Source organism: Leuciscus leuciscus (genome assembly GCF_965113295.1).
Source record: "Leuciscus leuciscus genome assembly, chromosome: 16".
Classification (NCBI taxonomy): Eukaryota; Metazoa; Chordata; class Actinopteri; order Cypriniformes; family Leuciscidae; genus Leuciscus; species Leuciscus leuciscus.
Window position 1 is genome coordinate 34,931,485 of NC_138740.1, and position 50,525 is coordinate 34,982,009.

At 36.3% G+C, this 50,525-nt stretch overlaps 4 protein-coding genes and 2 long non-coding RNA genes across 8 annotated transcripts in view; 2 read left to right on the forward strand and 4 right to left on the reverse strand.

Annotated features, from left to right (window-relative positions):
- Window positions 1-7,171, reverse strand: part of LOC309478173 (uncharacterized protein) — a 14,632-nt gene extending 7,461 nt beyond the window's left edge. The window contains exons 1-2 of the mRNA XM_082141772.1: window positions 7,096-7,171; window positions 6,521-6,640 (exon numbers count right to left, since the gene is read on the reverse strand). Of these exons, the coding sequence (XP_081997898.1) occupies window positions 6,521-6,578 (58 nt within the window). The 5' untranslated portion in view covers window positions 6,579-6,640; window positions 7,096-7,171. The remainder of the gene's footprint in view (window positions 1-6,520; window positions 6,641-7,095) is intronic.
- A 794-nt stretch (window positions 7,172-7,965) lies between these two features.
- Window positions 7,966-14,789, reverse strand: LOC309478199 (uncharacterized protein). 3 transcript variants are annotated; one of them, XR_014198851.1, is made up of 5 exons: window positions 12,939-14,779; window positions 12,708-12,843; window positions 11,632-11,706; window positions 11,382-11,531; window positions 7,966-8,468 (listed from the first exon to the last, which is right to left on the reverse strand). XR_014198851.1 is itself a non-coding variant. In XM_082141813.1 (5 exons), exons 1-5 carry the CDS (start codon window positions 13,025-13,027, stop codon window positions 8,350-8,352), a joined length of 564 nt encoding a protein of 187 aa, XP_081997939.1. In that variant the 5' UTR covers window positions 13,028-14,789; the 3' UTR covers window positions 7,966-8,349. The 3 variants fall into 3 exon arrangements, 2 of the variants coding, with proteins under 2 accessions (XP_081997939.1, XP_081997940.1); XM_082141813.1 differs by having other exon boundaries at window positions 11,632-11,701; window positions 12,939-14,789; XM_082141814.1 differs by having other exon boundaries at window positions 7,966-9,861; window positions 11,632-11,701; window positions 12,939-14,787.
- Window positions 14,790-16,053: 1,264 nt separating this feature from the next.
- Window positions 16,054-18,449, forward strand: LOC309478242. Its single transcript, XR_014198898.1, has 2 exons — window positions 16,054-17,361; window positions 17,494-18,449. It is a non-coding gene; the product is annotated as an uncharacterized lncRNA (long non-coding RNA).
- Window positions 18,450-19,801: 1,352 nt separating this feature from the next.
- LOC309478167 (uncharacterized protein) lies at window positions 19,802-42,534 on the reverse strand. The gene is made up of 3 exons (XM_082141761.1): window positions 41,758-42,534; window positions 21,015-21,134; window positions 19,802-20,823 (listed from the first exon to the last, which is right to left on the reverse strand). Exons 2-3 carry the CDS (start codon window positions 21,070-21,072, stop codon window positions 19,922-19,924), a joined length of 960 nt encoding a protein of 319 aa, XP_081997887.1. The 5' UTR covers window positions 21,073-21,134; window positions 41,758-42,534; the 3' UTR covers window positions 19,802-19,921.
- Window positions 25,167-30,303, reverse strand: LOC309478202 (uncharacterized protein). The gene is made up of 4 exons (XM_082141817.1): window positions 30,032-30,303; window positions 28,753-28,911; window positions 26,476-26,565; window positions 25,167-26,360 (listed from the first exon to the last, which is right to left on the reverse strand). The coding sequence occupies exons 2-4, from the start codon at window positions 28,783-28,785 to the stop codon at window positions 26,088-26,090; spliced, it is 396 nt and encodes a 131-aa protein (XP_081997943.1). The 5' UTR covers window positions 28,786-28,911; window positions 30,032-30,303; the 3' UTR covers window positions 25,167-26,087.
- Window positions 35,210-35,768, forward strand: LOC309478243. Its single transcript, XR_014198899.1, has 2 exons — window positions 35,210-35,344; window positions 35,391-35,768. It is a non-coding gene; the product is annotated as an uncharacterized lncRNA (long non-coding RNA).
- Window positions 42,535-50,525: the final 7,991 nt, after the last annotated feature.

Sequence of the window (50,525 nt, forward strand, 5' to 3'; positions counted from 1 at the left end):
GCTAATGCAATTCCACTAATGCCTACATAATTTTCGAGTCTATTTAAAAGAATGTTGTGGTCAATAATATAAAATGCAGCACTAAGATCGAGTAACACTAATAGAGAGATACAACCACGATCGGATGATAAGAGCAAATCATCTGTGACTCTAATGAGAGCTGTCTCAGTGCTATGGTAAGGTCTAAATCCTGACTGAATATTCTCACAGATACCATTTCTTTCTAAAAAGGAACATAGTTGTGAGGATACTGCCTTTTTTGGTATCTTTGACACAAAAGGTAGATTCGAGATCGGCCTGTAATTGACTAATTCTGCGTTTTTTTAACAAGCGGTTTAATCATAGCCAGCTTAAAAGTTATAGTAAGTACAGACCGTTTCCAAAAAATTTGAATATCATGGAAAAGTTTATTTATTTCCATAATTCCATTCAAAACGTTAAACTTCCATAGATTATAGATTCAGGGCCCACAACTTAAATGATTTCAAGTATTTAGTTGTTTATTTGTACATAATTTGGACTTCCAGCTCATAAAACCCACGAAAACAGGATTTAAAAAAATTGGAATATTACATGAAATCACACAGTAATACCATGGTCATTGAACCAGGTTTGGGTTATTTTGGCAGTGTGGGCAGGTGCAAATCCTGCTGGAAAATGAAGTCAGCATCTCCATAAAGCTTGTCTGCTGAAGGAAGCATGAAGTGCTCTGAAAATGTCCTGGTAGAGACGGCTGCGTTGAGTGGACAGCACAGTGGACCAACACCAGCCGATGACATGGCTCCCCAAACCAACACAGACTGTGGAAACTTCACACTGGACTTCAAGCATCTTGGATTGTGTGACTCTCCATTCTTCCTCCAGACTCTGGGACCTTGGTTTTCAAATGAGATGCAAAATTTGCTCTCATCAGAAAAGAGGACTTTGGTCCACTGCACTTTATTAAATCCAGAGTCAACGCAGCCGTCTACCAGGACATTTTCAGAGCACTTCATGCTTCCTTCATTTTCCAGCAGGATTTGCACCTGCCCACACTGCCAAAAGAACCAAAACCTGGTTCAATGACCATGGTATCACTGTGTAATTACTGTGTGATTTCATGTAATATTCAAATTTTTTGAAATCCTGTTTTCGTGGGTTTTATGAGCTGGACGCCCAAATTATGTACAAATAAACAACTAAATACTTGAAATCGTTTAAGTTGTGGGCCCTGAATCTATAATCTATGGAAGTTTAATGTTTTGAATGGAATTATGGAAATAAATAAACTTTTCCATGATATTCACATTTTTTGGAAAGGGTCTGTACCCTAATGAAAAAGATGAATTAATGACATTAAGAAAAGGATCTATGACCTCTGAAAGCATCTCTTTCAATAGCTTAGTCGGTACAGGGTCTAACATACATGTTGTCGATTTAGATGATTTAACTAGTTTAGAAAATTCATCCTCTCCTATAGCAATGAATGAATTGATTAAATATGCACTACATGGTGCTGGTTCATGATTAGAGCAATAGAGGATTAATCGTGCTGCTACACAATATGTGTGTCTCCTTAACAGAAAAGGTCTCTTTTCAGGCAAGACATCATTATTGATGCTGCGTCCCAGTTCACCTTCTTATACTACGCCCTAAAAGTATACACTCTTTTTGTCAAGAAAAGAGTGTGTAGCAGAAGAGTAGACCAGCTTTGGGACAAACTATCACGTCATTCAATAGCGTCTTTAACGGTTGCTCTGTCTCATCCTGTCACAAAAAACTGACCTGTCAATCATGTAGTCACAGTTAAAATCCTCCACATTTCAATTCATTTCCCAAAATTCAATTAAAAAAGGATGAATAAGAAAAAAAAATAAAGTTCATTCTTAATTTAGCACAAATTACTACCGAGTCTACTAGTATCTAGTTTTAGATGTATTGTTATATACTCCTGAGAACCAGAACTTTGTGTGTGAATTTAGTTTGTTTTTTATTTTGTCATTAGATTAATTGGAGCATAAGAAACAAATGGAGATTTTTTCATATTCATGTTTCGTCTGTAGAGGACACCAGGACTCAGTTATTAAGAAAATAAAATGACAGGATAAGACTTATATAGGTGAAGACTAAATATGTACTGTATAATCTTATTTTTTAGTATTGTTTTTCTTTATTCATTTTCATAATAATTTCATCATGTATTTTGTGAAGTCAGAGTTCCACTGATGATGATGATATTTCAGTTGGTATGTTCTTTACAAGGAAAGGAATGTTTCAACTGATGCAAATGTACCACTAATGTATACACAGAGGGATAGTGGATTGTACCATGTGTAAGCATGAGGTATACGTTCCATTTTTAAACATAAGCAACATGTTTTTGTTACCTTACAAGGAAGTTGAAAGTCGCTCATTGTATATAAGCGCAATCCTTACTGTGCCACCTCAGAGAAACATAAAGGCATGAGGGGGTGAGAGGAAGGAGAAACATAGAAGCATGATGGGGTGAGGGAACGGAGAAATGGGGAACATAGAAATCTGGAATGAAGACCACCTCTCATATAGCCTTATTCTGCTATGCCTGTTTCTCTCTGTCTGATACATGTATAAAATAATAAATAGAAATCTTTTGGCAAAAGTAACTGGTGTAGCTTCCGTGAAACAACAATAATGGGGAAAGCATGGTTTTTAATTCTACAATAAGAAACAAATGGATTTTTTTTTTTTAAAGATAGTTTATTAATATTTCGTCTGTAGAGGACACCAGGTTATTAAGAGTCCTGTAGAGGACTCAGTTATTAAGAAAATAAAATGACATGATAAGACACGTATCAGCATTCTTTTTTCATTTACCAATACATTTTTATAACAGAGTATGATTTGATAAACTATTTTACTTTATGCAATATGTGTAAAATCACCATAAACGGGTCATCCCATTCTATACAATTTATTTAATTTGCATATTAATGTGTTCTTGTGGCAACATGTAATGAAAAAAAGAATTGTTATAATGGGAGTAATAACTTGCCAACATTTTCATAAGAATATCTCAAATTTCATAGAAATATTGATATACAATTTCTTTCCCTATTCACTTGGTGTGTCTCGCTAAAATGTCTGATACACATGCTGTAAGTCCTGGGGCCAGATGTTTAAACGCTTCAATTTTCCATGCACATATCGTGATTTATAATCTTAAAAAATAATCTTGCCGTAAATATGTGCACACCATACGGACACACTTTATATTTATAAATATATGAATTAATTATTAAATTAAAAATGTATTAACAGGGTATATGCAGGAATCATAGAGATGAATTTACTACCTTTTACCACCTTTTTACCACCTCCACAATATTTTTTACTACCAACACGACATCAAGCAGCAGCCCTTTTTTTGGGGGTGTGGTGGGGTGGGCGGGGTATGTAAAGCACCACTTACTACTTACTATAAGGTATAAGTGTGACACTGTCACACCCATCATACATATTAGGTACACTAATGTTTAATTGTTATCATTAAGTAGGCCTATTTTCATTGTCAATTATGTTTTTTTTTGTAGTGTCGAGTTGAGTTTCAGTTGTCCTTATCTTAACCCTAGCCCTTGAGTTATCCTAACCATAGCCCTTAGCCCTAATAAGGTGAATAATAACCTTGGCACTTTGTCATTGCTATCAACTCTGACTCACTCAGGGCTCGACATTAAGCCTTTCCATGCGCTTGTCTTTTAAACATGAAATTAACCATGGACTGGAGTTGAAAATTAGCAATAGCTATAAACTCTTTTTGCATAGCATTAGTTACAAACTTGTTTTGTACTATGTTTAATTGCAATGTCCATGTCAACTAAATGAAAAAAAAAACAATGAAAAAAAAAAAAAAACCGCCAGTAGGAGGCGTCAGGCGACCGTCTTAATGAGCGAGTCATTGAGTCATTCATTCAAACGATTCGTTCAAACAACTGATTCATTCAAGAATGAGACATGTTTATGAATGGGACATTGAATCTTTGACTCAGCCAATTCGCTCAAAACGCTGAATCATTCAGTAATGAAACACGGTTAAGTGTTGCTGTGAGATGCGTTACGGTTCTGCTTTGATCTTTGTTTGGAACTATTTTTGCTGCTGAAACAGAACAAAAACAGTCAATATTGTGTCTAAAATGTAAGTAACTTAATTTGAACTGTTTATTGAACTGTTGTATATAAAAGCAATGTCACATTTTCAGTCGTGATGGTAGGGGAGAGCGGGGCACAACCTAACGCTTTTTGACTTTCTCAGTTTGTGTAAATCTACTTATGGTTCAGAGTATTTATTTTTTCCCACATTAATTTCCCACATGTCTAGTACAATTATGTGGTTTTGTTTTATTAATACAGTATATACTTTTTTCTTGACATACCCCGAAAGAATGGAAGTGAAATGTGACAACATGCCCCATAGGTGGGGTACATTGTAACATGTGTGGGGCACATTGTAACATAACATATGACAGCTTAAAATGTTATCTGATCTAATAAAAAATATATACAAAACAAACTAAAATATTTTCTAAATAAAATACAATTAAAAAACTTTTTCATATAAAATAATGGCAATTTTTAATAATTAAATATAAACACATTTTTGAGTTTTGACTACGAACACATGAAAACACAGCTATACAACATAGTTCAAAACAAATAAATAATGAGTCATTTCTGAACATTGACTCTCAGTCTTTATTCACCTTTTTCTCACGTTTTCCCAATAAAATGAATAAAAGTATAGAATATAATAGCATATTTCTAATAGGGGCACATTGTAACGGAGTGTTACAACATGCCCCCGCCTGCACAACTGGGATTTAAACCCTGCTAGTGTCTTCTGCTAGTTAGCGAAGCATTAAAGAACTATCTCAACTGTTAAATAACATCTTGGAGATTAAAATAATATCAGATTTGTCTTATTTTAAATAAACACAAAAAATAGAGATGAAAAATTAACTTAAGTAAGAAATGTACTTTTGCTATGGTTTAATAAATGTCTATGGATATCTTCCAAAAAAAAGAATAATTTTGGCGGAATTTTTTTTTCTATATAGTGCTGATATGGCAACTAGTAAATACACAAAGTTTCGTCATCCATGCATGTGCGGAAGTATTTAAAACAAGCGTGTTACAACTAGCCCCGCGTTAGGTTGTGCCCCGCGCTCCCCTATACTCAAGAAAACAGCACTCGTCGTGTGAGGTTGCTAAACTGTATCATATGTTAAAAATATTAAAACACATTTTGAATTTTGGCACTGGCAGTAACGTTATGTTGTTAACTGAGTTTAAACTGAGTTTACATTTGTTTGGATTTCTCCTCGAGAGGCTGCGCGAGCCTCAACAGCGCAACCTTGTTACCGTCAGTAGCCTAATACATCCACTATCGATCGCAACTTACAATAAATATAAATACAATCAGAATCATTCTCTCATTTTAGTGATTCCCTAGTTATTTATACATTTTTTGTTATTGACGTTTAATCAGGCTACTTGTCCGGTCGGGCAAGTAAAATTCTCTTTTACTTGTCCCTTCAAAAAATCCACTTGTCCCGGACAAGCGTTAATGTCGAGCCCGTCAGGTCCTGTTAGCACCGTATATATATTTTTTAATTATGCTAGATGAAGTTAAAATATGGAGACACAAATATTAAGTAAAAAAATGGAAACTCATATATTGAGGTGGTGATGAAAAATTTACTACCAAGTCAAATTGCGTTTGTTACCTTTTACTACCTTTCAAGGGCCTTAATTTTGGTAGATTATTTTTACTACTTTTACTACCTTTTACTACCGCGCGGACACCCTGATTAATTGTTAATTTAAATAGAAATATTTGTAGTGGATGTGCTGCTTTTGAACACTTTTCCAGTAGTATGCTGTATTAATGTTTTAACCAGCGAGGATTTGCTTGGCGCATGCCAATTCCGCTTTAAATTGTGTTATTAATAGCAGAATTCATGATCTGAGAAAGTATTTTCACACGAATAATGAACGTTGATGATGCGCACCTGACTTCATTTAAGCAAGTTGGTGTCGTGCACAGATAGACAGGAGCCTAATGATAACCATTTGAGTGAAACCAATATTATAAAAAATACCATTGTATTTGAAGGACAGAATTTGAAAAAAAATATGCAAAATCTATTTAAAAAAAATGTTTTGTCAGTGATGCGCTGAGTCTGACAATTATTTACACTGCAAAAAATAAGGCATTTTTGTAACAAACAATTGTGAAAATTACACAGATTTAAATGATAATTACAACATATCACATAAGAGTGCTAAATTTGATCATTCAGTCAAGGTCTGTCGATTTTAAAGCCAAAGAGGAGGAGTTGTAATGGTGAAACCTAAACATTTGGTATCTCTGAAAAGCCTTGAAGTTGAATGTGCTCTTTACAGGAAAACCAGACTTAAAAGTCTCAGCCTGGGTCTCAGGAGGATATTGAGTTTTCATCTTAATGTTCCTCAACAGTCATTAAAGAGAATGAAGGAAAACACCAACCTATTTGTTCCTCTGTATCTTCATCTTTTATTCTGCAGGGTTCATCCTTAATCTCCATCTTTACAATAGTATGTCCGTAGTTTCTCCTGGAGTAATTCCTCTTGCTTGCTTCTTCTTCTCCTGTGGGAAGATGGGAATATTCCCAGCATTTAAACTCTCATGAACGGCTGTGGGAGCTTCACTGACTGAAGGAGTGAATTGTGGTCGTTGTTGCTCATTTAGCAGATGATCATCACACTTACAATCACTCTAGATTATCCAGCTTTAAGTTTTTATCAAACAACCATTTAGAAACAATTCAACTCCTCTAGCTGATATGTTGCTCTTACATTAGATATAATTTACACGCATTAAAAACTCTGTTTACCAGTTTTCATTACATGAAATGAAAACAACTCATAATCTTCACAAATTGTAATGTGAAAAAACAGTCAGTAACGAGTTTAGGTTTCACGAGCGTAATGAACAACATCAGTCGATTCATTTCTGAGTGATTCATTAAATGAACCGACTCGTTTAGTCGTTTGGATTTAGATTTCTCCTAATAAATGATCAAATGTATGTAGGCTACTCACAGTCTGAAACAGCAGATTTAGAGCAGAATGAACGGCTGTGTTCCACTTCTCATGTTTATGTTCCCTTCCCTCGCTCACTTCTCTTCTTCTCCTAGACTCGGATGTGTGTCATTGCTTCGGTTGCTGGAGTTCCGCCTCTACTGGTCATTTAAACTTACAGTCAAGTCGCGGTACAGTGAAAGTTGCTCATTCAAAGAAATTACAAGATATTAGCCGATCTCGAAAATTTAGGAGGAAGCAATAATATTCAAACACCGGAGTGAAATAGAATAGACTTTTATCTGCGTAATTTCTCAAGTGCACACTAATGTTTATGAAACTTACACATTTTTTCATGAAAGTCTTTTGAGTCTGTGAAATTCCTTCTTCAGTTGCAAAAGTATGAGGTTTTTGAAACGGATGCTGCATTGTCTTCATTCGCTTCCATTGGGTCTCAACATGCTATTCCGATAATTCAATAAAAACGGGCAAATTAAAAACAAAACAATAGAGCCGACTGTTATTTAACTATAGCCTATACTGTTACAGGAAGCCTATAGCCTATACAGGAAATTCCTGGCTAATAGTTGCCGTAAATTTACTGTGAACAGTATACAGGACTGTTATTGTAATACTTAATACAACATCCCTACTGTAATTAATTACAATAATCATGTAAATTTACTGGTATTTGCCAGGAATTTCCTGTAATTTCACAGGATAGAATACTGTAAATATTACAGCAAAATTTTATATTTACGGCAACTCAGTAGCCAGGAATTTCCTGTAATTTCACAGGACAAATCAATATACTGTAAAACATTACAAGTATAAATATTACAAGTAAAAAGCTGTCATTTTCCGTATTGGCCTATTAAAAACACAACAATGGTATATTTTCTTTTTTTATTAACAAACTGTGCAAAAATACATATTACAAAAGTATCCACTTTATCACACACAAACAAAATTTTACTTTTAAAGGGATACTCCACTTTTTTTTTGGAAATAGGCTCATTTTACAACTCCACCAGAGTTAAACAGTTGAGTTTTACCATTTTCGAATCCATTCAGCTGATCTCTGGGTCTTTAGAAGAATGTCAGAGTTTTTGGTCCCATTGACTTCCATAGTATATATTTTTTCCTACTATGGAAGTCAATGGGACCAAAAACTGTCTGGTTACTGACATTCTTCTAAAGACCCGGAGATCGGCTGAATGGATTCGAAAATGGTAAAACTCAACTGTTTAACTCTGGGGGAGCTGTAAAATGAGCCTATTTCCCAAAAAAGTGGAGTATCCCTTTAATGAAGAAGCTCACTTCCAGACGTCCAGGCAGCCTATCATCAGGGGGAACACGATGATATGGAACAAAGGTGTCCAGCCAGACTTGAACTGCATAGGGGAAGTTGTTCATGTTACTATCCCATAGAGCTGCACGATTCTGGCTAAAATGAGAATCGCGATTTTTTTGCTTGGAATCAAGATCACGATTCTCTCACGATTCTGAAAAGCTTTATTATTTTAAAGATCTACAAATCCTGAACATTAGGTTACCAAACAAGATAGAAACAAAATAAGACATAAAACGCTTGCTTCAGTCAAATTTAAATAAATGCAGTAAACAAAAAGAATGTAATATTTAAATAGATAAAAAATGACAATTAAACATTGACAACATTCAAAGGCATTACGCCAGGCTAGACCTATTAAAGATTCTTAGCAAGAAACACTATCAACATTTTTGGGTATGGTGTTGCGTTGAATAGCGTTGCTTTTATAGACGTTTGTTTCGACTGGCCGCTGGTACTTTGTGATTGAGCAGTTTTGTTTTTAACCATCTCATACTGTGGTTTAATTGAGATAAGTTTATAATAACTTTGCTTTTCATTTATTACTTAAAGCTCAGTTGAAGTTTTTCGATAGCTACTACATTAAAAACTACTAGCCTGACTGATAAAGTTCACACATTATTTAAAACAAGTGAACAGTCAGTAATAAAATAAGAACAAATACACACATTACATAACATGAATACTAAATAAAGTTTACAAAGTCTAACAGTATATTCAGGTAGGCTACATAAATTAATAATTAAGCCTAAATGTAAAATAACACCATTTGTCACTGTATAAATTGAATATAGTTTAATCTTTGTTAAAGCTGTATTTTATTGTTTTATTTAAATCAATGACACAGAAAACAGTATACATAATATTAAGTGTGTGCTGTCACTTTAAGACCGACTGCACGGACCGAAAAAAACGGACAAATAGCCGTTTCTTTCTCAGCTGTTCACATATGACATAAACGAGAGAATACTTGTCGAGATGGTCATTTAGACCGGTATGTTGACAATTTTGTGTTTATGTGTCCGTTCAAGGGCAAGGAAACGCGAAAGAGGAATCAATTCTGCATTCGAGCGCTGTCTGAAACGCACCTCTCTTTCACTGCGCTTCGAGTGTGTGTGGCTGTGCGCACATAAAACGCGCGAGTCCCGGTTTTCGGCTCTTCTTCCGCGATTAAAATAGTTTGAATCCGCGAATCACATGCGTGCCGAACCGAATCTAGTGCGATCCGTTCCACCCATAGCGCGTTATCTCGTTGAATATCATTGGCAGAATCGTAGAAATGCAGGATTAAGATCGCGTGGGGGTTGAATCGAGATCGCGATCTTTTAACGATTAATTGTGCAGCTCTACTATCCCATCAACTCAAAGTCCAGTTTTCTTAGGAGGGTGCAAACAGGTGCGTTGAGCCTGTGTCTCTTCTCGGCTTTACTGCCCGTCTGGGAGTGGATTCCACAAAAGGAAAAAAGTTAAAGTTTTCATATCTGTTAAATAATGACAAATACTGTGCAAAAAACATAAGTAACCTACTTGCTCATAAAATAAAATGACTTTGATGTATTTATTTAACATTAACAACTTTAACCATACAATTTAATTTAATGAATTAATGAAAGTTGTAATGTTAAACTGTTGTCCGTCAGTCACAAATGATGTCCTGCAGGGGAAAACCAACTCTACTATAGAACAGACACTTAACAACAGTAGCTGGGTCTCCATCCAACTTTTTAATGCACATTTTAACCATTTGAAAAAGAAAACCTGACTGGAAACGGTTAAAATTCACATTAAATATTCTAATGTGAACAAAAACTTCTATGTGGATTGACAAATTTGCATTTTTTGCAATTATATCAGGTGTTTCAAGTTGCCCTGTCAACCTTACGTTTTGATCCCACAGCTGTTCACGACTCCTAGGTGCATGACCATTTATAATTCGCATAACAGAGTTGATTGAAATGCTCTCCAATTAGAGGGTTTTTTTGCCAAATTTTTACGAATGCGTTTAAAAGTTATGTTTTAATTGGATGGAAACCTATCTATTGACATCATTGCATAGAATATATCATAGAACCTAACAATACTGGTAATAAGGTAATAATTCATGGGACGTTACATATGAGAATGATGGATTCACTTTACAGTAAGGGGACATGAATTATCATGAATTCATGCATGAATTATGCATTCATATCTCATGAATCATCAGGAACTAACACGAGTTCAACATTTTTCATTCATGACTTCATGGGTGAACAACACCTTAATTAAAACATTAACCAAGATGGGTAAATCATCATGAATTATGATTTATTACGCATGATCATGATGTTTTCTTTGTTCACAGTTATGCCACTGTTCATCAGTGTTTCTAAGGACCAGTCACTTTAGTTGAGGGGCCACACACATGAAGTCATTGATAGATAATGCTTAGTTAATGATGACTACTGTATTTGAATGTCAACAGTTCATGTCTTCTTCAAAGCCTGCAGGTAGTTGGACAGACCCCAAAATAGACCAATCACAGCTCAGAGCACACAAATTCTGTTGACATTCAAATACAGTAGTCATCATTAACTAAGCATCATCTATCAATGACTTCATGTATGTGGCCCCTCAACTAAAGTGGTGACTGGTCCTTAGAAACACTGATGAACAATGTGCTAATGGTCGCATAACTGTGAACAAAGAAAAGCATCATGATCATGCGTAATAAATCATAATTCATGATGATGTACTCATCTTAGTTAATTTTTTTATTAAGGTGTTGTTCACTCATGAAGTCATGAATGAAAAACGTTGAACTTGTGTTATTTCCTGATGATTCATGAGATATTAATGCATGAATGACTGCGTAATTCATGCATGAAATTATACATGAATTCATGATAATTAATGTACCCTTACCGTAAAGTGTTACCTAATTTTCTTTATTAGTGTGTAAACAGTTTAAACATACCTTTGTATAAAGTCCCTGAGGCGTCTTTAGGATACTGCATGTTGAACACATAGTAAGCAGCGAAGGTTTCAGCCACTCCATTCAAAAGACTGTTTTGGGCCCCATCACAACTGTTCCTTCTATGAACACTTGTTGCGATTAGTGTCTCTCCTGAAATGCATTAACACAATATGATAATAAAAGGTGAGTAAATCATGGGGTAATTTTCATTTAAAAGTGAAGTACTCTATAAAATAAGGGAAGAATATACCTTGCACAATTAAGCAAGGTGTGCTGGATAGGTCTCTCTCTCTCTGGATATCAGCAGCTGTGGCAGAGGGCTAGGCTAGGGAATAAAAAACGTAAACATTCCCAAATGTATTACCAATTACACAAATTAAAAATCTATTATTATTTTAGTCCATATAGTCTGCCAGGCAGCCACATGTAATTTGAGACAAAAAAACCCCCAAAATGGTTAACTTAATTTTAATACTACTGATAATTTGCTGCCTTTTCTGAAGACAAAGAGAGCGTTGAAAGCTTTTCAACAGAACCCAGGCTCCGGAATTTTTTTTATTTTATGACGATGCTGGTTGGATTTAGTTGCACACGCGCAGTTTATTTTAGATACAGACAGTTACTGTACATGACTGTTCTTCCAACCTGGTTTGCCAAGCACAAAGTAATGTTATAACATATGAGCATACCATATGCTATATTCAGCTTATCTCACAGTTATAGCTGACTCACATAATTAAAGATACCAGCATTGTCGTTTAATTAAAGCCCATATTTCAACTAAAATTTGCTTGTGTTTGTTCAGTGACCGTAAAATCTATAAACTTCGTTTATGCTAACTTAGTGTGCAAACCACGGCTTCAAGACCCCCGATTACAAGACAGCAAAGCAGAAGTCCTAATAATGTTACGACAGCCTGTCCAGTAGCACGTGTAATCAATGCAATAATAACCTGAGCTAACTGATCGGGCTAACGTTAATGCTTATTTTAACAGTCTGGGCTAACGTTATTTGAGCTATCGTCATTGTGGTGGTTGTTTTCCATTAACGTTAGGCTACGTTACAAGCTCAGCTCTACTCGATTCTACTCACCATGTTTGTTTTTCCATTGAAAATAGTGCCGTGTATCTGCATGTGGTAACGTTGCCATTTTCTTTATGGATTGAGTAACTTAAAGAAGACGCCGCTTCACCGCGGTCGGTTCAGGTTTATAACGTCGTTACCCGGGAGTGAGCGGGGCGAGTTGTTGAGCTAACGTTATATCTAACATTACTCTAGCTAATGTTACTGAAATATACCAAGCGAAAAATTGTGAATATCTCGCACCTTGTAGCTGCATGTGGTAACTTTTTTCCGTATGGGTTGAGTAAGAAGACGCCACTTCACCGCGGTCAGTTCATGGTGTTGTTTTACCGGGAGTGAGCGAGTCGAGTCGGGGCGAACGTCACAGAAGCTAATGTCACTGAAATATACCAAACGAAACAATCACCACTCATATGACCGGTATTAATATATCCATAGACTTATAAAAATAGATTTCATGTTAACGTTTCATACCTGAGATGTGTTCCTTCCAAAAGCTGCTTCTTCCAAAAGTGTTTGATTCTGGTGCCGTTGGCCGCCACGGTACCGCGCAATTTCAACATTCAAATCGCAGCAATCCCACAATGCTATGCGGTGGCTGTAAAATAATGCTTCTACAGTGTAGTTACAACAAAATTACAGGACTGTCCATAAATTTCCCATCATGCATTTGTATTTACAATAAAAACATGAATACAATATGTTGTTGTAAATTTTATTGTAAAAATTACATCAATTGCTAACAGTACAGTATTATTTCTTTATGGTATTTTAGTCTTTATCTTCTGAAAAGTGGTGTTATTATCAGAAATAAGCTCCTTATTTCCAGGACTGTAAACTATCAATTCAGAATATTGATGAGGGTTTGTCGATTAAACGTGTGAATGTGTGCAAATAGAGACTCAGGAATCATTTGCAAATCATATGAAGATTTAAGTAAACCTTTGTGTCAAAATATTAGCAAATTTATATAAATAAGCATGTTTAAGAAAAACGACCTGAAACTATTCTGCGGTAGCTAGCTAGTTCATATTGTTTACCAGGTTTAATGTATTCATTACATTAAATAGCCTATCGCTCAACACAATAATCTGTCATTTGAATAACTGGTCAGTAACAGTAAGGCTGCGTTTACACTCGCACTAAAAATACGATCTTTTACTCGCATCTGACACAGACCAGAATTTGTTGCACACAAACACAAAAATCCACACGAGAGACGATTTTTTCGTGTCCCTTCCAAATGTGGTTTTAAATCAGATATCCGATCTCTGGACATCCATCTTACGTCTAAAAACACATATCCGATTCCCCTTTGAATTCCAAGCTACTACAAGGCGAGGATGAGAATTATTCATAAAGATACATGCACTGTAACCGGTTTCTGTAATTTTAACAGTATCTTACTATATTATGTACAGTAAGGTAAAAGGTGTATACAGTATGTTACTGTAAACACCAAAGGATTATGGGAAAATATATGGTCACTACTGTAATTCTTCTCTACTGTAAATCCATTTACAGTAGTGAACCTGCCAGCGAAAAACTGACCAATAGCAAGAGAGATTTCTTTTCAAGTGTTTTTTGACCGTATGGTTGAAGTGGCAGTTAATGCACGGACAAAATATGTACCAGTAACTCACCAAAAAGGTTAGTATATGATTTTTATTTTGTGTTAAACAAACATTTTCAATTTTTTTCACTTATGTTAACAGCAAACTAACATTTATCGTTTTGTTTTCGTCGGAATGGTTTGGACTATCGATCGGCCCGGATCTCTGTCACGGTTATAATATTAACTGGTGAGTAAGTTAAGTTCACCTATATAAGCCGAAATATACTTTATAGTTAACACAATAAAAATAATGTTTGTGTGTTCCTCTGCCTCTTTAACATAAGTTAGCTCATCAGGCGTAGTCGTCGGTGAGTTCGATAACCTGACGTTAACCGCAGCAAACTAACGTGGAATACTGAGGTAAAGTGAGATAGACGAAAGCCTTGTTTAAGTGCGTTTTTTAAACAATATTTTCAAGTATATGCTTTAATTTATTTTCAGGTTTGTGATCTGGACAATGTCCCCCCTATGTAACAACTTAGCTAGTTAGGCAGATGTAACAACGTTAACAGTGAGCTAACGTGAAAAATACTGAGGAAAACTAAGTTAAAGGGATAGTAGGCCTACACGTTAAAAAGAAAATTCTGTCATCATTTACTCGCCCACAAGTTGTTCTAAACCTGCATGAAGTTCTTTCTTCTGAACATAAAATAAGCTATTTTGAAGAATGTTGGTAATTAAACAGTTGCTGGTCCCTATTGACTTCCGTTATATATATAAAAAAAAAATACTATGGATGTCAAAGGGGACCAGAAACTGTTTGTTTACTCATGTTCTTTAAAATATCTTCTTTTGAATAAATAAATTAATGTTATGAACAAGTTGAGGGTGAGTAAATGGTGATGGAATTACATTTTTTTGAGTAAACTAACCCTTTAAGCATCACCATTATTATTTCATCTTTTGTTTTATTTTCAAGTTTGTGGTCTGAATCATGTCGTCTGCAATGTCGGAGGTGTATTTTGGAGTCTTTTCATGTGATTGCCATCGTAACGGTGATAACATCTACAGGAGAGTAAGATGACATCAACTAAATTAGCTGAAGTATGTATTAGTTAAGCAGGCAAACATAATATAATGTAACTGCCAATAAAACCAACCGAAGGGGAGAAAACAGTGGTTTGGGCAGCAGAGTTAAAGTGCTTTTAAACAATCATCCATTAGTGTCTGTTCTTTATTTTGAATTTGCAGCAGCCATTCCCTCCGGACTGGACATCACTGCTGACGCTCTCCACTAATACACAGAACGGGTTGAAGTTGGAGGAGGGAGGGAGGAAAGGGTTAGCAACATACCATTATCAATATAGCAAAGTTTTACTAACTAATATTTGAAATGTTGTTTAATTGATTAAAAACTATAAACACCATACAACATCATATCTTACCTCATCTTCACCCCTCATCTCACTGTTGTTAGTAATAAGTTCTGTTATTGTATTTTAGTTTTTTCTGTAAACTATAATAACACTAAAAGGCTGCTGTGACTTTGTCTGTTTCAGGAGAGTCTGTTCTCTAAGCAAAAAGATGGATGCTGACTATGCAGGGCAGAATCATCATCCAGTTGCAACAGCTAACAGACTCTTCTTCAGCATTAGCTGTCCATTTTGTCAAATGCAGAATTAGGTAAACCAATATATATATATATATATATATATATATATATATATATATATATTACATTACATTACATTTACATTCATGCATTTGGACCCGGCGACTCAAAACGGGGGTTGGAGGTAATGGAACCAAAAATGTTTTACACTGCCTACGTAGCTTCTCTGCAGGGGCGGCGCTAGAGAATTTTTAACGCATGTGCTGAGGGGGTGCTAGATCATTGACGGGGAGCTGCGCAAAACTTGGCCACTAAATATTTAATATTAAATTATGATTATTAAATTATTATGAATTATGAATTATTATTAAAAGATATAGGCTATTATTATTAATAATAATGTTATTTCAACATATCTCGTTATTTCGACATAATATGTGTGCGTGCAACCAGCAAGATGTACATTTGTAAATCCGGTGACGCGTACATGATTTTTATTAATAAACTAGTGTTTTCTGACAGTGTCGGCTGCAAAGATGAAGTCGACGATCGCCATAGGCTATCCGTAGTGAACGCGCCTATATAGAAATGCACATAATGGATTACATAATCAGAGAGTAGCCTTTTTCTTTTTTCGTTTTGAATTATTTCGTTTAAAGACATTTCAAGCTTTGTGTATTTGATGTATTTCTCATGTCTGTGTGAGGCTTACACTGAGTTTCGTTAAGTTAGGATGAGATGCGCTCCAGTTAATGTGCAATGCAAGAGACCGCGCGGGCGCCTCCATGATTATATTGTCTGTTATATTTGGTTCTTATTCATTAAATCCAGGCAATTGGTTGATGAAAAATTGATTAAAATTAAGATACAATTTATACAAAACGAAATTCACTTTAAAGAAAGGATTTTTACAAAACAAAACTTAATGAAGTGGTCAAAATCATGTCTGACCCACTCCATGTCTCATATTGCGCATCCTATCTTCGTGCTGTTCACTTTTCATAATCAACATAAATGGAAAAGAAATAACATTATAATATTTTAACAAATATGAAACATGCACTTATTTAATGGCTACAACAGTATAGTAGGCCTACAGACTCTCTATTTGTACAAATTGCTGCACATTCATTTAATTCTGAATTTTGCAGACACAAGTTGAAAGGAATTTGTTCAAATCAAGTTCACGGATAATTGTGCGTGCATTTACTACTCATTATGATACTAAAATCATAACAAAGTAGGCTATGCTATGTACAAAAAATCAGATGAGCCCAGAATATGAACGCAATTACACGTTAAGCATTTTCCTCCCATAGAAAACCATTATAAGAACGCTTAATGTGGCTTAATGCAGATTAGAATGTCCCCTTATTATGTCGAAATAACAAGATATTATGTCGAAATAACAATTCAATGTAATGCAAATGCAAACACAAGATTTTTGTAGAACTTCAATGGCGAATAAAGACTAACCAGACAAATAACAACATTGAAACTACACAAACAGGACATTTTTTTTTTTTTCATTTAGGCAATTAATTTTCCATAGTGACACAGGAGGTGCCGGATCCAATAAAAAGGTTCCGGATCCAACGTTGGAGGTGACGGAACATGTTCCGGCTCAAATTAAGCCCTCTGCCTATTTTTCTAAACTGCTTCAACAGTGCTGCTCTGTCATCAACATGTTAAGCCCACCCTGACACTTTAAAAAAAAAAAAAATCTAGTTGTATGTATTCTAGTGGACTAGTGATGGGGATGAAACCGCCTATGCCGAGTCCGAGTCAAGACCGAGTCTTTGAAGGGTCGAGTCCGAGTCACGACCGAGTCTTTGAAGGAACAAGTCCGAGACGAGTCCGAGACCGGACTCGAGTACTACATCACTAGTACATGCAGCATAAAGGTTGAGAGTTATGGCAAATTCTGCCAACTGCAAATTTCTGCAAATTCTGCCGGTCTGAAAAATTATATATTTTTCCCCGCTTGTGCTTGCAGGTTCATTTTGAGAATCAACCGTGATGGCACCAAACACCAAAGGCACAGATCAGATGAAATCTTGGAAGGTCCAAAGAAAAGCATCAGCCTAAACCCCTCAGTGTTTCTCATTAGAGAGCTTGTCAACTTTGACTGGCAAAATTACTGAAATGTAACAACACAAACTGACTTTTACTGTATTTTATTATGTTAAGGCCTGTTTTGCTTTTCAGTGTGTGTACGTTTTTGTCATGCTACAGATAAAAATGGTCCCCAGGAGATTAATTCTAAGGACTTTGGTGAGGTTGCCTTTTTTTCTTCTTCAGCTAGTGGCTCCTAAAGGTCAAGATTTGTACCCTGAACAAAATTTTAAACGCAACACTTTTGTTTTTGCCCCCATTTTTCATGAGCTGAACTCAAAGATCTAAGACTTTTTCTATGTACACAAAAGGCCTATTTCTCTAAAATATTGTTCACAAATCTGTCTTAATCTGTGTTAGTGAACACTTCTCCTTTGCCGAGATAATCCATCCACCTCACAGGTGTGACATATCAAGATGCTGATTAGACCGTATGATTATTGCACAGGTGTGCCTTAGGCTGGCCGCAATAAAAGGCCACTCTAAAATGTGCAGTAGTTCACCCAAAAATAAAAATTCTGTTATCATTTACTCTCCCTTATGTCATATTAAACCTGTATAACCGAGTTTCTTCTGTAACAAATGAAGATTGTAGGGGAATTTACAGTTAAAAGGGTCATATAATGCCATTTTTGTACAAGTTAATATGATTCTTTAGGGTCTAAATTAAAATTTTGTAATATACTTTAATAAAAAAATCTCATTACTATTGTAAGAAAACACTCATTTTACCCAGTCAAAAACAGCTCTGTTTTCAGCACGCCATTTAAGTACATGTGTCTTTAAATGATAATGAGCTTTGCTCTCCCTGCCCCTCTGTTCTGTGGGGCATTTTGACACAACACATATGGAGTGTTGCCTTGACAACAGTTGAGGGTATATTTTGGAGAAAAAAATGGCAGCGGGAGTCACTGAGGACACATTTGTGCAACCGTATCAATTTGACCCGGAGATGGACCCGGAACAAGATGACGGCCCCGAAGAAGTTTGACAATTAAGGCTCGAACAGGACGTTTCTGAATGGTTGGTTAAGGTAATGTCACTTTGATCTATCTTTGTGTGTACTGCCAGGGTAGAGTCGTGAGATACGAACGCTATGTGTTTACTGATGTATACGCTAGTTCATTGACAGATTGATGTTACAGCTAATGGTCATGAAAAACTTTTTTTCGGTAAATGTAGGCTTGTCAGTGATGCGTAACGTTATCTATGCAGTGTTAGGTACAACTGTCAGGGCTGAAGCACTAAAATTTTACTGATCTGTTTAAAAAATAACCAGTCTGTGAGGCTTGACAGTCATTAGGCACATAAACAACACATACTCAGACAGGAGCTAATACCTTTTTCAATGTTCTCGTTTATAAAGCAGTCTGGTGAGAAATGATTCGTGCAAACATGAAAGCATTGCTGTTGATCGTGGGGAATATTCCCTTCGAAAACAAAACTCAACCACTGCGTCTCCAGCGGTTCGGATTTAGGAACATCAAAATGACTGCTGTGTTCGTTATTACACCCAAGAACAGAACACCACAATCGCTTAGACGCCATTCTGCTCCAGCACATCAACAATGGCGGACTATGATGACAGCTCGCTCACGAGTGAGGGCGGGTCTGTGTTGAAACGCTGCTGTCAATTAACAATCGTGGGAGGGGCGTCCGACCGTGTGACGTCACCCGGTCAGACGGCTCAATTTGAGACATATAAGGAGATTAAAAAAAAAAAAAAACACTGGATGGATTTTTATCATTATATGATACAGGCACTGCCAACACACATTTCAGTACAATCAACTTGTAAAAGTGCATGTACCATTATATGAACCCTTTAAGACCCGAGGACCAGATGATGAATGAAGACCAGGAGGATACAGAGATAAAATCAATTGCAGAAAATGTTCCCAAAGCATACTGATACTATATACTTTCTCTCAGTGAGAGGTTCAGACAATATTCATCATTATTTCTACACTCAAAGGATATACATTGCAGAATCCACCGCTTCACCATCGATATTGTGTAGAAACCATGAGAAAATCAAACTTATTTACTTGAAAGTTATGGATAAAATGTTTTATTTTTTTTAAGAACTTTTATTACTTAACAGTTTCGGGCACTGCTTTTCATTTGAGTGTGTATATTGGATAAACTGGTGAAACTCTTCCCACATGAAGAGCACTAGTGCAGCTTCTCTCCGATATGAACTCTCTCATGAACTTTCAGGCTTCCTAAACGAGAGAAACTCTTTCCACAGTGTGAGCACATGTACGGTTTCTCTCCAGTATGAACTCTCTCATGATCTTTCCGGTGTCCTGAATGAGAGAAACTCTTTCCACAGCGTGAACACTTGTACGGCTTCTCACCAATATGAACTCTCTCATGAACTTTCAAGGTTCCTGACCGAGAGAAACTCTTTCCACAGTGTGAGCACATGTACGGTTTCTCTCCAGTATGAACTCGCTGGTGTTTTTTTAAGTTACTGGATCTAGTAAAACTCTTTCCACAGTGAGAACAACAATGAGGTTTCACACCAGTATGAATTCTCTCATGCTCTTTCAAAGAATGCAGTAGTGTAAAACTCTTTTCACAAAATGAACAGACATGAGGCTTCACACCAGTGTGAACTTTAAGATGTGTTTTAAAGTTTGATTCAAAAACAAATGTTTTATCACACTGATCACAGCTGAATGATCTCAAACCAGAGTGACGGCGCAGATGATTGTTGAGAATGTTTTTCTGAGTGAAACTCTTTCCACACTGAGAGCATGTGAATGGTTTTTCTCCAGTGTGAATTCTCATGTGCTCATTTAAGTGTCCTATCTGAAAGAAACTCTTTCCACAATGAGTGCACGAGAACGGTCTTTCTCCAGTGTGAATCCTCATGTGTATCTTAAGGTTTGTTTTATGTATGTAACTCTTTCCACACTCAGAGCAGGTGAATGATCCTTTAACTCCAGTTTTTCCAGCACTTTTCTGTATGAAATTCTTTTCAGTCAGTGTAATGATGTTTCCATCTTCGTTTGTAAAATTATGAGGTTTACGAACCTGGTGCTGTTTGTCTTCATTCACTTCCATCAGGTCTAAAACCAACATTAAATTACCATGGTTCAGTTAGAGACAGACAAATAATAAAGAAAATCAGGGAGTCCAAATTTAGCACAAATCTAGTTTACTACTGAGTCTACTAGTGCCTAGTTTTATATTGTTAAATGTCAGTTTTCATCTTAATGTTCCTCATCAGTCATTAAAGAGAATGAAGGAAAACACCAACCTATTTGTTCCTCTGTATCTTCATCTTTTATTCTGCAGGGTTCTTCCTTAATCTCCATCTTTACAATAGTATGTCAGTAGTTTCTCCTGGAGTAATTCCTCCTGCTTGCTTCTTCTTCTCCTGTGGGAAGATGGGAATATTCCCCAGCATTTAAACTCTCATGAACGGCTGTGGGAGCTTCACTGACTGAAGAAGTGAATTGTGGTCGTTGTTGCTCATTTAGCAGATGATCATCACACTTACAATCACTCTCAGTTATTCAGCTTTAATTGTATTGAGTCGTTTAGAAACTATTTAACTCCTCTAGTTGATTTTATGTTGCTCTTACATTAGATATGATTTACTTGCATTAAAAACTGTTTACTAGGTTTCATAAAATGAAAACACAACTCTCAAAATCTTTACAAATTGTAATGTAAAAAAAAAAAAAAACAGTCAGTAACGAGTTTACGTTTCTCGAACGTAATGGACAACATCAGTCGGTTCATTTCTGAGTGATTCACTAAATGAACTGACTCGTTTAGTCGTTTGGATTTAGAAATGAATGTACTCACAGCCTGAAACAGCAGATTTAGAGCAGAATGAACGGCTGTGTTCCACTTCTCATGTTTATGATCCCTTCCCTCGCTCACTTCTCTTCTTCTCCTAGACTCGGATGTGTGTCATTGCTTCGGTTGCTCGAGCGCCTCTACTGGCGGATAAAAGGAAATGCGTCGCGCTAAAGTGAAAGTGAAAGTTGCCAATTCAAAGAGATGCCATGGTATTCTAGCCGATCTCGAAAAGTTAAATTTCGTAATGAAATTTAATAGATCTTTATCTGTGTGATTTTTCACGTGCACATTATTGTTTCCTTTATGGAACTCTTTGATAAAAAAAAATAAAAATAAAAAAAATAATAATAATATATATATATATCTTGTTTTATCATTTAATCATTCATATCTAAAATATAATTTAATCGATCATAATTTAGGAAATCATTTGATTTGTTTATCATAATTATTATTTGAAATGTATGTTTAATGCTTTCCTTTTATTAACCTTGACACCTCAATGTAGCTGACCTGGTGAACTTGTGTAAGATGTGGGCGAAAGCCTAGAAGTTTCCAATAGACAGACTACATGTAGCGCGAATGTCTCAGTTAAAGTGATACATTTTTTGTTTTATCTTGGTTAAACATCTTGCAGAAGGAACATGTTGTAGGCTATAGCAGTTTATTTCTTTTGCATTGTATTGAGATTTACGACTTCTTGATACATGGTGGTACAGGACGATATGTGTATGTGCCCAGGCCACAACCAAGGTGTGAAACCATGAAAGCTAGATATGTTTGTGTCTTGTTTGTCTGCTTTGATGTGATATACTATGAAAAGAGGAACTTAGCTCTGTTCCAATAAGCAAATGCATAAGAAGGAGATCAATTTCTGTAAAGGTCAGTCTATCCTTGGACTCGACCTGGCTCCTTTTGCAATTTTGTCTTTTCAAAGAGAGATCTCTCAACAACTTTATTTTTCTTTAGGCAAGGATATTATACTTAGAGTGTGACTTATATTTCATTTAGAAATATTAGAAGTGATTTTAACTGTTCATTCATGTTATGTTTCTTTATTAAACTTTTAATCCTGATTATGGATGAAATAATCAAGGGACCCCCATTCGAGCCGTTACAAACGGATGCTATCGCTTTAGCATTCGCCTCTATGGGCCTGCAATGCCGCAAGCGTCCCAACTTGGGTATCAGAACATGTCGTTGCGCTTATCATAGCCCGGCGCGATTGGATTGGTTCCCCATAGCGTATAGCTACACAATACTTGTTCCTGCCCTGTCAGTCGTTATTCAGCGGTGCACCTTATCTCACTTCATTATAGGGGCTTTCGCACCATTGCTGAGAAAGACAGAGCCTGAGTCGCATTCTCCGTGTTCATTAGTTTACGATCTAACAGTCCTGTCTAATATGTTATTAGATAGAACTGTTATACATAGAAAGTAGATAGTATATGAAAAGGTATTAGCGTTTGCCGTGTGGTGGATGTCCAGTGTTGCTGGCTGAGAAATAATCATGTTTCACTTGATCCCTTCAGAGTTGCATTGGATTTTCTCCTCAGCGTAAAGGTTAAGAGGCCCATCCATCACTGTTTTCCATGTTCGTAGAGTTAGTTTCTAGAGTAAATATATAAGCTATAATCTGTGTTTACACAGCCTTTTTAAAAATTGCGGGTGTACGCCTTCGATAGTAATCAACACCGAATATTCGAGGCTTCGGTAGTAATTAACACCAAATATTCAAGGCTTCGGTAGTAATAAACACCGAATATTCGAGGCTTCGGTAGTAATTAACACCAAATATTCAAGGCTTCGGTAGTAATAAACACCGAATATTCGAGGCTTCGGTAGTAATTAACACCAAATATTCAAGGCTTCGGTAGTAATAAACACAGAATATTCGAGGCTTCGGTAGTAATTAACACCAAATATTCAAGGCTTCGGTAGTAATAAACACAGAATATTCGAGGCTTCGGTAGTAATTAACACCAAATATTCAAGGCTTCGGTAGTAATAAACACAGAATATTCGAGGCTTCGGTAGTAATTAAAACCAAATATTCAAGGCTTCGGTAGTAATAAACACCGAATATTCGAGGCTTCGGTGGGGCTTAGCATATTCTAATCTCTAATAAAGTCTGTCTGTCTGTTTGCATTTTGATTAGGTCGAGAACCACTCATCCAAACGACTCCACTAGGTGTGTTGCTGTGGACCCAAGGGAGGGCAGAGTAGCACTTAATAAAATATGGACACGTTTAGAATTGATAAACTTTTAATAAACTAAAGAACAGCGCAAGTCAGAAGCGGCGCACCTCACGCGAGCAGAGCTGTGCCTGTAATCTTGACAACCGCATTGCCGGTGTTGTGCCGAATTTCGACCCCCGCCAAATTATTACCCCCCTAGTATTGGTAGGTTTAGGATTAGTTGTGGGGGAGGGGTTAGGATTGGGGGAGGGGTTAGGATTAGGGGTGGGGTTAGGATTAGGGGTGGGGTTAGGATTAGGCACTCAGGTACTGACTTCAACGAGGGGGGTAACTAGATGTACCGCATCGCGGTACAAAATATGACCGCCGCTCAGGCCTGCACTGGCTTTCCACAAAAATAAATGACGTGGAGTAATTTGGCTGTATTGCGTGTTTATGTATATACCTAAAAAAAGTAATAGTATGTGCATGTCTGTCTGTGTGTGTGTGTGTGTGTGTGTGTGTGTGTGTGTGTGTGTGTGTGTGTGTGTATGTGTGTGTGTTTGTGTATGTGTGTGTCTGTGTGTGTGTGTGTGTGTGTGTGTATGTATGTGTGCGTACATGTGTGCGCGTGTGTGTTTGTGTGTGTGTGTCTGTGCATGTGGATTTGTATGTGTGTGTATGGGTGTGTGTCTGTGCGTGTGGATGTCAGTGTGTGTGCATGCTTGCGTTTGTTTGTATTCCTGCATGTGTGTGTGTGACAGTATCATCCTAAACCAGCAACCCTTCGCTCAACAGCACCATCTACAGGCCGATGAGTGTACAGTCACTAAATGTGCACATAAATGAATTTATTTTATACCCCCCCATGGATGAAATTCTACAAAACTTAGCAGAGGATACCCCCAGAGGTTGTCAAGTTAATCATACACATGAAATATGGTGCAGTTCTGAACATCTCCACTGAAGATAGGGGCGATTAAAGCAGAATAATATTGCATTTTCATTTTTTATGGGAGGGGCGCAAATCACAAATGAGTGATTATGGGCTAGGTTGATGTGGGCCCTTGAGAGCAACATACCATACAAATTTCTTCATCCTCGGTGCCACGGTTCAGGTAGTTATTTAGGAAAAACTGCATTTTTTTGGGTTTGGGGGGGCCCAGCGCGGGGGGGGAGTGGCCCCCGGGGACCAAACGAAATTTTTCCTTAGAAGTCTAGTGGGGCTACATGCCCACCAAATTTCATGTTCCCCGGTGTTTCGGTGTCCCTGGTATCGTTGACGAAAAATTTAAGGGGGCCCCAGCGCGGGGGGGGGGGGGAAGTGGCCCCCGGGGACCAAACGAAATTTTTCCGTAAAAGTCTAGTAGACCAACATACCATAAAAATGTCTTCATCCTCGGTGCCACGGTTCAGGTACACTGTAAAAAATGATTTGTTGACACAACTTGACTTAGTCAAGTCATCTTGTTGCATTGACTCAGTTAAGTTTAGCCAACATTAGGATTTAAGTTCACTCAACTTGTATGTATTTGTTGAAATAACTTGCAGTAAATTGAGCCAACGTACTGTATCAATTAATAAGCATTTATAAGTTTTAGTTAAGTCAACTGAGAAACATATTGGTCGAACTTAATTTTTCATGTTTTCACAACAATTAATCAAGTCTAATTGACATAAAAAAGTAATTTTTCCTCAACATCATAACTTAACTATTTGAGTTTACTGGACTTCATTGCTTGCTTTAACAAGAAATTCTAGATATCTATCTGGAACCAGATTTTTAATGAAATCAACAACTGCAAAATTGAAACTCTCAGCATTTATTTTTTTTAAACAGATGCATTGCACCCAAAAGACACAGACACAAAGAATTATCTTGCAAAGATAAAAAAAACACCACAAGAAAAACCCTCACAAATATACAGCTCACACAAACAAGTGCAAACTTCTCTATGCACAGACCCATCTTAGAGCCAAAATAGTACAAATATCTCTCCTTGACATTATCAGATATTTTCATTGCAGGAACAAGTGTACATGAAGAATTCACAATAAGCTGTGTTAAAAAACTTCACAGATTAAACTGTTTAAAAACAGTGTCTTCAATTCACACTCGTAGAAACATGACAAGGAAAGAGCAAGCAGGACAAGGTAACAAGAAAACAGTCTGTTTCAAAATCAAGAATACCAATGTTACACTTAAAACAATGATATCTAAAATAACAATGCTCTTAAACTTTAAAACAGTGCAACGATTTAACAGTAGCAAGAAGGAAAAAAGATTTTGTTTGTTTTCTGTCTCATCTCAGCAACTTGCTCTTCAAAGAGTGAACTCTTGAGTTCAAGAGTCTGATCCAACACCAATAAACAGGCCCTGTATCACTTCAAAAGTGAATTTGAATTTCTTTGGGTACTCAAGGTTTAATGCGTACACCAGGCCCATCAAGTTCAGAAAAGCATTAGGTACATCACTCAGGTGACGCATTACCACTTCTTCCTCAATCACCAGGACAACGTCTTTGTAGAACGCCGACTGAGGTTCCATCACATTTTCCACAACCAGTAGGATTCCTATCACCAAACCCTTGATCACTTCCTCTTCAATGTCACTGGGCTTTATAGAATGCAAACAAAACAAGGTACTATTAGCCTACTTAAAACCAATTACACAAACAATATACAGTCTCCAGACCCCTGCAAATTGTTTTGCCTTAAAGGTTTCAGCTTACCTCACATATTTTCATGAATTTTGAAGGACTCTCTCGCATGTACGACGGCAGGCCAAGCAATGCTGCAGTCATCATCCTTTGGTTTGTTGTCTGTAAATTAAAGGATGGTTAAAGTACCAGCTTTATTGGTTCAATCCTTTGTTTTTCTTTATTTGTTTATCCTTTCTCCCCCTCCCTCTGTCTTGTTTTTAGAAAAAATAAAAACACAAAAACATTCATTTCAAATTTGTTCCCGGCGCCGCAAGCAGCGTTGGTCTGGTTTCACACTCAACTTGATTCTATCGAACCCTGGTGCGTTTTTGTACATATTACGTCATCGCAAACATGCACGGCGCATGATAGAAAACAGAACGCGGGTCAGTATAATTCGGTGCTGTTATGCACAGCTGAGTGAACAACACAGGTTTACTGTGTGTGTGTGTGTGTGTGTGTGTGTGGCATAAGGTGACCTTCTGCTGCTTGCAAACGGACTCTTTTGAGGAGACAGTGGATTTCCAAATTTGTTGCCCTGATTCCACGCGCTGTGCGCGAATACACTGCAGGCTCACTCTCGCTCGTATCCAATGTAAATCATCAACACTGTCATCCCTTACATGTGTTTTATTTAACTAAATACATCATAATCAGCTAAAACGCATGCGTAGGTCACTTCACTTCCTGAACAAGCGCGCACCCGAGTCCATGTTGCTTTCTCATTCACGCGAACTGCGGCATGGTTCAGGAGCAACCGAACTCAGACCAGCGTTCACATTAGCGTTTTTTCATGCGAACCGTGCCCCGTTCCGAACTAAACTGCCAGTGTGATAGCACCCTAAGTTTAATTCGGAACGGGGCACGGTTCGCATGAAAAATCGCTAATGTGAACGCTGTCAGGCGGACCCGGGTGTGCACTGGGGTACCGAACCCGAGACTACCTAGAGGAGGTGGTCTGAGTTCGGTTGCTCCTGAACCATGCCGCAGTTCGCGTGAATGAGAAAGCAACATGGACTCGGGTGCGCGCTTGTTCAGGAAGTGAAGTGACCTACGCATGCGTTTTAGCTGATTATGATGTATTTAGTTAAATAAAACACATGTAAGGGATGACAGTGTTGATGATTTACCTTGGATACGAGCGAGAGTGAGCCTGCAGTGTATTCGCGCACAGCGCGTGGAATCAGGGCAACAAATTTGGAAATCCACTGTCTCCTCAAAAGAGTCCTTTTGCAAGCAGCAGCAGGTCACCTTATGACACACACACACACACACACACACACACACACACACACACACACACACACACACACACACACACACACACACACACACACACACACACAACATGTGTTTTTCACTCAGCTGCGCATAATAGCACCGAATTATACTGACCCGTGTTCTGTTTTCTATTATGCGCCGTGCACGTTTGCCATGATGTAATATGCACGCAAACGCACCAGGGTTCGATAGAATCAAGTTGAGTGTGAAACCAGACCAAAGCGCTCCTGGAGGGCCAATAATGTATTGCAGAGTTTAACTCCAACTTGGTTCAACAACACACCTGCCTGGAAGTTTGTAGTGATCCTGAACACCTTGATAAGCTGGTTCAGGTGTGTTTAATTGGGGTTGAAGCTAAACTCTGCAGGATCTTGGCTCCCCAGGAGCAGGATTAGGCACCCCTGCCTTAAATGAATTGGGGTTGTAACAACACTTTAAAAGATTTAAAAGGATAGGTTACCAAAGATGATAATTGTCATTTACTCACCAACATGCCACTCCAAACACATGCAAAAATATTCATAAATGAACAATGGCTAGGCTGTTAAGCTCTATAAAGGACAAGTCAACACTATAAAAAATGCAGTTAAAAGTAGTGGATGAGTCATGTTGCCTATTTTAAAAGTTGTAAAACTTTTTGTAATGAACTGATCATATCAGTGTTAATGTTACTACGACATACTACAACAACAACATCAAACCTCATTAGTTCTTGTGTCATGACATTTGATCAAAAGACTTGCAAGAACCTAATGAGGCTTGATATTTATGAAGTAGTTAATACAATAAAACATTATTGTAAACAAAGACTGAAATTTGTATGTTTTCATCATACAAAGAGATTGTATGATTTCAGAAGACTTTGAATATGACATACAAATCGTATGGGTTACTTTTTAGACACTTACTCTGAAGTAATTGTATGAAAAGATGTCTCTATCACTAGGTTTATGATGTAAGTGAGTAAATGATCACAGAATTGTCATTTTGGGGCGAGAAAGACTGCTTTAAAATAAATTGACTTACATCCTTATCAAGGCTCTCCAGTACTGAAGTCATTTCTGGAATGTCCTCATACCGCTTTGACCTGAATAACTGTATCAGCTTTGAGAGATGACCATCTAGGCCTTCCAAAAAGGACTTGCTCGGGTCCTTTGACACAAGCCTGGAGAATTCTTTGCTGATCTATAAAAACATAAATACATTAACAAACTGAACAAAGATGAAAGAGTTAAAACATTTTAATTTCACTCAACATGAAAGAACTGGTCATATAATCTTAGGATATTAAGTTTGCCCATATCTTCTAATAGAACAGCACTTGTTTGTGTCTACAATTGTTATAATAGCCATAAAAAAATGGGTCATGGCTTGATGACCATGGGAAAATGTGGGTCGAATTTAAACGAGTTGAGAACCACTGTTATAAAGCTATTTAAAACATCATTCAATGTAAATTGAGCAGATAATCGTAATTAATAATCGCCAATTACAATTTCAAGGGAATAGCCTAATCGAAAATTATGATTTTTCCATAATCATGTAGCCCTAAAACATCTTACTCCCCAAATACAATGAGGAAAAAAATATCAAAATTTTTTATTTCTATGGCTGGGTGATGCATTGAATATTATACTGATGATGTTGCTGTCAATATAAAAGTGAGCAATGCTATAAATATAGCTTTTATTATGTGAAAATGTTTTCTACAAATAACGTAATTCTGAATTTCATGATTCTTCAGGGCTTAACAGGTAACACAAATAACATACAAGTTTAATAATGTGATTATTACACTTCAAAAAGTTATGATGACCTTATATTAATAACTTACATCTCAAGTTAGCCTACCTAAGGCCTACAGAAGACACACCGTTTGCACGTGCTCAAAAACATTGGTAGCCTAACTCATGTCATTTGAAAAAATAACAACTGGGTGTTTAAGAAAAATAAGTCAATCAAGCATTTTTATTTGTCATGTTAAACACAAATATGGACTGGCGGCGCTGCTTCAGATATTAACTTAACTTACTGGTTAGTAGGTGTTTCTAACGATAATGAGATCCGATTAACAACACGCTAAAAATAACTTATATGTACACTATTTTAGCTATTTATCAACATTAACTTATAATGACGACTTCTCTTTCTGCTCACGTCTCGACAGCAGCTCGGTGTCTCTGTCTAGCGAGCAGAAATTTGCCTGGCAGTGAGTGTGGCTCCTGATAACAAAACACGGACGAGGTGCACTGACGAAACAAGCCTAATTTAACATGAAAGAAAGCACAAATCACGGTATACTTACTCATTTCATTATTTGCAGTCCACAAAAGTCCCGTTACTCGTTCAAACGCGGGCTCCTTCCTCTTTTCTTGCATCGGCAACTTCTCGTGCAGAAAATGGCGATGGCGCGTCTACTTCAAACTCGTTCAAATAGTACGTCATCATGACGTAAAGTTTCTGGCACATGCGCATTACACAGAAAGTTGATAGAACCTATGTTTTGTTGTTATATGAACACGTTATTTAAAGTTTTCCATTTCCCTTCAAGTTGAGGTTGTCATAACTCATCCTATTGTGTAGTGAGACGCTGCAAGTTGACAGGACATGATTTCACTAGTTCACCTGACTAAAACTCAGAATCACTTTTTACAGTGTAGTTATTTAGGAAAAACTGCATTTTTGGGGGTTTGGGGGGGCCCAGCGTGGGGGGGGAGTGGCCCCCGGGGACCAAACGAAATTTTTCCTTGGAAGTCTAGTGGGGCTACATGCCCACCAAATTTCATGTTCCCCGGTGCTTCGGTGTCCCTGGTATCGTTGACGAAAAATTCAGTAAGGTGAAAAAAAAAAAAAAAAAAAAAAAACTTTGACAATCCCTATATGACCGCTTTCGCTAGCTACGCTAGCGGCGGTCATAATAATTTGGCAGGGGGTCGAAATTCGGCACAACACCTGTTTTGTATTATGTTTTGCGATCTGGTCACCCAATTATCAGCGAATTGAACAATATTCCATTGGACATCGAATAGCTTGTTTCTTTTCCCAAATCTTCACTCACTATAATACCAAATCAACACACAAATCTTCACCTTACCATAATAACAAGCACAAACTGTGTTAAATAGAATTTGATGCGCAAGCAAAAAAGAATCAGGCCTTGTTATATTCGAGACGCCCATTTTCGGATTATAAACGTTTCTTCCTTTGGTTCCCTTTTAATTTGTCCAACAGCAATGTTTCAAGAACAATTACAGTGCTTTACAACTATAGAACAAAAAGAGTTAAATAAACTTATCACTTCATCTAAAACAACAACATGTTTATTAGATCCTATACCAACTAAACTACTGAAAGAAGTGTTACCTGTAGTGGAAGAGCCTCTCCTCAATATTATTAACTCGTCTTTATCTCTAGGTCATGTTCCAAGAACATTTAAACTGGCAGTTATAAAACCTCTCATTAAGAAACCACAATTAGATCATTATAATCTAGCAAATTATAGACCCATTTCAAATCTTCCATTTATGTCTAAAATATTAGAAAAAGTGGTGTCCGCTCAACTGGGCTCTTTCTTGCAACAAAATGATATCTATGAAAAGTTTCAGTCTGGATTCAGACCGCATCATAGCACTGAAACTGCGCTCGTTAAAATCACAAATGATTTACTTTTAGCTTCTGACCAAGGCTGTATCTCAATACTAGTTTTACTTGATCTTAGTGCTGCGTTCGATACTATAGATCACACAATACTCTTAGATCGACTACAAAATTATACTGGTGTTCAAGGACAAGCACTAAGCTGGTTCAAATCATACCTATCTGACCGCTACCATTTTGTCTATTTAAATGGAGAAAAATCGATCATAACTCCAGTAAACTATGGAGTGCCGCAGGGATCTGTGTTAGGCCCTCTGTTATTTTCAATATATATGATGCCACTTGGAAATATTATAAGGAAACATGGAATTAGTTTCCATTGTTATGCTGATGACACTCAAATATATATTTCATCAAGGCCGGATGAAAACGCTAAATTTTCCAAATTGACAGAGTGTGTTAAAGATATAAAAGATTGGATGACGCGTAATTTTCTATTATTAAATCCAGACAAGACAGAGGTAATACTTATCGGTTCAAAAAACCGCCCACAAAACCTCGCACAATACAACTTTAACATCATAGGATGTCCTGTTACTTTATCCGCTACAGTAAAAGACCTGGGTGTTATACTCGATTGCAACCTGTCTTTTGAAAATCATATTTCATATGTTACAAAAACAGCCTTTTTCCACCTTAGAAACATTGCTAAGCTACGTAATATGCTATCAGTTTCTGATGCAGAAAAGTTAGTTCATGCATTCATGACCTCGAGACTGGATTACTGTAATGCCTTATTAGCTGGTTGTCCTGCATCCTCAATAAACAAGCTACAGTTAGTCCAAAATGCCGCCGCTAGAGTTCTTAAGAGATCAAGAAAATATGATCATATAACACCGATTTTATCATCACTGCATTGGTTACCTATAAAGTTCCGTATTAATTACAAGGTATTGCTACTGACTTATAAAGCCCTAAACGGCTTAGCTCCAGTCTATTTAACGGATCTTCTATCGCCCTATAATCCATCGCGCTCTTTAAGATCACTAAATTCAAGGCTTTTGGTCATACCTAGGATATCCAGAACCACCAAAGGAGGTTTTCACATTTGGCTCCAAAACTCTGGAATAGTCTTCCTGATACTGTTCGTTGCTCAGACTCGCTCTCCCAGTTTAAAACTAGATTAAAGTCGCATCTCTTCAGCCAGGCATTCATATAATCCCACAGTTCAAACTACAATCCGGCCTCTAGCTCATAAATGCCAGAGGAGAACTGGCCCCCGACTGAGCCTGGGTTCTCCCAAGGTTTTTTTTCTCCATTAGGTCACCTGATGGAGTTTTTCGGTTCCTTGCCACTGTTGCCTTTGGCTTGCTCAGTTGGGGATATTTTGGGGATATTTAATTTAATTTCATCAATCAATAAATTCCTCTTGAAACAAACTTTGTTGTATTATTTAAATGTAATACTGTGAAGCTGCTTTGATACAATCTGTATTGTGAAAAGCGCTATACAAATAAACTTGACTTGACTTGACTTGACAAAACCAAAAATAGGTTAAATGTTTTGACACTGCAGAAGATCAAATTTGTTCTTCAGACCTTTTACAACAAGTATCATTTGCTTGGAACATCTGGAGAAACCAAAACATGAAGATATTAGAAAATATTAGAGAGTGAATTTCTCTTTCCTGCTCGTGTCCCACATCCCTCTCAAAGCGCAAAGCGGTATGCTATATGACTTATCTTTGTCGGGAAATATAAAACGAATGTTTTTTTTAATAATATGGAACTTTCTTATATTATTAAAGTTACCAATATTACTGGTATTTATTTCAATGTTTTTCAGGCTGTAGTGTGGTGTTTCACTGACGGAAGTGCTAAAACAAACATGCGTGTCTGTTACAAAATGGAGGTTTAAGTTTAAATTAAATGAATTCCCTTATATAAAATAAATAGGCTAAATAGAACATGTAACGTTAGGCTGGCTAGTGCAATTAGCGCAGCTCACATTTCAATAAACGACGTGACAGTAAAATCTCACTTTTGAGTTTTAACAAGCTCCTATATTTCGCAGTAGATTCATTTAGATTGATAATAACGGGTAAAAAGGCTAATTCATTTTGTTTCTATTATTCTATTTTCCACAATGTCAAAGCAACGCAGCTTACCAGAATACAAGCTAGTATAACGAGGTTGGTTTCCTTCAACTGTCCATCCTATTAAAAACGGCTAGGCTAAGATAATTGTAAAAACTAGTATTTTATTGCGGCAGATTTTATAGTGTAAACATATTCAAACGCGAATGAGAACTGTTTCGAAGGAGATGGCAGGTATGCAAAAAAATTAAATAAAATAAAAAACGAATTTTTGAATCCCAAAATTGAAAATCGAATACAAACCCACCGAACAAATATTTAAATATTCGTGTCCAGCCCTAATAATTTGATGGTAATTAAATTAACAGCATGAAATTACCAAGTACCAATAAGTAAGCTAGTTAATTTGTTAGCTGGGCGTCTTCAATGTAATGTTAACCTGTATGTAAATAGTTAACCTGTTAGCCAGTTTGGAAGAAAATCCCCAGAAATGGCATACCCAAACTAAAGCAGATACAGGTCGTGAACCCTTTGCACTAAAAGCATTATTATGGTCTCAGTTGAAAGCCGACACATGGCAGTTTATTGTAAAGTCAAAATTAGGATAAAAATTGGATAAACATGGATTAATAACTTGATTACAAATCACTCATTAAAAATCACTCAAAGAATATACATTGCAGAATCACCCCTTCACCATCGATATTGCATAGGAACCCTGAGAAAATCAAACGCATTTACCTGAAAGTTATGGATCAGGCAATGCTTTTTCATATGAGTGTGTTTATTGGATACATTGCCGAAACTCTTTCCACAGTGTGAGCACTTGTACGGTTTCTCTCCAGTGTGAATTCTCTGGTGTGATTTTAAGTGGTTGGATCTAGTGAAGGTTTTTCCACAGTCAAAGCACATATAAGGTCTCACACCATTATGAACACGCTCATGCTCTTTAACATGTTGCAGTCGTGAAAAACACTTTCCACAAAAAGAACAAAAGTGAGGCTTCACACCAGCATGAACTTTAAGGTGTCTTTTTAAGTTTGGTTCAAAAACAAATGTTTTCTCGCACTGATCACAGCTGAATGATCTCACTCCAGAGTGAGAGACCAGATGATCTTTGAGATTTCTTTTAGATGTGAAACTCTTTCCACACTGAGTGCATGTGAACGTTTTTTCTCCAGTGTGAATTATCATGTGCTCATTTAGTTGTCCTTTCTGAATGAAACCGTTTCCACACTGAGAGCATGTATGAGGCCTCTCTCCAGTGTGAATCCTCATGTGTCTGTTAAGGGTTGATTTTTGTGTGAAACTCTTTCCACACTCAGAGCAGGTGAAAGATCCTTTAACTCCAGATTTTCCAGCACTTTTCTGTATGAAATCCTTTTCAGTCAGTGTAATGATGTTTCCATCTTCATTCGTAAAATTATGAGGTTTACGAACCTGGTGCTGTTTGTCTTCATTCACTTCCATCAGGTCTAAAATCAACATTAAATTCCCAAGGTTTAGTTGAAGATAGACAAATCAGAAAGAAAAAGAAATTCAGGGACCCCCAATTTAGCACAAATCTAGTTTACTACTGAGTCTACTAGTGCCTAGTTTTATATATATTGTTAAATGTCAGTTTTCATCTTAATGTTCCTCATCAGTCATTAAAGAGAATGAAGGAAAACACCAACCTATTTGTTCCTCTGTATCTTCATCTTTTATTCTGCAGGGTTCTTCCTTAATCTCCATCTTTACAATAGTATGTCAGTAGTTTCTCCTGGATTAATTAATCCTGTCTAAACATTCATTAAACATTCATTAAACATTCATTAAACATTCATTAAACATTCATAAACATCATTGCATTACACCAAAATCCCTTGCTTTTACATCAACATGGTACAATATTATACTTATAACTCAATGTAATAAACAAGTTGGGTCAAAAGTAGTCATATTACATTATCTTAAATGTGGAACGTAAAAGATTACCAACTACAACTTGTGTCATATTTGGAATCAGTAATGGACTACAAATTGTAAATGATCTACCCAGCACAGTTTGAACGTTATAAAAATATCATGGAAAGAGATATTTACAATATATGAATGTTATTTATTAGATTTTGAATAGTTTTCTATAAGAAATTCTATCAACTGAATTATTTGTATCAGATTTTTACCATATTGCTGATAAAATACCATGTTATTTTAGATTTAGTTTACCTTTTAAACAACTAGAGATGGCAGCTGATTTTCCCACAGACACGGACCAGTTTTCATATTTAACTTGATAAGTCTCAGTAGTGCATATATTAGTCAAAGTCCATATTTTGAGAAGGAATATAAATAAATAAAAAATAAACATCCGGCCCACTTTTTAATTCAATTCACATTTATTTGTATAGCGATTTTTACAACACATTTCGTTTCAAAGCAGCTTTACATAAAATGCTACAATGTCTACATTACAATTTAGATTGATCTGTTATCAGAGGTGACGGAGTCAAAGTTATGCATTTCATAAATGTACATAATACAAATCATGCAGTTAGCTAACAATGTAAAAAAAACCTAAAAAAAAAACTTGATTTGTGTTCAGAAGATGAACGAAAGACTTGCGGGTTTGGAACGACATGAGGGTGACTAAATAATGACAATCTTCATTTTTAGGTGAACTATCCCATTAAGTTTTTCTCGTGGTAACAATTTTGATGTAATACAATGTAAGTTGCAATATACAACAAATGACATTAATAATAATAATAATATTAGTGCATCACCTCTTAACAGCAAGACAAACAAACTAAATTTGTACACCATATGGATGGAGATGCTTAGTTTTACTAAATTTACTCCCCAATGAAAATATTAATAATAAAAGTCAAGTCAAGTCAAGTCATCTTCATTTATATAGCGCTTTTAACAATGTAGATTGTTCCAAAGCGGCTTTACATTGATAATAGGAAATTAAAGTAACAGAGATTGTTGTGGCTTTATAGCAACAAAAAAACCCAAAAAAACATTCCTACAAAAAATTTGCCCAATTTCCAGTGTTGAACAAACAACTTCAATCTTCACCACTAAATTGAACAAATGTCTCACTTTAATGTCACTATGTTGCAAGAAATTCCAGCTTTTGCTTTATTAGAATTATATTAAGGTATTCACTTGAAAGTGATGGATCTGATCATGAACTTTGCTTTCAATGTTGGGCAATGCCCTTTTCTCATGAAACTGTAGATTATGATTGGCTGAATCTCTTTCCACATTGTACGGTTTCTATACAGTATGAACTCTCTCATGAGTCGCCAAATGAAATAAAGTTCTTCCCACAGTGTCACACCAGTATGAATACGCTCATGCATTTTTAAAGAATGTAGTGGTGAAAATTTATTTTTTCCCACAAAAAGAATAAAAGTTTCAGCCGCATGAATGTAACGAGGTTCAGATTCACGGAAATCTTAAGTCGTAAGAATATTCCTAAGTGAAATTTTTGATATTTAAATTCATTAAACATCTTACATTTGGGTATTCAGAGGGATAGTTCACCCAAAATGTTTTATTAGCTCATGATTTACTCACCCTCAAGCCATCCTAGGTGTATATGACATTCTTTTTTAGATGAATACAATCGGAGTTATATATATATTTTTTTAAATGTCCTGGCTCTTCAGCAGTGAATGGGTGTTTCTGTTTTGAAGTCTATTAAAAGCTCATCTATTCAGGATTAAAGTGCTCGACACGGCTCTGGGGGGTTAATAAAGGCCTTCTGAAGTGAAGCGATGCGTTAGTGTAAGAAAAATATCCAAATTTAAAACTTTATCGACTACAGTAACTAGCTTCCGGCAGACGACCGTACGCATTGAATTACAGCGAAAGAGTAACACTTGACCCGACGCACAACATAATGACGAACGCGGAAGCGCAAAGGATAGAACATAACAAAACACAGTCACGAATTAGAAATCTAAAACGAGAAGTTTTAAAGAGAAATGTCAGAGTAGCTTGAGTTTGTAGCCCAGCCCTGTGTGTTTTAGTCGCGTGAGGCGTCAAAGCTTACGCTACTCCTACATCATACGCCATACAGCGTCAACGGTTACTCTTTCGGCGCAAGACGACTTGCGTACGGCCGTCTGCCGGAAGCTAGTTGTTTTAGTTAAATATGGATATTTTTCTTACACGAACGCATCGCTTCGAATAAGAACATTCTGAAGAAGCTCTTTTGGGAATACAAAATATTCGTATCTTTTTTCTTAAGTTAGAAAATAAGAAGAAATTGGTAGATAAGAAGAATTTTAATCTCAAGAATGTTTCGTGAATCCGGCCCCGTCCTCTCTCATCCTTCACTGTCGTCGCTCCTCCTTTTATACATCCGGGGTTCCTCCTTGAGACACTCATTATCATCAATCACTCCACCGGCCTCACACCGTTCTCTCGGCTCTCGGCCCCGCACTGCTTGCCACATTTCAATTTAAGGTTTGTAAGTGTTCTTACAGTTTGATGCCACAACAAATGTTTATCACAATGATCAAAGCTTAACAACTCTCTAGATGATCTTTGACAGAGCTTTTGAAAGTACAACTCTTTCCACACTAATTGCATATGAATGTTTTTTCTCCAGTGTGAATTCTCATGTGCGTATTAAAGTGTCCCTTCTGAATGAAACTCTTCTCACACAGAGTGCATGTATAAGGCCTTTCTCCAGTGTGAGATCTCAGGTGGAAATTTAAGCTTTCTTTGTGAGTGAAACTCTTTTCACACTGAGAGCATGTGAACGGCTTTTCTCCGGTGTGAATTCTAATGTGCACATTTAAGTTTCCTTTGTTATTGAAACTCTTTCCGCAATGAGTGCAAATGAACGGCTTTTCTCCAGTGTGAGTCCTCATGTGCAAATTTAAGCTTTCCTTGTGAATGAAACTCTTTCCACACTGAGAGCATGTGAACGGCTTTTCTCCGGTGTGAATTCTCATGTGCACATTTAGGCTTCTTTTGTGAATGAAACTCTTTCCACACTGAGAGCATGTATAAGGCCTTTCTCCAGTGTGAATCCTCATGTGCTCATTAAAGTGTCCTTTCTGAGTGTAACTCTTTCCACACTCAGAGCATTTGAACGGTCTCTCCCCAGTGTGAATTCTCATGTGCACATTAAATTTTTTTTTATGCATGTAACTCTTTCCACACTCAGAACAGGTGAAAAAATCTTTGATTCCAGTTTTTTTAGCTCGTTTCTGTGTGAAATTCTTTGCAGTCTGTGAAATTCTAGCGTTTCCATCTTCATTTTGGAAATAAGGTTTTTGAAAATGATGCCATTTGTCTTCTTTCACTTCCCAAAATCCAATTAATGAAAGACAAAAGAGAAAAATCAGAAATATATGCGTGCCTCTACTGAGCAAAAATCAAGTTCACTATTAAGTCTGGTAGTATCTTGATCTAAATATATTTTTATATGTCAGTTTTCATCTTAATGTTCATCATCAGTCATTAAAGAGAATGAAGGAAAACACCAACCTATTTGTTCCTCTGTATCTTCATCTTTTATTCTGCAGGGTTCATCCTTAATCTCCATCTTTACAATAGTATGTCAGTAGTTTCTCCTGGAGTAATTCCTCCTGCTTGCTGCTTCTCCTGTGGGAAGATGGGAATATTCCCCTAGCATTACTCATGAATTGCTTTAGTGAAGGTATGAATTATGGTCCCTGTTGCTCATTTAGCAGATGCTTCCAATCAATTTTACAATTACAATATAATTTTTTCTGAGGCAGTGTCACAACCAGAAAAGTTAAATTCCTGGAATCGTTCATTGCAACAACATAACTTCTGACCCGGTCAGTCAGTAATTGTGATGTGATAAATACAATAAAAAGCATTTACATTTACAATATTAACAAATAATATTAAACATTTACATGAATGAAAGCATTCAGTGTAGAGCATCATAAACATACATATAGCGTTCTTGCTAGAAGACATTTCAGGATTAAGTAAATAGTTTTATTTACATAAAAAAAAATAAAAAAAACGTTTTATTTGTTTCTTACATCAGAAAATCAAACTCATCTGTCACACTCAGTTAAAGTAAAAGTGCCTCAGAAGAAAGTTCCTGCCCTGTTACTCTCGTTACTCTGCAGAGCGCCTGATCTCACTTCATAAAAAGAGCATATCGCCTGTATCTTCTGACTGAGTTATCTTCTGAAATTTCTATTTTGTGCACGACGTTTAATTACACGTTTTAAATAGAAAATTCTGGTCACCAGAACGTATAAAAAATGTGTGATTATCTGATAATCATGAAATACGGACCTATGATGTACAGTTTCTTGGCCAAAAAAGTGAATATACGTAACTGGAATGTTCTTGGTTATCGTATAAGCTTAAGAGTTTGTACAGGCGACATTGTGATTTTAACTTAATTTGATGGTAATTAAATTACCAGCGTGAAATTACCAAGTACCAATACGTAACTGGTAGGCTAGTTCGTATGTTAGCTAGGCGTCTTTTCTGAAAGAAAGAACTTCCTGTCCAAAAGAGTTAAAGTTGTAAATAGTTAACCTGTTAGCCCGCTTTTGAAAAAATCCCCAGAAATGGCATACCCAAACTAAAGCAGATACAGGTCATGAACCCTTTACACTAAAAGCATTATTACGGTCTCATTTGAAAGCAGACACTTGGCAGTTTATTGTAAAGTCAGAATTAAATTGCCATAATGAATTTTCTTTTATAAATAGCTTTCAAAGTTATTAGTTATTAGAAATGTATTTTTATGAAATATCTTATAAAATTTAAGTGTCATGTGATTATATTTTAAGAAGACTCTAAATTGCTAAATGGTGTTTATTGCCGTTTTCTAAGCATCCATTCAGTGTATTATCTCTATTGTTTTGTGGTGCAAACGAGTCCAAACGAGTTTCAGTCTTCACTGCACACATTCACATTCTCCGACCTGGTTATGGCTCTAATTATTATTTTCTTTTGTCTTCATTATAAATACTGATGACTTTCTATTCACACTGGGTTAATCCCTCTTTTTTTTTTTTTTTTTATCAAACTTCTCACTTAATGTTCTTTGAAAATGTATCAAATGCCCTTTTTGAAAAAAGAAACATTTCAATGAGCATTACTATTAAAATAATTACTACTAAAATAACATATTTGCTCAGCTAGTTGGCAGGTGCATCTTAGGGCTAGATAACATGTTAGCTTAGCACACCATCAATACACGACAATTTGTAAGATTGAAACCATGTTTTTGCTCCAATTTGACTTTTTTAACGTAAGACCTTCCGTGATCTGATATGGCTTCGGATAAAAAATTTTTTTTTAAATCACACAGAAAATATATTATTTTATAATATTCTGCACATTGATAAAGACATTGCATTATAAACATACACTATTGTTATGAAAATACTCGACATGGCATGAAGAACACAGATAAACCACACATCTGTATTGTGTTTATTGTCTTCAAAAGTCTCTATCTGGGATGTTACAGCGATCTCTGGAAGCCTTGTTTATGTAAAGGAGTTCCTGGAATGTCACATAATATTCCTGTTCATCACAAGTGCCATTTGTACACTAAATGTGCATATAGCGCCCTATGTACATCAGAATATCCAGTGCTCATAATGATTACATCGGCACATTTTAGGTAAAATATTTATAAAAATGATTCCTCTCTATACAAATATGACGTAAACACATGATAATCTATCAATATTTCTCCAAATCTGCACAATTTTGAGGTGCAAGCTCTGAGGGACGTAGTTTTGTCAAGCATTTTCATGACGTCCGTACTGGAGTTTTTTTCATCAATGGATCTGGATGCTGCTAACCCTCATAATTAATATAAAGGTATCGACTTTATTCATTTTCATAACTCCTGACACAAATTAAGACATATCTGCCACTAGTTTCTCAGAATAAAATAGAGGTCAAATACTGAAGCTTGAGTCTTAAAACTTTTTAATGATGTATAGTTTGCCAAGGTAATATAATCTAACAGTAACTTTGAACTAATTTAAACAAATAACGATTCAGTGCGTCAGCGTCCTCGTGAAGGTAAAGTTAAACATAAATAACGCTAATAACGAGTTATATGAAGATATACTATTTTTTCTATGTATTTACATATTCTAGTTGATTTACATTATATAAATAAGGCGTTTCTTAAACAAGTTGAACTTCTGAAGGAAAGAAAGACTGGAAACATTCACAATACACAATCAATAGCCTACTTTTTAGGTCTGAAATGTTGAAAACTGCTGCATTAATGTTTGTTTGTTTTTGTTCGTCACACACAATTAGAAATTACTAACGAATAACGTAAATTACTTTTTACCGGTAAAACCTACCAGTGCTTCAGATTCTATAATAACAGTTGGTGGAAGTATTTTGTTTTGGGCGAATGGGGTGAACATGATTATTGTTCATGAGCCTAAATTCCAGCGACGCAAGAAAACATGCAATCTATCTGAGTGAGGACGTGAGGAGAAAGTAACGTCATATTTCACTAGTGTACAGTTTCAATTCGTTAGAATTACCAGAGTCAGATATTTCAGTAGCCTCGAAGGCAGATGTTTTTGATTCACTACAATGAACCGACTCTTAAGAGTCATATGTTCGTGAATCGGACACCGGTCGAACTCATGTACACACAGTCAGATTTCGATTTCTCCCAATAAATGACTAGATAAGTGTACTCACACAGTCTGAAACAGCAAAGCGCAGTTTTACTAACTAAAGATGGCTTCAACAAACGTAGGTGGTTGAAATGAAAACAAATGCCACCTTCTTCTTCTTCTCGTCTTCTTCTTGTTTTTTTACGGCGGCTGGCAACCAGTGTTTTCGGTTCATTACCGCCTCCTTCTGCTCCGGAGTGTGGAATAGAGTTTATATTCTGTATCAGCCCTGTCTCCCTTATCAAATCAAACAATTCTTTACTATTTATTTCACTTGACCATTTTATTAAAACCTTAAAAATAAATTCTTGAATTCCATTTTTCTTAATTTCTCCTATAATTTTGTTCCTTTCTTGTTCATACTTGATACATTCAAGAATCACAGGTAATTTCTTTAACATGACATTGTTCACACAACCCGTTTGGATGTTTCCCTATTACTTTAAAGGTGCTATTTAAATTGGAATGCCCTAACATTATTCTATTATAAATAACCTCATCTGTCCTTGATGTACCTGTATCTAATTTTTTATTTATTAATTTAGCATAAAGAAACCTGCCATTTTCCATTGTTCCACTTTACTTGCCATTCTTCTATCGCTTTATTCCACATAAAAAAAAAAAACCCCGTAATTTCTGAATTGTTCAATGGAACTTGTATCTCTACTGTTTCTGTTTTGCAAATTTATTCACATCCTCATATAAAACTGACTAAGATATCATTTTGAACAATTCCTGAATGTATTTTTTAATATACTAAACAGAATATTTTGGTGGCTAGCTTTAAAAGATCTCAAGTTCTTTAAAACTGAAACTGAGTTGGAACAAATTAAAACATTTCCTGGTTTATGTTCCTCTACCCAATGCAATGCTAAGAAGAGTATTGCCATCATTGAGACACCAAAATGATTTGATGTTCACTTTATTCCACTGATCCTGAATTTAAAAAAGTAGCCCAAGTTATATTTTAATAAGCTTATATTTTATTGAGTTTTTCTAACAAGGTTTTTGAGGCTGTATCATACACCACATACCATAATCAAATACAGACCGGATCAGTGCCACTTGCCCCCATTTCACTCCACGTACACATCTCATGGCACCTTCTGGCATTTCTCCACTATTTTGTTTATATGTTCATCCCATGTAAGTTTTGTATCAAAATAAATACCTAAAAATGTAAAAACCTTCACCCTCTCCAACGATCTCTCACACATCTTCAGACTCACATCTGGAACAACCCTCTTGCTAGAGTAAATTACTGTCTTAGTTTTCTCCATTGAGAATTTGAATACCTAATCATATGCACATTCTTCTACCTTTCTACTTGTTTCTTGCATTTACTATTAATAACTGGCACCAACTAGAGGAAGAACTGTAATATTAACTATTGGCACAACTTCATAAAGAAACTCTTGCAAGATAGAAAATATGAAACGATTCAGTCTTTTTACTGGAACTTTAATGCTCCAGAATTTCATAACGTCGGATCACATCCTTCACTTCATGTATATATTTTTTGCATTAAGAACAATGTTATGGAAGAGACTTTTAGCTTTAAAGGACAATTTGCTATTTTTACTGCTGAGATAAAATATCAAATGCAATATTAAAACTCATTTGATGAATACCGAGATGCATACTCTTGATTTCAGTAGTTTTTATTTGTATCAAATAAATATTTGAACAGTGTGCCTGAGAGGATCAACACTGAAATACTACAATACTAATGAAATACCACTAAAAAACTAATACAGTATACAGTGTTGCCAGCAAATTAGTGTAAAAACCCTTCGAAATTTCTTACTGTATGACATTCGAATTGATGGACAAATATTCTGGGTTTTCAATGCTTATTTTTTATTATGAATTTGATTTTTAAAAATGAATTATTCAGTGAATTAAGCTTTAGGTTTTTTTTCTTGTTGATGTTTTTACCATACTGTTACAAAGACCTTGTAATTAAGATCTTGCCTATATTTTAAGCTTTAAAACAGGTATTTTTTCAATGCACTTCCACACAGAACAGAACAGAATTTTCTATTGTTTTTTGTTTTGTTTGTTTTTTGTGAAAGAAGAAAATTGTAGGGGAAATGCACTTTGTTTAAAACAGTGATTTATTAAGGCAGAGTTCGTTCATTACAATGCGTAGCTACAATCAAAACTCTTTGATTAGTTGCCTGAAGAAATTTCTTAATTAACTCAATGAACTAACAGACTAACTTTGTCAAACTTGTTCAGCATTTGAATGGACATTTAACGGACTGATGATGTCATTCAGTTAGTTTTACTACATTTTCTCCCCAACATAAACAAAAGCATTCCTACTGAATGTCGAGGCATTTGACCTCCCCACAATTTACAATGTTAAACAAACAATCTTCGCCAATCCTCATGAATATAATTCACATATTTCTCTCTCAGATGCTGTTGCTGCAAGAATTCCATCGTTTGCTTTATCAGAATATCAAACTATTTGCTTGAAAGTGATTGATCTGAACATCAATTCTTTTTACTAGACAACTTCAGGCAACGCTTTCTCTTATGACTTTTTCGTTTAGTTTTCTCAGTATGAACTCTCTCATGAGATTTCACGGCTCCTACCTGAGAGAAACACTTTTCACAGTGTGAGCACTTGTACGGTTTCTCTCCAGTGTGAACTCTCTGGTGTTTTATCAAGTCGCCGGAAAAACTGAAGGTCTTCCCACAGTCAGAGCACAAATAAGGTTTCACACCAGTATGAATACGCTCATGCTGTTTTAAAGATTGCGGTCGTGAAAATCTCTTTCCACAAAAAGAACAAATGAGGGTCTTCTCAGCAGAATGAACTTGAAGGTGTGATTTTAAGTATGATGCCGTAACAAATGTTTTATCACACTGATCACAGCTGAACGACTTCACTCCAGAGTGAATGAGCAAATGATTTGTGAGAATGCTTTTGGATGCGTAACTCTTTCCACACTGAGTGCATGTGAACATATCTTCTCCAGTGTGAGATTTTATGTGCAAATTTAAGTGTCTTTCCTTCATGAAAGTCTCACCACACTCAGAGCAGGTGAAAGATCCTTGTTCAGGGTGAGATCTCGTGAAGTGCACATTTAAGTGTCCTTTCCGAGTGAAACTCTTTCCACACTCAGTGCACGAGAACAGATTTTCTCCAGTGTGAATCCTCATGTGCTCATTCAAGTTTCCTTTACGCATGAAACTCTTTCCACACTCAGAGCAAGTAAGAGGTCCTTTGAGTCCAGCTTTTCCAGCTTGTTTTTGTTTGCCGTTCTCTTCAGTCGGTGAAATGGCAGCATTTCCATTTTTTAATTGAGGTTTTTGAAACCGTTGGTGTTTGACTGCTTTTACTTCCATCGAGTCTAAAATCAAAGCCAAATGAGAACAAACAGAAATATAAGTGAGCTTGCATTAACAAAAAAATACTTTACAACTGAGTCTAGCGTCTAGTTTAAGATTTTGTATAATAGTTTTCATCTTATTGTTCCTCATCAGTCATTAAAGAGAATGAAGAAAAAAAAAACCTTTTATTCTGCAGGGTTCTTCCTCAATCTCCATCTTTACAATAGTATGTCCGTAGTTTCTCCTGGAGTAATTCCTCCTGCTTGCTTCTTCTTCTCCTGTGGGAAAATGGGAATATTCCCCAGCATTTAAACTCTCATGAACGGCTGTGGGAGCTTCACTGACTGAAGGAGTGAATTGTGGTCGTTGTTGCTCATTTAGCAGATGATCATCACACTTACAATCACTCTCAATTATTCACGGTTTAAGGTGGAAGGCAAGGATAGTTTGCAGTTTGAAATGGCCCAATTGTTCAAGCCATTAGACAAATCAGCTTCTAAGTTTGAAAGCCGGTCACTATAGTCAGTTCACGCTCTAGGCTCAAATAGACCATTTTGATTTGAGAAATATTTCACAGTTCAGTTTTGTTCAGTTAATCCTTCCCTGAGTCCTTAAAGGTGCGGTATGTAACTTTTTTTACTCTACTAAAGCATAAAAATACCATAATATGTTTGCAGATATTTAGGAAACATGCTGAGTTCACATACTCGTTTCTCTGAAAAACACTTCTACAGCCAGTTATTTTACTTATTATTTTACACGTTGCGTGTTGTAAGTCGTTTTTTGTTTTGGTCTGTGTGACTCCGCCCACTGCCAGTTCACCCAATAGTATTTCGACACCCGGGATGCCAGTTGGCAGGAAACACAGCGTATTGTAGCCTTGGAAACTAGCAAACAACTGGGTCAGAGATTACAGATTCCACACAACCTAAAATAGCCTCGATATCTATCTAAAAATCTCTATGAACGAGAGCATATTAAAACGCGGATAAATCAACTCATTAACTTAGTCGGTAAGTCTCCTCGTTTTCCGTTGTCAATTGCACTCGTTCCTCTGATATTTTGAATTTGGGCTGCAGTACCGATTTCGACCACTTGCTGTGATTCTTACAGACCTAGTGCACCATTAACTGCACTAAATAATGAATTTAATGAAAAAGTAATTTTTAGTCTGTTAACCCGTCCGATTTAGGCACCAGAGAGAACAGAGAGCATATGCTAAAAGAGAGAGAATTTTCTCCACTCATGTTATCTGAACATCTCGTTTGCCAAGTCATGTTATTTTTCATTTGCACTGCTAAAGCTGGTCATTATGGAAATAAGCTGGCTGTGTGTGAATTCACCTGCCAGACTTTCCACTACCATCAGTGCTTTTATGGGACAGCAGTCTCATGCTAATAAGCCCTACTTAGTAAATCTGGCCTAACTTTACGGTAGGGTTGTAACGGTATTCCGGTATGGCGGTTTATTGCGATAATCATATCGTGAACATTTGCTTATCCACGATTTTGGAAAATAAAATGAAACCAGATCTCACCTGCACATTTGCAACTTCTTCCCACTTGACTACTTAGACTCCACCCATACAGAGGAGAAAATGTCTGAGACAGAGGCTGCGAATTCTAATCTCTATCCCTGGCCGAATAAAAAAGTCAAAATCTGCAGTGTGGAAATACTTTGGGTATCCGAACAACAAACGCGGGGTTGTCCTTGAAGATGGATATCCAGTTTGCAAGAAATGTGGACGAAGAGTGGCTGCAAAAAGAGGAAATACGTCAAACATGTTCTCCCATATTCACGAACACCATCCCTCCGTGCAGATAAAGGCATGTTCCTTTTATAACTTAAGGCTGTATTGTTTCCGTGTTGCTGAGGAAACACAGTATAACACAAATATTACAATATAACACAGATGTCACGTAAAATGCGCAAAGATGGATGAATAAATAAATAAAAATATAGCTGTGCAATAAATCAAATCGCTATATGCATGTGTCTATGAATATACAGCGCAAAAGACTGCTATATACTGTATCTATTTCCGTGGGAAATTTGAGCATGTCTTTGCGTCATTACGTCACATCTGTACACATAAAGAAGGAGTCTCAGCTAGTAGGCTATGAGTGTGAGGATGTTGGAGGTGGAGATTTATAGCCTTTTCTCACAGCACTTGTATATAATTACACTTATCAATCTGATGGCGGATCCAGAAAGGCTCAAACGACAATCACCAGTGACAACTGGAGATTCATCCGTTGTAAAACGCAAAAGACTAGAGACTGCAAAATGAATAGACTGCAACCGTCCCATGCGAAAACAAGGATACATATCGGAAGGGCATTAAATGTAGTCACGCAGTGCTGATGTTGTTAACATTAACAATTTGAGAACAAAGTATAATTTACACGGTTTGACGTGATATGATAAGCGATCGTTAGATTTAATCAGCGCGATTTACTGCAATGCTTTTTTCCCCTTAGGTGGTCAGAACAAAAGTGGATGTTACTTGTTCAGAACATTTTCCTGTGAAAATTCTTATGTTGGTTACACTTCCAAAAAGTAGAATCTGTGATTGCGAATGACAAGTCTCCACACCGGCGCGGCGACCGACAGCCGCACATTCTCCTCAAAACGTTGGATTCATCCGCGCTGTGCCGTGCCGATACACAACCCGCGTAAAAGTTGATAATTCCGCGAATAACTGCAATTGCAGATTTCAAACAGACATGGCGACAAAGAGGAAAATCTCATTTTCTCTTCCAACTTCAAAATCAATTATTATTATTATTTTCTTCTTTTTTTTCCGTGACCTTTCCAACGTGGTGACGTAATACGTGGCTTGTCGCAGACCAGCACAAGACGAACAATTGTGGTTAAAAAGTATATACATTTTTATTTTATTTTTGAAAATGACCGATTGTTTCGCTAGATCAGACCCCTTTCCTCAGCTGGGATCGTGCAGAGACATTAGAAACCACATTGATTTGAAGTTCAACATTCTGGTTGCCATTGAAGCTAATTGTGTAGAGAAAAATCCTGAAATGTTTTCCTCAAAAAACTTAATTTATCTTTATCTTCCACTGAAGAAAGAAAGACATGAACATCTTGGAGGGCATTGGGGCGAGTAAATTATCAGGAAATTTTCATTTTGAGGTGAACTAATCCTTTAATCCTTATTTTGTTCAAATGGGAGATGTGCAGCTTTTATTTTTTCAAAAGGAAGACTCATACTTCCATAAGTTTTTTTTTTCTTCCATAAACCAAAATAGCCTATCTGTTTTCAGTCGTTTAAGGGTCATTGTAGCTGATAATTATGATAATAATGACTGTTTAATACCGTATACCATGAAATCTTTATATTTTCTGAGACAATTATCATACCGTGAAAATATCATACCGTTACAACCCTACTTTACAGTATAAAATCTTTCACAAATTAGAAAAGTGGTGTGAAGGTTTCAAAGAAGGGTTAACTGACCAAACTGTACTGTGAAATATTTAATAAATCAGAAAAGTGAAGTTAAGGACTCTAGGAAGGTCCTTAAAAGACAAAGATTAAAAAAAAGATTAAAAAATATATATATATATTAAAGTTAGGCACTCAGGAAAGGGTTAACTGGCCAAAACTGCACTATGTAATATTTCACAAATCAGAAGTCAAAGAAGGGTTAAAGGTACACTATGTATGGGAATTGTCATGAGATTTCTCACAAGTTTTCTCAATTTATACACAATTTAAACCCTTTGATTACAGTTGCCTGAAGAAAATGTGTTCAGTAATAAAGTAAATCAATAAGTATGAGGTTTTGTTCTTTTTTTCCCTTATGTACCATAAATGATACAAGAGTGCATCACCTCTTAACAGCCAGACCAAAGAAGAACAGGCTGATTTCCGTGTTTGCGCCCTGAGATCAGGAGAACGTCTCTCCGCCTCTGTGTCGAGATGATGAAGTTGCTGACACCACTGGCGTTTCTCTTCCACTTCACTTTGTTTCTTTCATCAGGTCTGAAACACAGATACTACATTAGACAATGTGTGATTTCTATTCTGTGCTGTGACAATTTGTATTCTTGTATAATTATTTCACCTATCAAAGCTTTGTCATCAACACACGACAATTTTGGAAATTAATACTGTTTTTGCTAAAAAAAACCCAGAATTTAAAAAAAATCCAGCGAATATTTGAAACGATTTAATTTACGATCTGATGAGACTTATTACAGATTGAGGCAAAAATACAGTATTTTGCAGTATTCTATACTGTGATAATGGCCATTTCAATTAGCATTGTGTTATCAATATAATTTTTTCTTATGAAAATACCTGAGATGGCTTGAGGAACACTGATAAACCATATATTGTAGCAATCATGTGTTTTTTGTGTTTATTGCAAAGCAATTATTTTGTCTGTAAACAGACTCAGTTGTGATATTTATTTACTTTGTATATTTTGTGATCAACATACATTTTTATTATTATTGGGTTTTTTTCACTTGTTATTTCTGTTGGCAAAATTCAAAATACAAAAATGTAATTACGGTGATCATAAACCACTGTTTTTAGTTCAGCAATACGTAAAGACAATTTATAATCTGAAAAACAAGAATGCTGTAAAATGTATGTAAACTAGTGCTGTCAAATTGATTAAACGTGATTAATCCATAGGATTAATCACATCTAACATAAACGTTTTGTTTACATAGTGTGTGTGTGTATGTACGTTATATATTATGTTTGTGTGTATATACACGGATATGATGTATAAATATGTGTGTATATAGAGTATATATACACACACATCTATTATGTAAACCAAAACTCTTGTTAGATGCGATTAATCGATTTCAAAGCACTAATGTAAACATAAAAAAATGCCACTGTATGTAGGCTAACGAACTCATCTTCCACTCGCTCCTGTTTTAAAGATAAACGCACGCTTTTATTTTAGCTTAAGGTTTTTTAAAGTAGGTTCAACAGCGTTAAGTTAAAGAGCGCTATCATTCAGTTGAACTGTGCACATTCATTTTAAATACTTACTTGAAATGCTTTTGCGTCGTCCATACAATCCTTGCTTGAATCATGCTGGCGTAAGTGA

Coding starts and splice junctions, on each gene's coding strand:
- LOC309478167 (XM_082141761.1), bottom strand. CDS start 21,072: ATGGAGATTAAGGAAGAACCCTGCAGAATAAAAGATGAAGATACAGAG. Junction 20,824..21,014: donor AGATACAGAGGAACAAATAG/GTTGGTGTTTTC, acceptor TGTTGGTTTTAG/ACCTGATGGAAGTGAATGAA.
- LOC309478199 (XM_082141813.1), bottom strand. CDS start 13,027: ATGTTGAAATTGCGCGGTACCGTGGCGGCCAACGGCACCAGAATCAAA. Junction 11,532..11,631: donor ACCTTGCTTAATTGTGCAAG/GTATATTCTTCC, acceptor AATGCATTTCAG/GAGAGACACTAATCGCAACA. Junction 8,469..11,381: donor CTCAGGGACTTTATACAAAG/GTATGTTTAAAC, acceptor TCCCCTATGCAG/TTCAAGTCTGGCTGGACACC.
- LOC309478202 (XM_082141817.1), bottom strand. CDS start 28,785: ATGACTTCAGTACTGGAGAGCCTTGATAAGGAT. Junction 26,566..28,752: donor TGGAGAGCCTTGATAAGGAT/GTAAGTCAATTT, acceptor TTTAATTTACAG/ACAACAAACCAAAGGATGAT. Junction 26,361..26,475: donor AATTCATGAAAATATGTGAG/GTAAGCTGAAAC, acceptor CATTCTATAAAG/CCCAGTGACATTGAAGAGGA.